Consider the following 72,089-nt stretch of genomic DNA (forward strand, 5'->3'; position numbering starts at 1 on the left):
ATCCATACAAGCAACATTTTATGCAATAATCGGAAACCACACATCGAAGGCAACATTGTAAAACCTACTTCACCCCACAGCATTTTCTTGCCAGTGCAAGGTGCCCACCCATTCATGGAAGGCCCTACAGACTTAGCACACGCAACACACCGTATGCAGTGTACATTGCAAGTTTCATCTGTTCTCCATTTTTCTCCCCTTCTGCCATTGCTCTACCATGACTGACCGCTGGGCCTCACCACACACTGCACACCCTAGTGCAACCTACGTTTTACTTCTCATGTCATGTGTAATACAGGCCCCATCTGAAAATGCGACTACCAACTTTCACCCAGACCACACCTGTACATACATCGCTCAATTGCATTGCGTTGCCTGTGCATACCCGTATGTGAGTGGCTGTGTACATTGTGCATATTGCTACTTTCTGATGCTGATGATTGCCTTTCATGGCGCAATGTGGTAACACACATCTTCAAGCGAGGGTCTTATAAGGGACTACCCATAGCAAACGCACATGGTGACATGTGGCTCCCTATTGTTCAACCGGGGCAATGATGTACACCATATAGTAATGTACGCATAACAGATCACTTCTGTTGTTCCACCAAGTGCACAATGTCCTCTGGAACCATTGTGTGCTACTAACCAACTCCAAATGCATGCACATTAACAACTGCATTGCGGCATTATATTGTGGAGGCTGTGATGAAGGCCTAGGCTGTTGGGTGCATGGCCTTTGGCCATGCACCCAACAGTCTAGGCATACGCCACACTCACCACAACATAACAGAGCCATGCAGACGACCAGGTACGCATGTGCCAGAAATCACAAATGCAACATATGCACCAACACTTCCACCCAAACGCCACACCATAAAGCAGGGACTCAAGGACACGTGTTCCACTTACCGTAATGCAGAAACATACCACTGTGTTTGGCACCACTATGTACACTATTCCGTTGTTACACCCAGTGGACACACTGCACAATTGGTCACTGCACCATCTCCACCTATACACTGACAACTGTTGGTTTTTGTACCAATCACCACACACATGCAACCAACATTATGTGCACTGCAGCCAAATCGCACACAATAAGCAACAATCTGGCAGCTACTTTCAACCAGCGGACATACCTTTTCAACCAGTGGACATAACTTTCTGTGCTAGGGCTGCAGCCATGCATGCAAGGGGCAACACACTTACCTCACACAGTACGACATAGGACACGCTATGTTTACATCCTCATGTGTTTTGGAATGCTCTCCCCTTCTGCAAATGTGCCTGTCACCACTCATGAAAGGAAGACATTGTCGCTGTAGCTTGCATGTCATAACTAAGACTGCCTACAATGACCACACAAGATAGTTGCCTGTTGAGGTGTCCGCGCATTGGCAGAGCCTGCACGGATAGCGCTGTCAGACCACTGTCTTCTTGTATAATCATATATATCACGTGAAGCTCTTCTCACTCCCGCACCCTTTCTATCCCTACTTCCCACCACCAGATGCCGTACACTATGTTTTTCAGATCCTTTTGCCACCGCATTGTCCTCCGATACAACATACCACCGGCATGGAACTCTTTTCACACATCCCGTCACCGCACACCGCAGTGCAATCAAAGTTTTCACTGTGCCGCGAACAGGGACATAGGTTGGCGGAGCGGAGCTAGATATGAGTAATTTTAGTATGCACACTGCTACGTACAAAAGGCCCAGGCATGCACACAGTAGAGTAGACCCTTGCCACACACCGCAACACTGTGCTCCGATCACCATGGCGGCGTTTCCCAAAAACCTTTCACAGTAGCGTAGACCCTTGCCACACACACTGCAACACTATCCTCCGATACACCATGGCAGTGTTTCCCAAAACCTTTCACGCACAGCACGCTTCCCTCCAGCCAACCATCGGCCGCGTCCACTGTTTGCCGACGGCACGGCGTACCGCAGGCCAATGACACTTCGGTCTGCGGAGTGAACAGGGAAATGGATCCGCGCAGCGGACCCAGATATCACACATTTTTTGGGACGGACATTTCAGTTTTTTTCAAAATAATTACTGGTTGGATTTCCACCAAACACATAAAAGCACACTTTTTGACCCAAGCCCCTGCTCCTGCCGCAAATTTGGTGAAATTCCGTCCAGCCGTTTGGGCTGTTGCAGTGCGCAAAGTTTTTCCCCATTCAGTCTATGGAAAAAAAAAATTGGGACCCCCTATAACTTTGCCCCCCCTGCATGAAACCTCGCCCAACTTGGCGAATAAATTCAGAGCCGGCCATATACTTTTTTAGCAAAGTTTGGTGACGATTCCACCAGGGAGAGCGAAATTATAAGCCACTGAAAAAGGGCTCTTCCTATGAGTTTAGCAACTTAACCATAACTACATGGCCACAACCGCGGGCCGTGTCATATATATATATTCAAGGAAAAAACTTTAGTTGCAGGGATGTTAAGGTGAGCAATACATTTTAACAAAACCCTTGAAATTTATTGAAAAAACTTTAGTTGCAGGGATGTTAAGGTTAGACCTGAACGCAAACCCCCCCCTATAATTCAGCTAAAGCCACCTTAACGTCATGCCCCCTGTTGCGTAGTCTTTGACCATAATGATGACATCATAGATGACATCACTGGTGACATCACAAGTTGCATTACAACACTAACCGGTCATAACAAATGACCATGGTCTTTAGTTGTGCCCACTGTTTTTAACACATTAAGGAGCCATTAGCCATGGCCTTCAGCCATACCTCCTGCTTATTTTAATAAATTAAGGGGCCACTAGCCATGGCTTTCGGCCGTGTGCACTGTATATTTTAAAATACTAACGAACCACTAGCCATGGCATTTGGCTATGGCCAGTGGCCAAGGCCTTCATCCAAGCCAAATATATATTTTACAAGACTAACTGGACAGTAGGAATGGCCAATTGCATATGTTAAGACATGAAGGGGCTCCTAACTATGGACTTCATCCATGGCCAGTGGCCACAGCCTTTGGCAGTGTCCACTGTATATTTCACAACACTAGCCAGCCACTAGCCATGGTCTTCAGCCGTACCCTCTGTATATTTGAACACTTTAAGGGGCAGTAGTCATGGCCTTCAGCCATGGTCAGTGGTCAAGGCCTTCGGCTGTGCTTACTGTATTTTTCAAACACTAAAGGACCGCTAGCCTTGCCCTTCGGCCATGGTCAGTGGCCACGGCCTTCGTCTGTGAATACTTTATATTTTAACACATTAAAGAGCCACTATCTATGACCTTTAGGGCCTCATTACGACCCAGGCGGTAAGGGTTTTACGGCGGCGTAAACAGCGCCGACCCTTACCGCCTGAGTACGAGGTCCCTTAGCGCCATGGCGGACTTAACACCTGCTTTTAGCAGGTGTTAAAATCCATGGCGCTAAGGGACCATGGAGTTAATTACGCCACCGTAAATTACGGTGGCGTAATTAACGCCTTCCCCACTCCCATTATGCCCTATGGGGCAAAAATGGGAATGGGGAAGGGTAAATGGGGATTGGGGACTTACCGCCCCGCCAAGGTCGGAATGGGGCGGTAAGTCCGCCAACCACCATGGCGTAAATGTAGTTTACGCCATGGTGGTAAAGTCACGGCCCAGGCGGTAACTTACCGCCTGGGTCGTAATGAGGCCCTTAGCCACGGCCAGTGACATGGTTTTCAGCTATGGACACTGTATATTGTACAACACTAACTAGTCACTAGCCATAGCCAAGGCAAAGGCCACAGCTAAGGCCACAACCTAAATTGATATTTATTTAATCAAAGCTTTTCATAGCTAAGTCACAGATGATTTTATGTCTGATGCCATCACAGATGTAATCAGTGGTGTCATATATGATGTAATTTGTGATGTCACCAGTGATGTATTAGTGATGTCATCAGGAATGTCATCTGTGATGTCATGATTGTGGTCAAAGGCTGTGCAACAGGGGGTACGAAGTTAAAGTGGCTTTAGCTGAATTTCAGGGTTTTATTTATGTTAAGTTCCCACCTTAATATCCCTGCAGCTAAAGTTTTTTCCTTGAATTTCAAGGGTTTTATTACAAGGTATTGCTCACCTTAACGTCCCTGCAACTAAAGTTATTTCCTTGAATTTCGAGGGTTTTGTTATTCCATAGATCTTTTCCACGCCACTGGCCATGGTCTTCAGCCATGGCCACTGCATGTTTTAGAACACTACCAGACCACTTGCTCTAATAATTTCAAACAATATACAATCCAACATGTGGTCTACACAATGCTTACTTCATTTCTTTCATGGATGTCTCATCTTCTCTGCTCAGTCACTATAACATTTCTGAAAGACAATGCAATACATTTCATAATTGAAATATAAAGAAGAGTGGTGATGTTTTTTTCTCCCTAATATTACTGTATGAACACTGAATGTATTCCTAGTACTCAGCCAATTAGGGTTGTACAAATTAGTCATTTTGTAGAGGAGAACGATTTTACTCACTTATCTAAATTATCTAAGAATAAATATTTATACACAAATAAAATTCTGTTCCACTATGTACAAACATCTCTATATAACAGACTTACTTAGGATGTTAACATACCATTAAACGCACATTATTATGGCTACATTGACCATGAACAACATGGCCCACAAATTATAAGTGTAAGGAAAGAGAGGATCCTAACTTCAGTTCTTCCTACTTTTTCAGCATCAATGTGCACATAGAATTTATAATAATCATTAATACCCGACCCGGCGGGCCAGATCGGGTGTTATCAGCCCGGGGGCCGAGTTAAAGGCCTGAGAGGAGCAAGGGCTTTTGACGGGGGCCCCTGGGCCAGTAACACCCAATCTGCCATGCCAGAGAGGGTATTCATGCTATTAGCACCACGGGTTGCCAATCTGGTAACCTGGGATGCTGAGAGCATTGTAGTTTCTTTCAAAGAACGGGACACCTTAGGGCGTCCCGTTCATTGAAAGTAAATACTTACATAAGATTGCCACCATGCAACTGGTACGTGGGGTTGCATACGGAGCTCCCTCTTCCATTTCCATGGCGCCCGGTAGCAGGGAGATTTAGCAAAGCTGCAGCAGTGGCAAGCATCGCCCTGTCACAATCAGGTAAGTGGGGCTGGGGAGTGGGGTTGTAGTTAAATAAATATTTAACGGAAGGGAGGGTGGGGTGCAAGATGGTGATGTGGGGTGGGGGAAACAGCCAGCAGGCTGCTCGGAACGCTGGCTTAGATTAGCGGTTTTAGCCCGCGTTCCGAGCAACCTGATTGTCTGGCGCACAATATTATCAATATTACTATCCTGCACCAAACTCTAAAAAGGCGAATACTCCTATCCAAGAGAGAGGGCAGCTATGGAAATAGAAACAAACATATCCTATTACCTCCAGTTCTGTTTCATTTTTTAAGCAGTTAACAAGAAATTAATTTAATAATAGTGGAATTTAAGAGAATTACACTTGGAAAAGGGAGGAGTGTGTAGAGGCTGCTTTAGGGATGAGAGTCAATAATTAAGCAATAGAACCCGATGAGGGCGGTATTACCTGTCTGGTAATGCCCTGGAACATCAGTTACAGTACGGAGCGAAGCAAGGGCATTAACGACACACCCAGTGCATTACCAGACCAGTAATGGGGTACTAATAGTTTACTTTTCTCAAGTTGATAAATGGCGTGCTAACCATATCTCAACTTGAGAAAAAACTACAAAAAAGGATGGCCGCCATCGATCATGCAGAAGGGAGCTGCTCGTAGTCCCTTCTCCCTTTCCATGTCAGCCATTCGGGAGTCGGCGTTGCGCTGGGAACACTACTGTTCTTAAACTATTTGGAAGGAGTGCTTGGTACTGTGCACGTCGGCTCCTCTGACTGCTATTTACTTTTGAACGCAGCACTGCGAGCGCTGCTCTTGCTGCCTGGCCGCTTCCTGGAGGGGGCGGGGCCTACTACCTTCACGTGACGGATCACGTGGTCACCTCACTCCTCATATTGCCGGCACAACCGCCCTTGCGGCGTGTTCTTAAACTATTTGGAAGGAGTGCTTGGTACTGTGCACGTCGGCTCCTCTGACTGCTATTTACTTTTGAACGCAGCACTGCGAGCGCTGCTCTTGCTGCCTGGCCGCTTCCTGGAGGGGGCGGGGCCTACTACCTTTACGTGACGGATCACGTGATCACCTCACTCCTCATATTGCCGGCACAACCGCCCTTGCGGCGTGTTCTTAAGCTATTTGGAAGGAGTGCTTGGTACTGTGCACGTCGGCTCCTCTGACTGCTATTTACTTTTGAACGCAGCACTGCGAGCGCTGCTCTTGCTGCCTGGCCGCTTCCTGGAGGGGGCGGGGCCTACTACCTTCACGTGACAGATCACGTGATCACCTCACTCCTCATATTGCCGGCACAACCGCCCTTGCAGCGTGTTCTTAAACTATTTGGAAGGAGTGCTTGGTACTGTGCACGTCGGCTCCTCTGACTGCTATTTACTTTTGAACGCAGCACTGCGAGCGCTGCTCTTGCTGCCTGGCCGCTTCCTGGAGGGGGCGGGGCCTACTACCTTCACGTGACGGATCACGTGATCACCTCACTCCTCATATTGCCGGCACAACCGCCCTTGCGGCGTGTTCTTAAACTATTTGGAAGGAGTGCTTGGTACTGTGCACGTCGGCTCCTCTGACTGCTATTTACTTTTGAACGCAGCACTGCGAGCGCTGCTCTTGCTGCCTGGCCGCTTCCTGGAGGGGGCGGGGCCTACTACCTTCATGTGACGGATCACATGATCACCTCACTCCTCATATTGCCGGCACAACCGCCCTTGCGGCGTGTTCTTAAACTATTTGGAAGGAGTGCTTGGTACTGTGCACGTCGGCTCCTCTGACTGCTATTTACTTTTGAACGCAGCACTGCGAGCGCTGCTCTTGCTGCCTGGCCGCTTCCTGGAGGGGGCGGGGCCTACTACCTTCACGTGACGGATCACGTGATCACCTCACTCCTCATATTGCCGGCACAACCGCCCTTGCGGCGTGTTCTTAAACTATTTGGAAGGAGTGCTTGGTACTGTGCACGTCGGCTCCTCTGACTGCTATTTACTTTTGAACGCAGCACTGCGAGCGCTGCTCTTGCTGCCTGGCCGCTTCCTGGAGGGGGCGGGGCCTACTACCTTCACGTGACGGATCACGTGATCACCTCACTCCTCATATTGCCGGCACAACCACCCTTGCGGCGTTAAGCCCTGGAGGCAGTAAGGGCTGGAGCCGCTGTTTGGCTGTTCGGCTGTGAGTACTGTGGTCTATGTCCATTTTAAGCTACCAGGGTACGGGGTGGAGAGTCGGACTCTGGCAGCTCCATTAGCCGCCGGGCGTTCCCAACCCTGCAACTGAGTGTTTACTTCAAACTCATTTCTTAATTGTGGATATTCTAGATAATCATGTTTTTAAGCTGACGTAATCAGAATTATATCAGAGGTTGCGAGCTGTTCTTCCCTCCGGTTTTAACGTAAACACATTCCTTTTGGCACAACTATAGTATAGAATGTCTTGGTTTTTATATTAGTCCTGTTCCCAGCCTTTTTAAAAAAAAAAAAAGAAAAAAAAAAAAGTTTTTTGGGTGCTTCGCACCTTAGAGGTTACGAGCTGTTCTCCCCTCAGGGTGTTCATTTTCTACTCTAATATCTTTTAATACATTTTTTTTTCTGGTCTTCTTTCTTTTTGATAATATGCCCGCACTCAGAAGCGGGTTTGAAACTGCTGAGAGTCAAGCTACTAAGATAGCAGAGGACCAATCAGGCTCTCTGACTCATCGTGAGGCGCTTAATAGTATTGACCACATTGAAAATATGGCTGCCTCGATTTCATTGGTTGAGAATATCAATGAAAATTCAAATATTAGAGCAGATGGGAGCCCGAAGGGACATCCCACCATAGATCCTGCAATTTTGAATGTTGTAACTTTGACTGAAGTAAATGTGGACATACCAGACATAGAGGATACGGGGGCGAATAGAGACATACCAGACTCTAGACAGGAACTCACAGATGAGGAATGTCTTCAACAAAGTCGAATTGATACTAAAAGGGTAGTCAGGTATCATGCATCCACCCCTCTTCAGAAGAGGATCATTACTGGGAAATTACAGGCAGGAGATAAACAATGCTTGGAGTCTCTGATATGGAAGGGGAAACAACCCGGTGGAACTCTGCAATTCACCCATATTTCGCCAGCAACATTTATTTTTGGGAAGGATAATAATGATAAGGTGCAGAAGTACCTCGATTCTCCTCAGTCGGGGAGCTCTAAGCAGGCTGGTGGGAGGGACCAATCTAAAGAGACCCCCATCTGCTCTAAGTATAATCTCAACCAGCCAATTGGAGAGAGTGATTTGGATGATTCCTTTTTTACTACGGCAGATGCTACAGGTCATCTGCTGAAAGAAATAGTTGATTTAGAGATACCAGTAGGTAGATTTTTGTCCAAAGACAAGGGGAAGAGGAGCTTATCAGAGGGTGCGCCATTTGATACACTCTCACAAAATAGAAAAACGCCTACAATGTGGAAACAACAAGAGGGTAGACATCTATCCCCTATTAGACCGATCACAAAGACACTTATACCACCCATACACTGTAAGACTAGTCATACCCAAACTGATAAGGAAAGGAATGACTTACCCATAACTGTAGATAAAGCTATCGATCCTCAGCAAACCATATTGGAAAATCTTGGGGTAGCCGAAGATAAACAGGAGTCTCCTGGTCTGAGAAGGGAGAAGGGAGGAGAGAGGAGATCACCTGATACCACTTTTATCCAATTTACACATTAGTTTGAATTTGGCCTTGAAAACCCTAGGTGAATCCCAAGAGACGATCGGGTGCTCTTTGGTAGGACAACAAGCAGCTTTCAACCAATTGGTGACTCGTCTGGCTTTTTTAGAGGGTATAGTGGAGGTTAAGAACCTTAATGAACAGACTACTAAAGAAAAGAGTCTATTTGAAAAATATAGAGAGGAACTAGATACTAGGTTAATGACCATGGACGCTAAGATTACTACTCTGTTGGAAGTTATGCTGACAGGAGATCGCCCCACCACGTCAAATATAGTGGCAGAGGATCGAGCCTCCTGGGGAATAGGAGATAATAAAATCAATAATGAAAACTATGGGAAGGAACTGTGCTGTCCAGATAGTCCTTCGGTCCTTCTGGATGCCATAATTATGGCAACAGAAGGGCCCACTCAGGAACAGGACAGTGAAAAGTCCAGCGCTCAGATGCAGGTGAGAGAAACGATAAAAGAGGGGGAATGTCTAAACATTAGTAGTGAGGGCTCAATAATCTCCCAACATATTTCTTCAAAAAAAGGACAAAAATGTAAACAAAAGACAAATTACAGAGAGGAACAATTAGCAGTTCAGGTATTAGAAACAGGTTCTAATATGAATAATGATGTACCTGCTCCAGTTATTAGCTCGAACTACGATATAAATGAGATGCCCCAATCCCCTGTCGGTAGACGAAAAAAGACAAAAAAGCAGTCTATGATGCCCAAAAAAAGTAAAAATATGCCTAATATAAAAATTAAAGGCAGAAATGCGAATCTTAAAGGTATTAGAAATATCCCGTCTCAGGAAGAGCCTGATGATAGGGGGAACCACAAGGTATCTAATAAAGAAGATGGTCAGGTTTGGGGGGAACCTAGTATTAAAGACTCCCTGCCCAGGGGGGAAATCAATACTGACCTAAATACGGAGGAGAATAATATACTAAAAGTTGGTCTGGAGCGCATACAAACTAAACAAACGAAGATGACAGCCTTCGGTAAAATAATTAGTACTAAACATGCTAGAACATCCGTAGGTACACAACAAATTGGGCACCCTATTATTTCTCAAGAAATTCCAGCAGTAGCATCTCCCAGTACTTCCCCCTTACAAGGACCGATGGTGTTAGTTGAGAAGGGGACTGAATTTACTAGTAATAATACGGGAGATACCCCCCAAGATACATACCTATCCAAAACCCAAGAATCTCGAGAAAAGGCTGTGTTTAAATCTTGTACTGACCATATAAAGAAGCAATCTAGTCCGGCCGAGCACCCTATAAAGATCTGTACAGGGAAGATACTAGGTTAGATTAATAATAATAATACAGATTTGCAGGTTTATTTAAATAGAACTTACCTTTTAAGTCTGTTTAAAAAGATTCCCTTATTACGAGCAATAACAACTGATGACATAGATTCCATCTCTCTACCTAATCATAATAACCATCGTATGGTAAGTTGTTTTCATTCAGCGATGGTAGCAGATATGGTACGTGCTCAAGAAAAGAATCTCAACTCTTTGGGTTATGACCTAACTACTCTAGCAGATGACAAAGAGGTTGATAAGTTTCTTCAATATAAGGAAACAGATAACAACCAAATTCAACAAACCTCACAATCAGGCAATAATAAATTAGAAAACTTGGGTCCAGGGTTGGCACTAATTTCTAGCCTTCTAAATAGTGGCCAGGATTGGTCATGCTTACAGCCAGCACTTAAAACCTTGGAGATATTCAGACAAGATAGCGGGCGTTCCTAACAGTTCTAATATAGATGTGATTTCCTGGAATTCATGCGGGGGAGCTCACCTCGATATGTTTTTGAATAAAAGGGATAACTATGTGCACCCCCGTATTTATTTTTTTCAGGAAACCATGATGTTGTCTGATATACATATAGAAGGTTTCTATACTTTTTCTTCTTTAGCATCGCGTGGACCTTTGGGGAGACCTAGTGATGGTCTGATTATTGCTATTGATCATAATCTGGGGTTTTATGGGGAGGTGATCTTTAGGAGTGAGTGGCTTTTGGGCATCATTCTCACTTCAGAGAATAGGGTTGAACCGATTCTCATGCTGAATCTCTATTGGAACCCGTTAAAAGTGGCGATTGATGAAGTGGAAGATTCTCTGAATATGATTCTGGGAGGATGGTTCGAGAAAGGGTTTGGCAATCGCATTATCTTGGGAGGGGATTTCAACTCGGCCTGCGCCGAGGGTTCCTCACTAAATGAAAGGGGGGTGATTCCTAGATTGCTCCCTCCACATATTAAAAGAGGCATACGGTGGGATAATTATCTCGATCATTGGGACCTGGGTCTTTTAGATCATGCTTGGGATTGGGACTTACCGAAATTTACTTGGAAAAGAGGAAGTAATAAGTCTAGAATCGACTTTTTCTATGTTTCAAATAGCTGGAAGCAAGCTTGTGGAAAGTTGACACTTATGGAGGTGGAATTGGGTGATCATATTCTCTTATGTTTTTCTCTTTCGATTCCAAATGTGGGTAATTATATTAATCCCTCGCTGCGTGGTCTAAAGGCTGGAAATAATGGGAGAAGGGTTGTATGGAATAAGAAAATAATTACGAAATTTAATAACCTGGTTTTGGGTCTCCTATCCAGAAGGTCGCCTCATATTACTAGTGGTGAAGATATAGATCTGGGAGGATTCTACTACAATACTATATTGTCATGTGTTTATAAAATTAGTAGCACCAGCGATAGGGAGGTCACAAAACCTAGGATGAGGGTGGGTGACCCCAGAATCCAAACCTCTAAGCATAATAAATATAGTGAAATCAAAGCTTTGAAGAAAATGCCGATTCCCTTCTTCGAATTTCAGCTTAGAAAGAAAAAAATTATATTGAAACATAAAAATCTGATCAAATCACTGAGAATGGATCAATATCACGAAGCACACCAATTGATGATGCATAATCTTTGTAAGGGCAGAGATGTTAAATTTTGGGCAACTATTAATTCTATGCTTATGCCTGCAAAAGACAAACTTGATTGCCCGATCCAAGCAGAAGTGTGGAGTGCTTTTTATAAGCAAAAGTTTGCTTTACCTGTTGACCTTACAAGAGAACAGGACCTGGATTTAGGTCCTCCCGTGGTGGAAGACTGTGGGTGGGATTTAGAGGACATCAAATGGGCCATTAACAAACTTAAACCTTCTAGAGCACCCGGCCCGGATGGCATTCCACCCTTCGTCATAAAGACTTCCCCTGGAATATGGGCTGATTTGCTCAAACCAATATTCGATGATATTTTCAAATACCATACTATTCCTAAGACCTGGGCCCAGAGTATCATTGTCCCTATATTTAAAAAAGGGGACGTCCTTAATCCCCAGAATTATAGACCTATAGCCCTTTTAGATGCAGCTAGTAAGGTCTTTGGCATTCTCCTTTTAAGGGATATTAATAAATTTACTAGAAGGAATGTCTGCTTCAGTAAATTTCAGGTTGGCTTTAGAGAAGGTTTGGGAACAGACCTGAACGGAAATATTTTGGCTCACTTAAGAGACACAGTCCATCAAACTAAAATGGGTGAAGTCTATATGGCTTCCTTGGATCTCTCTAACGCCTTTGACGGGGTCATTAAAGATAGATTGTGGTCCAAAATGTTAGCAATGAATTTTCCACGTAAGACTGTTCAACTCTTGTGTCATGATCTCTGCTTCCAAAAGGTCAGGGTTTTCCCAACTCCCTTGGAAGCAGATCCATAACCCAGGTTCCGAGTGCCAACCAGTCCCAATTGGGACCTTTTGGACCCAGTCCTGGCGCCAGTGGCACCAGGCTCATAAATATGCCCAGTCCCAGCGCTGGAAGCGCCGGGCTCATAATGCTTGGGTGGACTTACCTTCAGCAGACCATGCTGCTTACTTGCCTGCCAGTTGAGCCTCTGATCCTCTTCTGTTTGGAACTACTTTTCCTGTTGGGTGGGGCTGGAGCCACTCCCTAGATTCAGAACACTGGAACTCTTCTGGAAGGCAGGAACTCTTTTCTTACCAGGAACTCTTTTCTTACTTAGGCGTGGCTGTGGAAGGAGACACCTAAGCACTACAGGAGGCTATTTAAACCACACCCGGTGGATGAATCTTGCTTTGCGTTATTCTGCAACCTCTGCAGCAGAACGCTCATCGTGTCTTCTGCATCCGGTCCTGGGCCTAAGGAAAAAGGCTTACCATCCTGAATCCAGTCTTCAGCAACACCTATAAAGACAAGAAAGAACAGGTTAGCATTCCGGCATCTGAAAGGCAAAGGCTTACCATCCTGAATCCAGTCTTCAGCAACACCTATAAAGACAAGAAAGAACAGGTTAGCATTCCGGCATCTGAAAGGCAAAGGCTTACCTACTCTTCGTGCGCTCCGGAGGTCTTCACAGTGCATTCCGGCATCTGAAAGACAAAAGTTTACCAACTCTTCGCACGCTCCGGAGGCCTTCGGCGCTGCATCCCGCATCTGAAAGACAAAACAAGGTGCGTTTAAAGACATTGGGGAACTTTAATACTCACGTGCCATTACTCCTTTCCACATCTAATCCAGTGGGTATTCCGGCACCCTGCAGCCGCTCCGAACTCGTACCTGCAAAATAAAAAGACAGTTAGAGCGCATAGTGAAGCAGGCAACAAGCGCTTACTTACGTGCTTCCAGGCGCTTCTATTCATCACACGGGCTCCATCTTCAACTCACTTCAGCCCGTCATCCGCCATCGCCGGAACCCTGCAAAACAAGAGACATCATTACTAAAGACTTTAAAGACATTTGAATGACTCGAAACTTACCGTTCGTGCAGTAAACGACAGACAGCAGTTCTCTGAAGTCAAGAGGCCTGCGCTACCTATCCAGTGAAGAAACTGGTTACAGCACCCTGCCCCGAGGCAGATGGAGAGCTCGGCATTCACTTACCTAAGGTGAGAGCGTTAACCTTTGGGGGTCTACAGGAGAGGAGAAGAGGAAAGAGATAGGGACACCCCAATAACCCCAGTTCATTAACCCCATATTTTCTATCTGCAGACATCTTACTCTACACGTCAGGCATACAGTGCACAGAGGTCCAGCCCAAAGAGCCAACCGGGTGCTACACATCACCTTTGAAGATACGGTAGTCGCCCAGTCAAGACCGGCGCCTCTGCGAGAATCAGGTGAGCGTTACAGAACGCAAAGCCTACCGCAAAACTCTCGCCCAGGCGCTATGGAAACCTCGGATACTGACCCCTTAGCCCGGTTACTTGGGGAACTAAGGGCAGAAGTGCATGCAGCTCGTCAGGAAACGAATGCTCTAAGAAGGGAACTAATTATTTCCAAGGAGAGAACAGACAATCTTGCTAGACAAGTGCTACAGTCACAAGCCGGACAGACCCCGTTACCCGCATCAGGGGCAAATCTTCCTTCAACATCCTCTATGAATCCAGTGCAGATCAACCTACCTGGGAATGTACCTCTGGCTCCGCCCGAACGATTTTCTGGTGACCCAAAGAGGTTTGCAGTATTTATCAATCAGTGCCGGTTGCATTTCTTATGCCGGCCAGCAGCCTTTCCAACTGATCAAGCAAAAGTAGCTTTTGTACTTTCGTACCTTAGTGGCAATGCGGCAGACTGGTCGATCCCTCTAGTTAATCAAGATGATCCGGTTCTCCATGATTTTCAAGCCTTTCAGCTTAGTATGGAAAAACTGTTCGCAAGACATTCACAGGGGCAGGCCTTGGACAATGAGCTTCTTTCGTTGCGACAGGGTAATCAAGACCTTTTGGCTTATATTGCATCTTTCAATAGACTAATAGTGGAAACTCAATGGCCTGAGGACAAAAGGATTACGCTGTTTTATAGAGGTCTACGTGGAGAGCTCAAAGACGTTTTAGCCCAAGTAGTGAATCCCCCACAAGACTGTTCGGATTATATAGACTTGGTCGTTCAAATAGATCACAGGCTGCACAACAGGAAGGCCGATCGTTCCAAGTTTGATGCTCGAGTATTTTCCAAACCGCCAACTCCTTCCAAAGGAGTAGACTCCGGGGAACCCATGCAAATAGGGGGTCTGAAAGGTCCTCTAACACAAAGGGAGCGGGAAAGGAGGAAACAGTTGCAATTATGCCTATATTGCGGAAACTCAGGGCACTTTCTTCGAGACTGTCCGGTGAAACCTGCCAAGAAGGCAGTAGGAGCTGCAGTTACCAAAGTTACAAACTCTGAGCAGGGAAACGACCTCGCCCGACAAGAATAGAGGTCCTCTTGCCGAGCGTGAAAACCAGTTCCGTGACCTCGCATTTCGTGATACCTATGGTCCTCATTAGCCCTGATAATCCGGATCGATTACATGCAATTGAAGCTTACGTCGACAGCGGTGCCATCGGCAATTATGTGGATCATGAAATGGTTTTGAGGATGAATCTAACTCTTTGTCCCAAGGCTGTAAAGGACGTCATTACTACGGTGGATGGTACGGAGATAGCCTCCGGGCCAGTAACGCATACCACTCAAGAGGTGACGCTAGTAAGTCAAGATGGACACCATGAGAAGATCGTGTTCGATGTGATCAAGGCCCCTCAGTTTCAGATTATTCTAGGAATACCTTGGTTAGAGAAACACAATCCTCTGATCGATTGGCGAGCAAGAACGGTCCAGTTTCCAGAATGTGTCTCTACTTGTCACCCTCCACCTGGTGTTGCACTGGCCGCAATTTCTTCAGAGACTCCCCAGTTACCTCTTGAATACCTAGAATACCAAGATGTTTTCCGGAAGGATCAGGCTAACTCTCTACCTCCTCATAGGTCTTATGACTGCCAGATAGACCTGATACCTGGATCTACTCCTCCTTGTAGTAGAATTTATGCCCTCACCGAGCCTGAGAACCTTCACCTTCGACAATACCTGGATCAATACCTGGCAAATGGGTTTATTCGTCCTTCCAAGTCCCCTGCTTCTTCAGCTTTGTTCTTCGTTCCAAAAAAGGAAGGAGACCTTAGAACTTGTATCGATTATCGCTCCCTGAACCAGATCACCGTTAAGAATAGATATCCGTTACCTTTGATCCCTGAACTCCTGGACCAAGTCAGAAAAGCATGCATACATACAAAGCTGGATCTTAGAGGAGCTTACCACTTGGTACGAGTAAAAGAGGGCGATGAATGGAAGACGGCCTTCCGCACCAAGTATGGGCTATTTGAATATCAGGTCATGCCCTTCGGACTTTGCAATGCCCCGGCCGCCTTTCAATATTTTATGAACGATGTCCTCAGAGAGCTCATAGATGTATGTGTTGTTGTTTACATTGACGACATCCTCGTTTATTCTTCATCGGAATCTGAACATCGGAAACACGTGAAAATGGTCCTCGAAAGATTGCGTCAACACAAACTTTTCGCTAAGTTGGAAAAATGTGTTTTCAACGTGACTGAAGTTGAATTCTTGGGATTCATATTATCACCTGGCGGAGTGCGTATGGATTCAAAGAAGGTCGATGCAGTTCTCAAATGGCCATCACCATCCTCCGTAAAAGGTGTGCAAAGCATGTTAGGCTTCGCTAACGTTTACCGCAGGTTTATCCCCGAATTCTCTCGAATAGTCCAGCCCATCACTGCCTTGTTAAAGAAAAACAAACGTTTTGAATGGTCTACCGAGGCGGAACAAGCTTTCCAGGATTTGAAGACTAAATTTATCTCTGCACCAATCTTAAAACACCCTCGCCCCGAACTCCCCTACATCGTGGAAACTGATGCTTCAAGCCTTGCCATGGGGGCAGTTCTATCACAAAAGGACCCGGTAACCAATCAGTTGCATCCCGTGGCATTTTGGTCCCGCAAATTCTCGCCTCCTGAAATCAATTACACGATTACTGACAAGGAACTTCTGGCTATCAAGTCTGCCTTTAAGGCTTGGCGGCATTATCTGCTGGGGGCCCGACACACCGTTACTGTGATTACGGATCACCGAAACCTGCAATATTTGAAGACCGCAAAAGCCCAATCCTCTAGACAACTCCGTTGGGCATTATTCTTTGCCGAGTTTGACTTCATAATTACCTATCGACCTGGTACAAAGAACGGTAAAGCCGATGCCCTTTCTCGGATGGGAGTGGAAGAACACTTGGTCAACCCTAAACCTGTACCAATCATTCCCGAACAAAGAATTCTGGGTGTAATCGCCACAGAATCCATAGAGGAAGTTAAGGATAAAGCCAGGCAACTTGTAACTCCAGCAGACATACAGAATTGGCATCTGCAGGGAAAGGACTTTGCAGTAAAGGACAACTTATTGTATTTCCAAGAACGATTATACCTACCCAGCACAGATTTACAGAAAAAAGTAATCTCTTGTTATCACGACTCTTTAATGGAAGGTCATCCCGGTATAGCCAAGACCTCAGAAAAGATCAAGCGCTACTTCTGGTGGCCGTCTTGGAAAAAAGATATCAGAGACTTTATAATGTCCTGTGGAGTATGCGCCCAAAACAAGAGTCAAAAGGAAAGACCAGCAGGCCTCTTACGCCCTATTGACATCCCACCTCGCCCTTGGCATACGCTTTCTATGGACTTCATCACCGATCTACCTCCATGCTCCGGATACAATACGATTCTAGTAATCGTGGACTTATTCTCCAAGATGGCGCATTTCATTCCGCTCAAAGGCTTGCCAACAGCAGCAACTCTGGCCCGAGAATTTCTCGAAAACATCGTCCGACTGCACGGTTTTCCTTCGGTTCTAATTTCGGATCGAGGTAGTCAATTTATTTCTCATTTTTGGCGAAGTTGCTGTCGGTCGGCTCAAATTGATGTGAGACTATCAACCAGTCACCACCCTCAGACCGACGGACAAACCGAGAGGACCAATCAAACTCTGGAACAGTATTTATGCTGCATGCTGCAACAAACTGAAAAAACTTGGAAAGATATCCTTTGGATAGCCGAGTATGCCTACAATAACTCTGTCCATTCGGGAACTGGGAAAACCCCGTTTTTTCTTTTGTACGGCAGTCACCCTCGAACCTCGGAGTTGGATCCCCTCCAAGATCTTGAAACACCAGCAGTAGACTACCTGCATTCTACAATCACCCAAGCCTTTAAGGAAGCTGTTTCTCACCTTCAAAGGGCTAAAGAACAATACAAGAAAGGAGCAGATCAACATCGGAAGGAAGCCCCTCACTATCAAGTAGGGGATCAAGTCTGGTTATCCACCAAATATCTATCTCTAAAAGGGCCACGCACATTCAACCCAAGATACCTTGGTCCCTATTCCATCACTACCATAGTAAACCCAGTAGCGGTCAAGTTGGACTTGCCCCCGCACATGAAGATACATCCGGTCTTCCACGTCTCTCTATTAAAACCCGTGCAACCTCAAACCCGACTAACCAAATCTCCAAAACCTATCCTAGTGGATGGAGAACTCGAGTTTGAAGTCAAAAGCATTCTGGACTCCAAGATCTCCAAATCTAAACTATTCTACCTAATTGACTGGAAAGGCTACGGCCCCCAAGAGAGATCCTGGGAACCTGCTGAATATGTCCACGCTCCTCGCCTAATCAAAAGATTTCACCGAACATTTCCTGACAAGCCAAAACCCCCGGAGAAGCCCGGTTTGGGAGGGGCCTTGAGGGGGGGTACTGTCATGATCTCTGCTTCCAAAAGGTCAGGGTTTTCCCAACTCCCTTGGAAGCAGATCCATAACCCAGGTTCCGAGTGCCAACCAGTCCCAATTGGGACCTTTTGGACCCAGTCCTGGCGCCAGTGGCACCAGGCTCATAAATATGCCCAGTCCCAGCGCTGGAAGCGCCGGGCTCATAATGCTTGGGTGGACTTACCTTCAGCAGACCATGCTGCTTACTTGCCTGCCAGTTGAGCCTCTGATCCTCTTCTGTTTGGAACTACTTTTCCTGTTGGGTGGGGCTGGAGCCACTCCCTAGATTCAGAACACTGGAACTCTTCTGGAAGGCAGGAACTCTTTTCTTACCAGGAACTCTTTTCTTACTTAGGCGTGGCTGTGGAAGGAGACACCTAAGCACTACAGGAGGCTATTTAAACCACACCCGGTGGATGAATCTTGCTTTGCGTTATTCTGCAACCTCTGCAGCAGAACGCTCATCGTGTCTTCTGCATCCGGTCCTGGGCCTAAGGAAAAAGGCTTACCATCCTGAATCCAGTCTTCAGCAACACCTATAAAGACAAGAAAGAACAGGTTAGCATTCCGGCATCTGAAAGGCAAAGGCTTACCATCCTGAATCCAGTCTTCAGCAACACCTATAAAGACAAGAAAGAACAGGTTAGCATTCCGGCATCTGAAAGGCAAAGGCTTACCTACTCTTCGTGCGCTCCGGAGGTCTTCACACTGCATTCCGGCATCTGAAAGACAAAAGTTTACCAACTCTTCGCACGCTCCGGAGGCCTTCGGCGCTGCATCCCGCATCTGAAAGACAAAACAAGGTGCGTTTAAAGACATTGGGGAACTTTAATACTCACGTGCCATTACTCCTTTCCACATCTAATCCAGTGGGTATTCCGGCACCCTGCAGCCGCTCCGAACTCGTACCTGCAAAATAAAAAGACAGTTAGAGCGCATAGTGAAGCAGGCAACAAGCGCTTACTTACGTGCTTCCAGGTGCTTCTATTCATCACACGGGCTCCATCTTCAACTCACTTCAGCCCGTCATCCGCCATCGCCGGAACCCTGCAAAACAAGAGACATCATTACTAAAGACTTTAAAGACATTTGAATGACTCGAAACTTACCGTTCGTGCAGTAAACGACGGACAGCAGTTCTCTGAAGTCAAGAGGCCTGCGCTACCTATCCAGTGAAGAAACTGGTTACAGCACCCTGCCCCGAGGCAGATGGAGAGCTCGGCATTCACTTACCTAAGGTGAGAGCGTTAACCTTTGGGGGTCTACAGGAGAGGAGAAGAGGAAAGAGATAGGGACACCCCAATAACCCCAGTTCATTAACCCCATATTTTCTATCTGCAGACATCTTACTCTACACGTCAGGCATACAGTGCACAGAGGTCCAGCCCAAAGAGCCAACCGGGTGCTACACATCACCTTTGAAGATACGGTAGTCGCCCAGTCAAGACCGGCGCCTCTGCGAGAATCAGGTGAGCGTTACATCTTGGCTCTATTACATAGAAACACCTCTGTCAGGGTGCGCTTATCTTATGAAGGCTCCCTTTCTGATCCCATTGAGACTGAGGTGGGGGTTAAGCAGGGCTGTTCACTTGCACCCACGCACTTCAACCTGTACGTCAGCGATGTGGAGGATATGTGGCGGGGTCCTTCCATCGCTCCCGTTAGGATGGGAAGTTTGGTTATTGAGTGGATGGCCTTTGCGGATGATTTCATTCTTTTCGATCGGACCCCACGGGGTCTCCGTAGAAGGATGGATATTTTCTACCAATATGCTATGATGAATAATCTTTCCCCCAATGCATCTAAATCTCGAACGATTGTAATCTCTAAGAAGAGAGTTGTTAAATCTTATGTTTGGAAGATGGGGGACAACCCTGTGGAACAAGTGCAGGCTATAACATATTTGGGCTATAATTTCTCTAACAACTCTAGTCTAAAGAGGTGGAAATTGGGTCTCGCAGAAAAAGCATCTAAATTAAAGACTCAAATGAAACTTTTGAGGGTTCGAGTATGTAAATTTTCGCTCCTACCCATTAGACGCTTCTACCTAGCTAAATGTGAGCCGGTTCTCTTATATGGTCTGGATATCTGTACCAAGGATATGAGTTCCTATTTAAATGTGGTTCAGGGAAAATTATGGAAGGAAGTAATGGGCCTTTCCTTGGCAATCCCTAATGCCATTATCCGGCACGAATTATGTCTTGTCTCACTTAAAGCCAGATATTTGTGGAGACAGCTTTCCTTTTTTAGAAAAATGAATGATCCTCCTACGAATACCCTTTATGAGTTGTTGAATAGGGTGATTAAATCTGGGTCAGTTCAATCAATTAAGGGATTTAGTGACAGAATGAATTCTCTGCTATATATTTTGGGCTCTAGTTTAGACGACTTGGTGCAACGACCCGGCCTAGTTAAGAAATTGTTATTCAAAGCGGATTGGGTGGATACAGTCAATAAAATAGAGTCTTATGCAACTTATAAAGAATATGCTAAATTTGTACATGCAAGGGAATGTATCCCCATCTACTTACTTAGATTCCCCTGCTACAGGGCGAGAACCACATTTATGCGTTTTAGACTCAATCAGATGCCGACCCTAGAAAGAATTCATTATTGTATACATAAAGAAAAGGTGCCTAATTATACTTCACTTTGTCTTACATGTCGTTTCTGTGGAGAAACTGACATGTTAGAAGCTCTCAAGCACCTCGTCTTAACATGTGTCCATTTTGGGTCGAAACGAGCTCTATTCCTCACCGATAGATTTGATGAGGATTTAGAAATGTCGAAAAATTTGTTCTGGAGTCGCTGTATGTGGGGAGCTAATATTTCTCTGATTCTGGCTTTGAACTCATTGCTCCAAAATATAATGGAGGAATTGGAAGCCAGAAATAGAGAATTGTTTGTGTAGGTAAATATAGGATACTAACGGGTAATGATATTAACAAGGCATATAATTACTATGTAATCTGTTTTTAGGGCTGGGAAGGAATTTTTTTAAGAATTTTGTATAATGTTGATGTCTTTGATGTTTTAGATGAAATTTCTTGCTTTGTTTCTTCTTTTGTATGGTATGATAACCATCTTTTGTATTAGTGTGTTCACACATGCTTATGTATTGGTAGTATGAAAGGTAATAATGTGTTTTTTTTTTCTTTTTTCTTCACTTGTGGTATATGTTGTATAAGGTTTTATGCAAACTAATAATACAACAATAAAAAATAAAAAAATAAAAAAATAAACTACTGTTCCCGGTGCCAGCAAGGGACAATGTAGCACAAGGTGAGTGGGGAGGAGCTGGGGGAGCTTAAATATGAGGAGAAGGAGGGTAGGGTGTGAGGAAGAGGATGCAGGGAGCACAGGGGATGCAAGAGTGCACTTACCTGATTCCCAGTGAGGGAAGATGGCAGCCTCCTGCTCTGAGGAGGATCAGTGCGGGGAGTTTCTCGGTGTGGTAATGACCCTGTTCCGAGCCTCCTCATAAACTGGGAGGCTGCCACACACCCCTCGCTCGCCGGGTACTAAAACATGATAAACAACACTGCATGGGTACAACAGCTACACTAAGCACTTAGGTAACAACCTGGTTTTGCATCAGCAAATTCTAAATAGATTTGCATCAATGTCAGCGGTTCATGCATCTGCAATGGTACTTCTATACATTCTATTTACAAGAAAATACAATAACAGTATCATAAAAACAAATAACTATACAAACTAAACCAATGTTTAATTTCTGTACAAACGTTTCATTTCAAAATATTTGCAATTTGCAGAGTAGTTTATGCAACCTTAACCAGGAAACTGAGACATACAACCTAACAATGTCATCAGTTTTACAAAACTAAATATACAGACATGCCAACATTGTACAATTATTTTCATTGTAAATCTTTTTAATGTATAGTCGTATCCATTATTTGAAATAATAAGTAGGCAAGAAAATGTTTTCTGTATGAAAAAACATGATTACTTAGTACAAGCTACACCAAGCGTCTTTCAATACTTCTTGTAAAATCTGTGTGTGTCCTTGTCCTGGCCACCTAAAACACATAAGAAGTTAATAATTACATTTCCTAATCTACACTTCAACTTTCAAAGTTTTTCTTTAACATGTTATTGTTCTTTAATACTTCTATTTGTACAGAGTTTGGATTATATCTATAGGATGCCATCCTCAAGTTGTGAACCAAATGGTTAACTACATTTTTGAAGTATTTCAGGAACACCACAAACTGATGGTTAAAATATGCAGTGTTCCACAAATGGGATAGGTCAAATGAGCATCTAAAATGGACATTAGAACTACCAGTTAACTTGTTTTTTTCAGTTACCAAAACACCTAAAAACAATATTTAAATACATGTTTCTACAACACTAGGGTCCCAACATGGAGTGTGAATTTTTTCTATTAACCAGAAGTTCACTTTCATATATTCTAATTATCTCTAAATTATCATTAAAATACTTATTTTCAAATCTTTGTGCTTCCTTTTTTTGACCACCTACACACATAAGAAGTTAATAACTTTATTTAATCTATTTGATAAAAATGCCTTCATATTTCTTTAAAAATATCTTTCTTTTCACGTTTTATTTTTTAAGAAAGTCCAGAGTGTAATCACAGAACACATTCTCAGACTTTTGTAGAAACTACCACACTTAAAATAGAAGTACTTCAGAGAATCCACCAACTAGTACTTAACAGTCTGATTTCCTTTTTTATGTAATTACAATACTTCTTGTAAAGTGTCTGTGTGTCCTTATTTTGGCCACCTACACACATAAAAAGTAAATCACACTATATCTAACTCTTCCCATAAAATTCAAATTAGTGGTCAAAACTAATTTATTTTTAAAACTTTTCATTTTTGTTGTTCTACCTCCTACTGTTTACTTGCTTCAGATGTAAAGAGTTATCAACATCTACCCTCCGTAGCACTCAAAATAATGTACATGTAACCACTTATATAACCCAGTACATGAAGGGAAGACTTGTACATATTAAAATATACAGTGTTTTACACAATAAAACAGAAGTAGAAGATTGTGAATGCTGTTTTTCTGTAATTTATATAGTAATGACAATCTAATATATACATTTATTTCATAGTAAATTTATATTTTATATTGCAACCAAGTACATATTTATCCTTTAGTTTACATAACAGACTTATTACCTTTTCTCCTATTTTAAACATCTATTTTGCATGTTTATATGCACAAAGAATATACAGCATATTTTAAAACTTTGGTTCTAGCAACATTAAGTAAGCATTCTTTAAACCCTTTGGCAATCTAGCTTTGTGTGTGACTATAGAGTTATTACAGACAAGCCAATCTACTTCTGTACGCACCCATGTTGGGCTCCCTCATAAAAAATAATTGTGTATACTTTAAAGGTTTTGTTGCATCGAAACCTGACTATTTACAAAATGTATAACCAATGCGCTAAGTTTCCTACCATTTATACTATATCTCTGAATCATTATTAAGAGGTACCTATTAAAAACTAGATCTTTGCAGCGTTGACTGTAAATTACAACCCCATTCACTGCATCGCATATCATGGAAAGCTTTTATTATGAGATCAGAAAAAAGGAATAGGAAGGTATAAAAACCTTCTGTAACATTACGAGTAATTTGCTATTTGTAATATTGTGGACACTCATGCCTCCAATCGTAAAACATTGCTACATATCTATTTACACTAACTGTTTCCTGAACTAGCACCTCAAAAATAGTCACTACAAATTCTTGACTATCTTTCTGTGTATTATGAGAAAAATCTTCCACTTGCAACAGCTACTATATTTCGGATTGACAGTGCTGAATTTGTGTTGTGTGGACTTTCATCTACAGATACTTTAAGGTTTGAAAGTTCCACACATAGCTGTTTCTCTATTGTTGAAGCTATTTCTTGCATCAGTGGTGTCATTTGAAAAAACATGCAGAAAGCAGCATTCCTCTGTCTGTTAGTACACAGGGCCATGGTATTGTGTGGAGTGGCAGGAATGTATCGCTAATTAGTAATTTTGTCCAATCCACTCACCATGTAATTCTGGAATATCTTGATGATCAGAATGGGGATCTTTCCAAAGTCATGCTATTGCTGAATAATCAGTTAAACTTCAGTCGTAATTATCCGATTCGTCTGCTTAGCCACACTAATAATTTTGACATTGTCGTCCATCGTACTAAGAAAAAACACCTTAGGAAATGTAATGCTATCAAGAAGTCCATGATCTATACTGAACATGAGAAAAAGAGTTTGCTGGCTTGACTCTATACCAAGTATAAGAATTGGAGATGCAGTTATAAATTCTCTATGGTTGGTGCTGATTGAAAATTCTTTTTCCACCTGCTAAAAAGTAGCGATGACAGAACATTCTGGGTGAAGGTTAGAATGTTTCTGAATGGCATTAACAAATTAGAATAAATCCCATCAGCGTATCTAGTTGGAGCAACATCATTAAAGCTCTCTATGACAAGCCTACCATTAGTGAGAAATTGGTACCATACACCATCAGCGCCTCCTTTTGCACAGGATTTGATCAAATCGATATTTAGATGATTATTAAATCACTGAACAGCTCCTGTGCACATGGGCCGGACCTGATGGCTAATGTGATATTTAAGTTCGACCCTAAATTCTGATCCTTTGTTTTGGGAAAATTGTTTCTACGCATTTTAAAATCTGGACTTATCCCGATGAGCTAGAGAAATTCAATACTCATTCCGGTCTTTAAAAAGGGTTACCATGCTAACTCTCAAGATTATAGCTTGCTTGGTAGGTTGGATACTAGTTCTAACTTTATCACCCAATGGATATTAGTTCTACTTTATCACCCAATGTGAGTGGCACGGGGTACAACTGGTGATTGTAGCACGCGCAGTGCCACTCGTCAAACTGTTTCACGCTGCTCTAGTCGTACTTTGGAAACAGAGTCTACCTCTGTTCACAGTTCCGCACTAAAAATTGGTTCTATGCTCTTATTTTAACTAGCCGCATTTCTGAATCTGTTGCTATACTGCCTATAGCCTTACAGTGCAAACTATTCCTACACTGCATTTAGCCTGATACGGAAACCTGATACTATGTTGTCTATTGCCACGTAATGCAATTTGCCTACACGCTGCTTATAGCCTGTCCTAGCATTGTATATTGGTTTTATGCTGATCTTAGCCTGCACTGAAAACGGAGCTTATGCTGTACCTAACCCAATTCAACAAACGGACTGCTTGCTGCTACTAGTCTCACCTTCATAACCAACATTAAGCCTCCCATAGCCATATATTGCAACATGACTCTATGCTGCTCATAGCCAGGTACACCATTGATTTCAGACTGCCTATAGCCTTGCATCACTAATTTAACTGATAGCCATACCTAGTGTTAACTAGCTGACCACCATATCCAGTCTCCATCTAGGTGGCATTGCACAACCCGAGGACTACTTCCGCCACATTGCCCACCAAAGCTAGCTTACTGTACAGTAGGGACATGCGAGGGTCAAACTTAAACTCTATATGCCTTCTTTTGCTCCATTCTAGTCATGGCCAAAGTACACTCTATATCCTGTACTACTCAGCTGTCTGTTTCTCCCCCAGAAATATTGCAGCCGACTAGCATCAATCGCCCTCACCTAATATTACCTCGAGAACTATAACCTCATTTCATCAAAATACACCTACTGACCTACTTACACTAAAGTAAAACAATAACATCACTGAAACCTCAGTCTTGGCCTTTGACCAGAGGAACAACAGACTTAGAGATAGGACAAAAAACTACTTGCGGAACCGAAACTCGTGCGACCAAAACCACAGGCTAGTCTCTTACCCTATGGACAACCTAAATCCCCCCAGATCCATTGCTATTAATCTAGCGGATGAAATCACAAGTACCTACCTGAACCAGACAAAAAAAAACAATCCGTCCATGTGCAGACCAAAATGTGCCATAAGCACAATGAAAACTAAACCTATTAGCAACAAAGATGGCAACACATCTGTATCAATCAAAGGAGCCCTAATTAATGATAGATCCATCCCAGCACATGCCCTGGACATATCTGACCTTATCTTTACCAATGACCTCGGCTTTATCGCCATAACGGAAACCTGGCTGCACCCTGCAGCAGGTCTATCATTAGCCCTTGCCTTACCAGATGGCTACGCAATCATCGAAAAGGATAGTACCAGTACAAAGGGAGGAGGCATTGCCTTCATCTCCATATCTAATCTAAACATTAGAGAAATTCCTAACTTTCCCTTCAAATCAGGATAAGTCTTGTCCACTAAGATCACCATCTCTGCCACTACCTCACTAAATCTACATCTTATCTATAGACCGGCAGGGCATATCTCATCCTTTGATGAGGATATCATCACCCTATTAACTACTGATACAAAACCCACCTCTAAAGTTATTATCCTGGGAGATTTCAATTTAGGTCTTCAAGACAGTTCCGACACTCAAGCCTCTATCCTAGCCAACACCTTCAAAACACAAGGCTACACCATACTATCCTCTGGGCCAACCCATGCCAAAGGTTGCACACTCGATTGGCTCGCTGACCATAATTGCACTACTCAAATTTCCAACAATGATCCCTGCCCATGGTCCGACCGTAACACCATACTATTCACAATCACCACCAACACCACCACAAGCACACCAACTCCCATGGTACCTGCTACCCAAGCACGCAACATGCGCAACATTACGCCTGACAACACACTCCCTCTGATCTCAGGGCTCACCACACATTCTGATAACTCAGCCGACCCCTCCTCCCTAGTAACCACTTATAACCAAGTCATGGAAGCAGCTTTAGATGCGGTGGCCCCTATGGGTAACTGCAAAGCTAAACCCAAAGCACATCTCAACCAATGGTTCACCCCCGAACTCAAAGACCTGTGCAGCAAAAAAAGAATGCAGAAAATAACTGGAGAAAAACCCTGACAATTATCCATAAACAACTATTCAACTCCTTAGCATCCGACTACAGAAAAGCCACCCACCAAGCCAAAAGCAACGCATATAATCTGAGCATAGAGATTGCTAATTCTAGCTCTAAAAAGCTTTTTTCAGTTCTAAGAGAATTAGAAGCACCCTCTCAAACCCCAGACGTATGTATCAAAGACCAAGTCTGGTGCGAAAACATACAAAAGGCCCTCATGGACAAAATTGCCTCACTCCAACTCAAAATCAATAATAAAAAGCTGAAACTTTACACATATCAGCAGCCCACAATTGAACACAACCCACCTAAACCATTCCCAAATTTTGAGTTTTCCACTATTACGAAGAGCAGACCACTAAAATCATAAAAGGCCTCAAAGCATCATGTTACCATGGTGATATATGTCCAGCGACACTAATCAAAGACTGCGCAGATAACTTGGCACCCTTCATCACCTAACTCATAAACAATTCATTTGCCGCCAACAAAGTACCGGACAACCATAAGGAAGCTTGGTACTGCCCTTACTGAAAAAACTAACCTTAGACACGAATGTACCAATTAATTACTGGCCTATCACAACAGTATCATTCTTGTTAAAAAGTCTTGATAGGGTCACTTATGTTCAAATTCAACAATATCTAGAAACACACCACTTGCTGGGCCTTCGCCAATCAGGTTTGCGCCCAGGCCATGGCACGGAAACGGCTTTGGTAGACCTAAAATCGCAAATGGATCAGATCAGAGATAGAGGTGACCTAGCCCTCGTCCTCCTCTTGGACCTCTGGGCGGAATTTGATCTTGTGAATCACAACATCCTATGCCGCCACCTAGCTAGTGATGCCCACTACTCTAATAACGCTATCGCATGGATTAAATCATTCTTGTCGAACCGAACAATAAGAGTCTTCTCATCATCGGCAGCAGCCAGCCCTACCCCAGTCACCTGTGGAGTGCCCCAGGGATAATGCCTCTAACTGACCATGTACAACACATTTACTAAACCTCTCCTTGATAAATTAGATCATTTGGGTGTCACATACACAAACTATGCTGACGACACCCAAATACTAATTCATATCACAGGAGATTACAATACAGACGCTATAGGACTAATAGCCATCTACCATACTATTCAAGCCTGGATGGCTCAGAACGAGTTATGTCTTAATGATGATAAAACGGAGATCCTGATCATGGGGAGCCAAGTAAAACTTAAGAATCTCTCACTGTCCTACCAATCTTTTGACATAGATGGAAACTGCATAATGACCACTAAAGAGGTTAAAACCTTAGGAGTCTACCTTGACTCTTCACTCACCCTCTCTCGGCAAGTCAATGCCATCACTTCAGCATCTTCGTATACAGCCAAACTCATCACGGCGTGTAGACCTTATCTTACATTAGAGAACCGTATCATCTTGGCAAGAGCCCTAACCTTTTCTAGGATTGACTATTGCAATGCCATCTTTGCAGGCTCTGCATCAAAAAACATGATGAAACTCCAAATTGTGCAGAATAACGCCATCAGAGCCACACTTAACATCCCTAAAACAGAGCATATTATCACCTTCAGAAGAAACATTAATTGGTTGCCAGTGAGAGACCGAATCAAATTCAAAGTACTCTCGCTCACGCACAAATGCCTATCTAACGCTGCCCCTCGCTACTTATCCAGATTGATAACTAAATACCAGTCGCCAGGCCCACCCGAGCAGCAATTCTTGGGCAACTGACCAAGCCTAGTTATAAAAGACAAAGAGCAGGCAGCTCTAGCTTCCCTGTCATGGCAGTCATGGCAGCCAACTACTGGAATGCCCTGCCGACGGATTTAAAGATAGATCCCTCCCTACCATCCTTTTGGAAAAAACTAAAAACATGACTTTTTACACAGGACACCAAACTACAAAAACCTGCACCCTTAAGTAACCTGACTTCCTTATGGACGGACCCTAGCTATCTCCTTACTACTAGGTACTTCTCACTGTAGTACGACAATGCAACTGCCCTCCACACTGCACCTGATAATACTCGTGTCTGTGAAATTGTAAATGCCTTCTCACTCTGTACTGTATAATTTTTTATTTTTTATTTTTTAATGTTTGGTTTGCATTTAAACCTTTCATCTTGCTTTCCTTATTGTTATTGCTCAAGTTACATAGCGTGGGCTATTGGAGTTTTGTCCTTTTTCGTGCTTCATGTTTTCTTTTCTCGTGTATATGTATTATTCTGTTCGTCTGTTGTTCATGATGTTGTTCCAAAATGATATTAGGGCAAAGATCTTCAGGTGTTAGGACAGTTTGGATGTTCATGAACCATTCTCTCGATTGTTGTCTTTTTTCATTCAGTGCCGGGCATATCATGATTATATGATGTAGACTCTCGGTCATCTGGGGGTTCTTGCAGAATCGGCAGTATTTTTTGCTTTTGGGGATTTGTTTTCTGGCTGCCATTATTTCTCGGGTCGGGAGGATGTTTATCCGTAGTCTCATGAATGTATCTCTTGTTTTTGACGATGGAAATATTTTTAAATATGAAGGTAGTTGGTTGAGTCTACTGTTGTCAGATGGGTTGTGTATATTGTGCCGATATTTATTTTTCTCTTGATTGGTTTTCAGCCAATATTTTAGTTGTATTTTCGCTTTTTGTGGTCTCTCTAACAGCATTTCCATCGATCTATCTTGCTCTTCTCTTTTTTCTTCTGTCGCTGTTTTCCATTTTTCTAAGGCATGATCTCTGTTCCAGTTTTTGTCTGTTCTGAATATTTCCAGAGGTGGGGTGTTGGTTTTAGTCATCATTTTCCTGTATAAGTCAAGTTGTTTCCATAAGACAATGGATTTGAGCGATTGAAGTGCAAGTTCAGCTCGGATTCGTATGGTGGGTAGTGAAGCTGGGAGGTTTAGCACTTTTTTTCCAGAAACACCCTTCTAGTTTGTCCCAGATGTTGTTATTGATGTTTATCATGGAATCGGCTCCATATGTTAAGATGGCCGTAACTTTTTGTTTGTAGAATGTAACTACTAGGGTCATAGAGAATTTTCCATATTTTCGGTGGATTATTTTTGCTTGCCGGGCTAGGGACAAGGTTTTTTCTTTAAGGTGTACTGCCCATTCTTCTTCTGTTGACGATTGAGATATCCATATTCCAAGATATTTTATGTTTTTTACTGTTTCCATTTTCTCCTTTCCTATATAGAAGGGAGAGAGCTGGCGATTGATATTGTTTTCTTTTTTTAGAGTCATGATTTTTGTTTTTTTCGTATTTATTTTCAGTTTGTTCTTTGTCATGTATGTTTCTAGTTTTCCAAGTGCAATCTGTAATCCTCTCAGGGTTTTTGCCAGAAGCACTATGTCGTCAGCGTACATCTGAATGGTAAAAGTAGCCATCCATAATTGATTTTTTCTAGTTCGTCTAGTGTTGAGTTATTCATTATTTTTGGCAGTTCTTCCATTCTTTTTTTCCCAATTCTTAATCTGTTGTTTCCGTTGTTTATTTCAATTTTGGTTGAGTCAGCTTTGTTGTTCGCCGTTTTTTCAGTGTTCAACGTTCTTTCCAGTATGTAATGGTCACTTACTTCTGTTTTAATGTTTCTGGATTCCCTCAGATCTTCCTATATATTTTCGGTCATGTATATGTAGTCAATTATGGCAGTGGACTTGCCTCTTGCCCAGGTTTCCTTTTGCCTTCCCGTAGTTGTATCGATGCTATCTGATCTCCTCATATTCCTGCATCGTAATTCTTTGATCCAGCATTTTGCACGGGGTGACAGCTGAGACTTCTCTAGTTCTTCTCCTTTTTCATTAAATATGTGGATGTTTAGATCGCCGCATAATATAAATTCTATCTCATTGTATTTTCCTTTGGTGTTATCTATTGCTGATGTTACTGTGTCTATACATTTCTCATCCGTTATTCCTGCTGGATTCCAGTATAGGTTCATTAGTGCCCATAAGCGATCCTTCTTATGGTTCTCAGATGTAGATTCTTTCTCTTTGTTATCCGTTTGGTGCATAAGTATTGTAATTTGTGTCTACGGGTTTAAGTTTTCGTGTTCTAGTATGTGGATGTTTTGACCATTTTTGATTAAAGTTAGGAGGCCAGCAGACGGTCTGCCTTTTTGCTTTTGGATTGCTGGATTCATTAGTATGGTGTATCCATCTGCTATCGGTTGTTGCGTTATCCATGATTCTTGGATGCAGATTATGTCAGCCGCTATGAGATTTGGATTTATTGTGTTAAATAAATGGCTGCGTCCCCGGGTGTTCCATGAGCATAGCGTGGTGGTATGCAGACTTTCTTCTTTTAGTTGTTATCTTCTTTGGTTGTGTCTTTCTTCTGTATTTGCGGGTAAGTTCTCTTGTTGCCTCCATATTCCGTATTTTTTGTAAAGGTCGTGACGGTTTTGGTAATCTTTATTGTCATTTGCTTTATTCTCGTACATGTCATCTTCGCTCTTGTGTTCTGGTGATGAATTCTCTTAGACGTCATCCAATTCGCACATACTTTGGTTCATCTCAGACTGGCTCCAGCTTACTGTTTTTGTTTTTTCCTCCTCACTGTATTTTGCATTTCTTCGATCAGGGACACTTCGAAGCCTAACTGCTTGCAGATTTTTTTATTGTCTATCATTCTGTTCAGTGTTTTTTCGGAATCAAAGGAAATCTTCACTTGGTCTGTTGTTATTTCATCACAGAATTCTACTGTTCGTATATCTTTTGTTGTGATTTCTTTCATGTTGGGGATGGCTTGTATCAATCTTAACACATTGGAGCGGTTCATGATTAGATTGGCATTTTTTGTTGTTATTCTTTTTAGTTTTATTTTCTTGTCTATTTTTTCCGTCTGCTGTTTTTGTTGAAGGACAAAAATTTGTAGTTTTATTACTTTTTCTGTTTGTTCATCGGTTGTTTTATCATCATCGTTGTTGTTTTGGAGTTCCCTTGTCGGTGTGAGATGGTTATTCACATCCGATGTTGTTTCAATGTCATCTTCCCATTCAATTTTAGATATTTCGTCAAGTGACATTTCATATCCTAATTCTTCGTGAATTTGGTCTTCTTCTGGTCGCTCTTCTTCGTATTCGTCTACCGTAATCAACGATGCCTCTGCAATCTCGATTTGGGCTTCTTCAGATTGGTCAATTTCATCTTCCGTATAAGTTGATAGGTTAATTAATTCATCTATTTCTGTGTCTACTTCATTGTGGGCTAAACTTTTCCTTTTCTCTTTGGGTTCAAGGTTTTTTTGTTTGTTCTGCTGTGTTACTTTGTTCATTTTTGGATGTGCTTCTTTTGGAGGATTGGTTAGGTTTCTTAAGAATGCTCGTGAACCTCTTTGCTTATTTTTTTCGTTGGGTGTTGTTCCTTTTTTCTCCTGTTCTCTGTCAGATTGTGTCTTATTTTCTTTTGAAAAGATTTCATACGTTTCTTTTCCTTTCGAATGAGGTATAAGTCTCTTGTCATCAGTTGATTTGTTAGTCTCTTTTTCTTTGTCTGTGTCTGTATGGTTGTTTGTCTTCATTTCTTTGAGGGGTTCCCCGGTAAGGTCAATTAGGTTTATTTCTACGGGGGTGGGATTCCTTTGTGCTTCATGTCTTTCTGATAACTTTGAGGGTTCACTGTTCTCTGTCCCTTCTTGCTGTGTTGCTGTGTTACTTAGACTTTGGTGGTTTGAATAAGACATCTGCGTTGGTTTCACTTGGTTTGCTGCTGTCATCATTTTAATTAGCGCGTGAGTCAGGTGTGTTTTTTCAGCTCTGTCGCTGCGGGCAATATCAAATAGCCTGCTTTGCCATAGGTGGCTATGTTGTGCTTCGATGTCTAGTCGCTCCAGTATTTTGTTCATGCGTTTTTCTAAATAACTTTGTTTTGAATGTATCAATGCTATGAGTGTTGCTTGATCTTTTATTGAGTCTACTAGTGCCTCTTGTAGTTTCATATATGGCAATAATGATTGTGTTGTAGTTGTTATCAACATATTTTGTAGATCTAGCATTGAAGTTGGTATTGATGCTAACTCGTGTTCAGTACGTTGGTCGCAACTGCATTTATCTGGTGTTTCTAGATTTGAATTTTGTATTTCTTCACATTCGACTTTCGAATTAGTTTTGTTTTTTGATCTCCTGTCTCTGTTGTAGAATTATTTCTCTTTCGGTATTGGTACTTTTCCGTTTTGTAGCTTTTGTGTCCAAGGACCAGTGTCTATTTTCTTTGCGAGTGATGGTGGGCTACCAAAGACCTCTTCATTAGGTTTTCGATTTCTGTTATATCAAGTGATAATCTTGCAGTTTTAGGGTTTGTCTGCTCGTTTTTCTTTGGGTCGAGTTGTTGTGAGTGTCTGCGACTTTCAGACAGTTCCTGCCATTTATTTTGTGCTTTGGCAGCTTTTTCCTGCTGGGTTATGAGTTTTCTTTCTTTTTCGTCCTTTCCTTCTTGCAGGGCCGGTGGATTGGGCATCTTCTCGTTTTCCTTTATCTCTTCCTCCATGTTTGTTTTAGTCTTGTCCTTTGGACTGTGGGTAGTTCTGTTACTTAGTTCCACCTTCATGGTCTCTATTTTTTTGGATGTCGAATCTCCTGTAGCAAGCTTCTCATTTTCGCTTTTTGTTGCTAACTTCTCTTTTGGTTCTGTTGTGTTTTGTGTCTCTTTGGGTGAGGAGTTCTCTTTTGTGTCTTCTTTCATGATTGGAGACGAAGGTTCGCTGTTGTTTCCCTCGCTTTCATTTGCTGTAGCAGCTGCTTGGTTTCTTTCTGTTTCTCCACTTTTTTTGGTGTCGCTTTCCATACTGGTCGGTAAGTCTTTGATGGTACATTCTCTGAGGGTAGTATTTTTGATGCTACCACCTGGTTTGGTCATTGCGTGTTGTAATTCTGGCGTCTCCATTGTTTTTCCTCTGAGGTTCATGTGCGGAGGGGTTAATTCGGTGGGTTTCCCGCACTTTGTTGCACGTGTCATTCAAGGAGTGGGGTTTGTTGGAGTGCACTTTCTTGTCTGTTCCGGCACTGTAGGGTGTGTTATCTCTCGTATGTAGTATTTGGTTATTACTTTGTGATTTGAGTTTACTTGTTTACTTATCTTGGTGGTTAGTTATTTTGGTTGTAGAATTTGCTATTAAATTTTCTTTCCTTTTTTTTGTTTTTTTTTGTTTTGTTGGAGAGTTGTGTTCTTGGGTTCCGATTTCAGGGCCTTTTACCCGGATGTGCCTCTCAGACCGTTGTTTCTTGCAGTGGATCAAAGGCTAATTGCCCGCAGTCTCCACTTGCAATTTTATCTAATCCCTCTTTGATTTGCTGGAGAATATGTGCGACGGGATCTATGTTGTTTTCAGCGTCTCAGCACCATCGCCGCCAAACAGCCGCACAACAGCTGACGCCCTTTTCCCCGACAGGCTTAGCGCCGCATGGGCGACTGGGGCCCAGTCATGAGGGTTTGTCCTGTCACGTGACCGCACACGTGAGCACCACTAACTCTGCCTCCTCCAGGAAGCGGGCCGCGGCAATTCTACTCCCGGCAAGAGCTTTTCCTCTCACTCGCAGTGCCGGGTATAGGAAAAGGGATCCAAGTGCGGCGTGCAACAATTACTGCTGCTTCAGCGTTCCAAACATGCGCCGCTCGGGCGACTCGGGCGCAGTGATGAGGCTTTGTCCTGTCACGTGACCGCACACGTGAGCAGCGCTAACTCCACCTCCTCCAGGAAGCGGGTTGCGGCAATTCTACTCCCGGCAAGAGCTTTTCCTCTCACTCGCAGTGCTGGGTATAGGAAAAGGGATCCAAGTGCGGCATGCAACAATTACTGCTGCTTCAGCGTTCCAAACATGCGCCGCTCGGGCGACTCAGGCGCAGTGATGAGGGTTTGTCCTGTCACGTAACCGCACACGTGAGCAGCGCTAGCTCCGCCTCCTCCAGGAAGCGGGTCGCGGCAATTCTACTCCCAGCAAGAGCTTTTCCTCTCACTCGCAGTGCCGGGTATAGGAAAAGGGATCCAAGTGTGGCGTGCAACAATTACTGCTGCTTCAGCGTTCCAAACATGCGCCGCTCGGGCGACTCGGGCGCAGTGATGAGGGTTTGTCCTGTCACGTGACCGCACACGTGAGCAGCGCTAGCTCCGCCTCCTCTAGGAAGCGGGTCGCGGCAATTCTACTCCCGGCAAGAGCTTTTCCTCTCACTCGCAGTGCCGGGTATAGGAAAAGGGATCCAAGTGCGGCGTGCAACAATTACTGCTGCTTCAGCGTTCCAAACATGTACTGTATAATTTCCTAACAGTCTAACTTAATCTGTTATCCAAGTATGACTTGTAAAAACAGCCTCAAGCTTGTACGACCTGCAACCATTTTCATAGTCTGCATGACCTGTAACCAATCTCGTAAGCCTGTATGCCTGTAACCACACTCTTTAAGTCTGCATAACCTGTAACCAATCTCTTAAGCATTTACTAATTGTAACCATATTCGTAAGATATGCGCCCAGATGCCTGAGGGTTAGGCGAGCAATACAAATCTAATAAATAAATAAATAAATAAATTAATTAATTAATTAATAAATAAATAAGTAAATAAGATTTTCTCTACTATCCTGCTAAATGGGCTAAAGACTAAACCCTACTCTCACCATTCCAAACTGGCGTTCGGAAAACCCACAGTAAACTACTTAACCTAAGTGCATTGCATAATATCATATCCCATTGCCAGGATAGCACTTATGGCAATTTATATCGATGTGTTGTGGACTTTACCAAAGCATTTGACACTGTATCTCACACTTTATTGTGGACTAAATTGGCAAAATGAGGCATAGATGCTACTCTTCTGTAGTTTTTGATTACTCTATATACCAATACCTCAGTATCAGTTTGTGTCAACCAAGATCACTGATGAAATAATGACCAAAAGAGGCTTAAAGCAGGGTTGTGCCTTGGCTCATTTGTTCCATAATTTATACGTCTCTGAAATGAGCCTTGCCATCGAATTTACACATAACTTCCCTCCACGCATAGATAATATCTTGGTGCCTTGGATAGGTTATGCAGATGACACCATTTTGTCGTGCCTAGAAACACTTGTTTGTAGGCTTGTTATAAATTACTTATATCATATCATAACAGTGTGATGACTCCTATGGATCCCTCAATAAACCCCTGCCTAAAGTCTCCTCCAGGTGGCCAGGGAAAGGCAGATGCTTCCTGGTCCTGACCTTGGGGATAGTGCACTGCGGAACGATCACCTGGGAGAAGACAAGGCACAGGGCGGTGTGGAGATCCCGTGGGATGAGACTCAGTATTTGTCCTTTAAAAGGGAGAACCTTTTTAAAGTTGTCAAAACAGGTAATGGACTTTTGTCATTATGTTGTATCTGAATATAAGATCTATGGCTATGGGCACAAATGACATAGAACCTGAAAAAACTCTAAGAATAGAAAGAAAAATCAAGGCACATCAGGAGAAAAATACTCATTACTCCCAAAGGTATGATGGAAGGGAATATAAACATGTTGCAATAAATAAACTGCCTTCCTCTGTAACAACGAATTATAATGGTTCATCCATAAATAACTTTATGGGAAATAGTTCTACCTTTAAAACCAAGAGGTTACTTAAAAGAACTAAATTTGTTGTTGGGGACTACAAATCCCATAATCCCATAAGTACTGGGACGAAGAAGAGGGCTGAAGAGTCATGTAGCAGTAGCAGTCAGGCAATTAAGCCTGATAGCCCACACCTGAGGGAAGCTGAGAGGCTTAAAAGCCCCCATCAGGTGCAGGAAATAGGAAGGAGCTGGAACTGTGGCTGGAGTGTATGCAGTAGTAGCAGAGACAGAAGGAAGAAGGCACAGTGTTGGCAATCCATACAGAAGTGGGAGAACCAAAGGGACATCCGGAATCTAATGCAACAGATTTCACGTGCTTGTCCTGTTAGGGTCTTGTTCCCCCAAACTCTGGTGTGCAGAGGCTGCACAGCGGACGGCGTGCAGGAAGGTTGCCTTTCCCCATGTGAGCATAATTGCAGAGGTTGTGCAGCAGGAAGTGTGTCTGATACCGTGGCAAGAAATTGCTGTGAAGCCTTGGGTCTCAGGAGCGAGAGGGGCACCTTAATTGAGTGGCCGGACTGGAGACGCCTTCAGTGAGGAAGGGTGTGGGTTCCAAGTGAAGCCAGAAGTTGTAGAAGTTGTGCAGCATGTGAATAAAGGAATCCATTCTGATTCCTTACACGAGCACTGCCGGCACCAGTATCCAGTTAAATGATCACTTGCATATGAGCAGAAGTGATGCAAAGATGATTGTTGAGTCTTTAACAAAGGAACACTTGAATTGTAGCACTTGCGTGTGATCGAGTATTCTCTCTTTAACTCGCGTGTAGAACAGATGCTCTGAAAATCTATTGTTGAACTTATAAACTTGTAAAGCACATGAAGGAGTGGTCGCATGTGCCTAATTACGATTCTAGGAGGAAGAGTGACCTCTTAATCTTTATTAACGCAGTCAATAATTGCTATCGAAGAAAAGTCAAGTGTTTCAACATTGTTATTTAAGTTGGAGAGAGCAAGCACTGCCCACGCCAAGAGTGAACACGGTTTTTCCTCAGTTGAGACTGAAACCAGCCTTTCCCAAAACCAAAGAACAGTCTGAACAGCACTGTGAGCCAAATATAATCTCAACATTGCCTAAAATACAAGTGTGTAAGCATTACTTAAATCCAAAGAGTGGCAACAAAGCTTCTGGGTAATGGCTAACAGCAGACAGAGGGATAAAGGCAAGGTTGGGGAAGGGAAACTTGCTACTTATAAACATTATTTGGAGTAAATACAATCTACACTGCCAAAGATAATAGGTAGGAGAGAGAAGTGTGTTCTAAAGGCAATTCTAGGTTGTTGTTGGTTGCAGACTGACAAGCGAGGCAAAGAGGCTGCCCCTTTGGAAAAGAGATAGTCAGAGGAAGAGTGTCTTGCCTACTTGGAGGTGTTCAAGTACCAGAAAGTGAATTTTGTTCTATCTGAAAACTGTTTCAAATTACAAAGTACTAAAGTTGTGGTGACATATTGGTGCAGACAGCCAAGAGAGGCAAAGTGGCTGCCCATCTGTTCAGAGGGAGCATGCCTTGTCTACTTAAAGGTGTTGAAGTACCCGAAAACGAGTCTTATAACCAAAATCTGTTTAAAGTCACAAAGTACTGAAGCTGTGGTATATTTGATTGTCAGTAGATTTGAGACTTCAGTCGCACAAATGAAGGTGGAATACTATGAGGAATAGGAGTAGGCCCTCATGATAAACTCATGTAGAAGTTGAAGTTGTTGAAGTAGATGTGCAGTGAAGTCATCCTGACAAAGATACCAACTCTGACTCCTAATCTTGCAAAGAGAGACATTCTAAGTGTCAAGCAAGAACTGTGTTTCTTTAAAGGCATGGTCTAGTAAAAATTTTTATTGTCCCAACAGGTCGGCAATGTTTTTTTATGCCTAAGTGGCTCGATTTTAGAAAACTTTCCTATGGACCTTACCCGAGTTTTCGTCCATTAAACGCACGCGAAAACAAGCACCAGGGAGACGCCATTTTCTGATAATCCTATCTTTTCCCCGATCGCCCTGGCGGACCTGCTATTGCGGCACTAAATCAATTCCCCCGCCCCTGAGCCTGTCATCAGCAGACTCGTACCGCCCATTTCCCAACGCCAAAGCACGTCTCTCGCTGCGCTTCAGCTAATGACGTGTCGCCATGGAAATGGCTGGACGCCTCTCTCCTCAATAAGTATAAACAGACCGTTTCACAACACACAGCAGCCGATTTTCGATTCCATTCCTCTCTCTGTGTTACTTTGAGTATTCTGTGACTCGTTTCAGTGCTCTGGTCAGCTACCTTCGCCGCTTGTAGCCCGTGTGAACAGATACCAGTACCACCGCTATAAATTATTTTAGTTTGTTCAACACACAATGGCTACAATAATGCCCTACATGTACGAGCCCGAGTATACCCAGGAGGAACTCCTGGAAAGGGAAGCACGCGAAAACGATGGGGATTCGGACGGCAGTTGGCAGGACGAATCAACAGATGAAGAGCCTGGGCCTAGTCGAATGGACAGCGTCTCCACCTGGTGCACATGCAATCGGTGCGAGCTAATGCCAACCGAGGAGGAGAACTGCTGCTGCTGAGAAAACTCGGGATGCCTGGCCTACATTTCGAAAGGCGAGCCACGACCGCAATGCCTCACAGAGCTGCCAGACTTCAGGGCAGCCTGCCTCACACGGGCCGTGTTGAGAATAATGATGGTGCTTATGCACGAACTTCGAGCAACTGTTCGTCCTCGTAATCCGAGTAACGAGTAAGTATACTCTGCTTGTCATGCCACTCCTACTTCATGTTCTTCTACTATATCCAAAATTACATCTACATATCATTGTAACGCATGTAATTCATTCAATAGTGTGCATTGTCTAGATAGCATTTGTCCGTGTAAAATGCCATTCGTTACAAGAATTGTCATTGACAACAAACGTTTATTAAACTTATCTGGGTCATTTAAAAACAGTTTGTTTCATTCCTTTTCACAGGTGGTACAGGCTGGTGGCCTATCGTTCCTTTACATGTTGGCTTCACGGGAGGCTTGGACACCGCGTTCGAAGAGTGATACCCGCCTGTGCCGTTCGTGCCATTAGAGAAACGTTCCCGAGTGACAGCGGTCAGTACAGGGGATTTTCTCTCGCTGTGCTGCAACCTGACCTGTATAATCTTTAAAGTCTTCTATTTTTGTGTCATGAAAATAAGATACAAAATAAAACACCACATATATTTAAACAACGTTTGTCTCGATTTTTTAAATGAATCAAGTGTGTCTCCATTCAAGGATGGACGTCAGACACCTGTGCAGGGTGGTCACTATCTATCTAAGCTAACATAACATATTCTCGATAATGCATGCACTAAATAACACTTGTTCAAAGTCTTTCAGTAGGTTATGTCTCTATAAAAGTCACACATATATCTATACTAACAATAACCATTGGATTATACAGGCCCTAGGGTCTTGGCCACTATAATACACCGGTTGAAGTGTGGGTCTGTGCTTACAAGAATCTCCGGTATGTGGCATTTGTTATTGATAAGCAACGATATACTATCATTGATATAAAGGCGATATACTGTATATTGATATAAAGGCGGTTCACACCCGGGGATGAGCGCTGGCACGGGGGGCTGTCCGGGGCGCGAAAGGCCAAGGTGCCAAACTGCATGTACACTTCAAAAGGTGTCCCACGCCAAGGGGCCATCGGTCACATGGCCTCCTCAGACCCCGTGTCTCCAGCCAGGCCTCCCCTTGAAGCAGGCCGCCCCCCTGCAATCCACATAAGTGTGTCTCCATTCAGCAGTCTTCCTGTGCCTTATCTGCACGCCCCAGGCACCTCCATCCCACCCACCCTCTATCAAAGGCGGTTCGCGCCAGTGGATGCGCGCTGTCAGGGGCGCGAAAGGCCAAGGTGCCAAACTACATGTACACTTCAAAAGGTATCCCACGCCAAGGGGCCATCGGTCACATGGCCTCCTCAGACCCCGTGTCTCCAGCCAGGCCTCCCCTTGAAGCAGGCCGCCCCCCTGCAATCCACATAAGTGTGTCTCCATTCAGCAGTCTTCCTGTGCCTTATCTGCACGCCCCAGGCCCCTCCATCCCACCCACCCGCTATCAAAGGCGGTTCGCGCCAGTGGATGCGCGCTGTCAGGGGCGCGAAAGGCCAAGGTGCCAAACTACATGTACACTTCAAAAGGTATCCCACGCCAAGGGGCCATCGGTCACATGGCCTCCTCAGACCCCGTGTCTCCAGCCAGGCCTCCCCTTGAAGCAGGCCGCCCCCCCTAATACCACGACATACATACGCCATTCATTCACAAACACACCCCAGTTTCTAATACTTTAAAAACCACTCGATATGTCTCATGAGAACATCTTTGTACTTTGCAAGTCAACTCTTGAACGTGCTACCTGGGAACCACTGAGATCTATGCTAATCTGCTTGTCGTCGTGCTATCCGTGAACTCTGTGACCGACCGCTTCGAGCATACCCATCAGTGCGCTACCTGTGGCCATCCACCTATTCTCCCGCAACATACTGCTCTGCTTGCTGAACCCTACTGTTTGTTGGTCAATGTAAGGCCTTCCAGTAGAGTACAAAATGGTGCTATCTTCATTGGTCTCATTGGTATTGACTTCAGTTTCCATTGCTATGCTATAGATCTATTTATTTTCATCTGTGACTATTGTGATTGAATTGCATCCTTCGGGGGTCCAGTCAATAATGTTAGCATGTTTCCTTCTCGTGCAAGACAGAACATCCAAGGGACGAGTCACATGTTCAGATTTCAGTCACATCAATTATACATTTCTGCAACTTATGCAAATCCTAAGCAGCACATAATGAACTGGTATAGTTCCTGCGACCAAAACAAACCTTGCATTGATCATTGTATGATTCATTTACTTTTGTATCAAATCTTTACTCTTGAATATTCTATATTAATGTCGATATTTACTTTTCAGATTCATCAACAATGCCTGCCTGTTCGATTAGTGGTTGCCCTTCGAAGACCCATGCGAAATCTGAAGGAACTACAATGCATGTATTCCCGAAAACTGTTGATCGAATAAGAGAATGGGTCAGACATTGCGGATATCCACTGGATGAGCTGGAGAGTAGAGTCCAACAAGTCTTAAAGGACAAGAGGGGTGATCGATACCGCATCTGCAGCCGGCACTTTTCCTTGGACATGTACACAACTTCTTGGGTAACAAAGAAGAATAAACGGCGCACGACACGGAAATTGCGCGAAAACGCTATTCCCACTCTATTTGTCCACATTCCACCACCGGTGAGTCAAGTGTCCGGATTTAGCTTTAGGCCTTGCGGTAATGTGTAGCCGAATGGATTAATAGATATTGTAGGTGTTCTATCCCTTGTAATAATTTCGATATTGATATGAGTGTATACTTTTTTGAATAATGACATTTATCAATATATTCTTTTTCCATTTCATAACCCACAAACGCAATGTATATATATATATATGGGGACAGGGAACTGTGCTGTATTGAGCATTTTTCAAGTATTCTGTTGGCTTACATGGCTATTTTTAATATTGGCATTTCATTATCAATCATTAATTGACCTTTACAACTTCTTGACTATCCCTTGAATCTGAAGCAAGAACATTCTACATCCTTGACGTGGTCGCAGTTATCAACCACTTCTAGCGCGTATCAGGTAATCTTACTAGGCTAATCCGCTACAGACCTGTTTTATGCATGCCTAGTAATAGTTTTATTCTATCGTGTAATTATTTTACAGAATGTTTGGTTACTGCTTTCCAATTAATATACACCTTAGTTATCGTCCACTGGTGTTTGTTTTCAGTTATAATTAGTGTTATCCATACTAATGCAAGTACTGTCTTTCAGGGAGATGCTGAAGCGTCCGCCACATCTACAACGTTTCTACATGTTCCTCACCAGCAGGAGGTATGGATACTGACAGCTCCATCGAGCGTCATCATCAGAGCTGGAATTCTTGTCGTTTGATTGTTCTACACAATGTTTCATTCGTGGTTAGCCGTTGATATGTACCTGTGCTGTCGACCCCAGGAGTATTTTATGTTTTCGCAGTTGTAATCCTCACTAATGCAAGTACTATGTTTCAGGCAGTTGATGGAGCGTCAACCCCTGCACTTGATGCAGAGCCTGACATTCAAGTATACAAATCGGCGCACCAGCTTTCGGAAGTGCGCACTACATTTGCAACATGCATAGATATTCTTCAGCAGCACGAGGTATGGATAATGACAGCTCCATCATGCGTGATCGTATAATGTGATTCCATTTGCTATACTTTCTTCCCTATTAACGCAAGTGCTGTGTTTCAGGGAGACGACGGAGCTTCCACAACAATCAAAACATCTCATTTAGATGATGCAGATGTAAAGGAATCGTTGAAATAAGTCGATGAAATGTGATCATATTTGGATTTTCCTTGATTCTTTTGGACAATGCATCTTTCGCGGTTATCTCCTTATATGTACCTGTTCGTTCGAACACAAGTGTGTGTTATGTTTCCAATATTGAAAACCATACTAATCCCAGTGCTGTGTTTCAGGGAGAGGACGGAGCTTCCACCACAATCACAACATCTCATTTAGATGATGCAGATGTAAAGGAATCGTTGAAATAAGTCGATGAAATGTGATCATATTTGGATTTTCCTTGATTCTTTTGGACAATGCATCATTTGTGGTTATCTCTTTATATGTACCTGTGCCGTCGACCCCAAGTGTGTGTTGTGTTTCCAATATTGAAAAGCATACTAATGCAAGTACTGTGTTTCAGGGAGATGCGGATGCCTCCTCTCCAATACAACCATTCATGGCAGTCCATGCAGAGCCAGAGGTATGGATACTGACAGTTCCATCGAAATAGATCATCACTGGTCGAAAACTTGTCCTTTGATTGTTGCACACAATGTTTAAATCGTATTTGGCTATTAAGATGTACCTGTGTGTTCGTCCTCACGTGTGTTTTATGCTAACAATATTTTGATACATAGTAATGAAAGTACTATGTTTCAGGGAGACGATGGAGCCTCATTCCGTGCTGTCTATGCGGATACAGAAACAGCGCAAGAGGAAGGGAGGACATGCGGAAACGAATCAGAGCTACAGCGTGCAGATGTTGAAGGTCGAGTCAAAAAAGTTGCAAATAAAAAAAAACAAAAAAAGGTTAGTTACAAACAGTTAATAACTTAAAACATTTTTTTGTGGTGGGGACTATTTTATGTTTTTTTCCAGTCAATTCTACTACACTCCATCTTGTGTTTAAACTGAACATCCCTTTTCCAATTTCTCCTCCAGTTACCCGTGGGCGTCAGAACTAATCACACACAGACAGTGAAGCGAATGAGAGATGTGGCTTGCCAGACCATGTACACTATGGAGGAACTATTAATTGAGGCGAGGCGTGTTCAGGCCCGAGATGTTCATGTCCAATGGTCAGAACATGAATTAACTGTATTTGGAGACTACAGCAAAGTTGCATTGGACCACAGCTACAGTGCGACCGGACCACCACAAGAAGATGTTATTGAATGTATTGAAGATAGCTCTGAAGTAGTTGCAGATCAATTTACACAATCTACACCCGCCAAAAATTTACCACCAAAAAATATGTCGACATTGTTGTGTTCTCCGATCAATGTTGAAGTAGCAGATGTTGAAATGAGAGAGGATGAACCAGCCGCAGCATCCATAGACGCTTCAGAACTTGATAGCAGCGATATTACTTTCCAATGTGTTGAAATCTCCACAACGTCACAGGCGGAAACAACGTTGACGCAGGATGACAGTCTAATGAAAGAGAGCAAATACATTGTATTCGACAGTTGTTTGATGGAAATTATAAGTATGCTGAAATGTGTGCGTTCCATTAGAGGGAATGTATGTGGGAAGCCATTGATTAATGTGACTCGTCAAATAAAAGGCAGTAACGTCAAAATAAATGCCGCCTGTAGATTAAATCACAGGTTCTCATGGTCTGCACAACCAATGCTGGGGAAAATGCCAGCAGGCAATCTACTGTGTGCAGCAGCATCACTTTTTAGTGGCTCCAGTTTTAGAAAGTTAGAGGCTTTCTTTCAGTTTGTGGGACTCCATTTCATTTCTAAAGCGCTGTACTACACATACCAACGTGATTATCTGTTTCCGGCCATTAGTGATGCTTGGAAAATTGAACAATTGTCTCTAGCAAGTACATTCGAAGGCAAACGATTCAGGCTAGCCGGCGATGGACAGTGCGATAGCCCTGGATTTTCTGCCAAGTACTGCACCTACCACTTTCAGGACATGGATAGTAAGAAAATTGTGAGTTCGGTGGTCGTGCAGGTAACACAATGTACATCGTCAGTGGCCATGGAGAAACTAGGATTTATAAAATCAGTGGAATATCTACAATCGAGGGGGATGCACATCGACCTCATAGCCACGGATAGACATGTTTCAATTGCCAAGACAATGAGAGAGCAGTTCCCACATATTAAACATCAATTTGACGTATGGCATCTTGCTAAATCTATCAATAAGAAAATCTAAGGTTGCAGGAAAAAAAAAGGTTTTGAAAGTATTTTGCAGTGGTCACATTCTATCACCAACCATCTTTGGTGGAGCTCAAAAACTTGTGAGGGGTCAGTGGAAATACTACTTGAAAAATGGCGGTCACTGATGCACCACTGTACCAACGTTCACCGCTGGACAGCAAATGAACATTTCCACCAATGTGAACATGGCCCTTTGTCCCCAGAGGAGGCACGGAAGAAGAAGTGGGTGATTCCATCTTCACCGACACACAAAGCCATTGAGAAGATTGTTTTCGACAAAACTCTATCAAGAGATTTGAGAGGACTGACAGAATTCTGTCACACAGGAGATTTGGAGGTGTTCCACAATATGTGCCTAAAGTACAGGCCAAAGCGCTTGCATTTTAGCTTTCGGGGCATGAAACATCGCACTCTACTAGCGGTCTTGGCCCATAACAGCAATGTCGGACGTGAACAATCTAGGACTAGGGGCAAAGTAAGGATGCCTCGCTACACTAAGGTGTTTTCAAAACGAAGTAAGCAATGGGTGATCAAACCAGTCTATGATGAAATGCAGTTCGACTTTGTGAAAGGCCTTATTGTTGCTGTGTTAGAGAAGCACAGATATGGAATTTTGGACGTTTCTGTACAGAGCAGTGATCCATTGCCACCAAACATTGCGACTGTGCCATGCCCACCCGATGCACAGCTGATTGCGAAGTACAAATCCCGGTTTAAATAATTGCAATACGATTGTCTTTTTGTAAATAAATGTTATTGTACAGTGTACCTGTAAATCTCACCCCTAACTTCACCATCATGGGTGGCGAACAAGCTGGGTGTCATCTTTGAATTCTCTCTATTCACCTCACATATGTGTATGTATATATTTTTCTCATGTCTCATCTCATGTAAATGTAAATGCTGCGCACTGTTAACGGAGGGGAGGCTTGCGTATTGCAAATAATAAAACAAACAATAAATCTCACTTTTAACTCAACTCCTGTGGTACTTTATACTTTCCCTGACCTTCCGCCAATAATTAAATGTCTCAATTTGGGCTGCAAAGCTCGCAGACAACGGCGACAAAATTGGGGCACTTAGAACGCGCCAGCCAAGCGGGCCGTGGCATTTGGGAGAGAAGCCAGTTCCCATTTGCACATTGAGGCGCACTACATAGACGGATTCTAAACTTCAAGTTCTCATAGATGCCTATACTACGTGATGTTGCAAATAAAGAATGCGAAGGACAGCGCCCAGATGAGGCCCACAAGTCGCACTGGAAGTATAAGGGTCTATTGTTTTTTGACCTTGAGACAGTAACCATGCCGAAAGAACTACATTTGAAGGGAGTGTGCAATAAAGTAAGAGACGATAAGGCAGAAAATTCAGAAACTAGAGTTTCTGTTTAGTTCAGTATACGAAAAATCGTTGTCAAGAGCACGGTCCGTTTTACAGACTGCATTACGAAGAGACACAATGGAAATTTCAAATATAATGTAAGTAAATCTTTACACGCTTTCATACCGGAATTAATATTTAATGAATGGATGCATGAATAAATGAATGAATGAAGAGCTAGGAAAAGCAAGTAACACGTGTTCGTAGTGGGCACATGGGCATGCAGGTCCACTGGTCTCACCGATCTCGGTCCTTGGCCCAGCCACTTTTTCCTGCACTGCCTACCTGCACTACGGGACTGTCTCTGTATCCTTCAGTCCCTTCTCCCGGCATTTACCTTGCACTTGCCACCAGCTGGCCCTATTATTTAATTTGTATTCAACCAACCATGTACAGCCCTTCCCCATGCGCGATCAGAAAGACACCTGGCCTAGTAGGAACATTGTCTGTCTGCCCTTGTTCCCCACCTGCCTCGTCACGCCTAGAAACACGAGTATAGGCGCTTTACAAATGGCATATCATATATCATATCATTCCTCACGCATGTAGACTAACTGTCGTTTATCATTGTGTGTTTGCCTCGATTTATCTTGTTACTTTTCGCATTGATTTTATAGACAAACATACTCCATTGAACTATCCTTGCAAGCAAATAGTTTCTGATCGGCCGTAATAAATAAAATGAGTAATATTAATGAAGTTCGGCTAGCGAGACTAATTATCAGGTATTTTATCCCTTTCTGCCACTGCCATCTGTTTGAGACACCGGCGGATGGATTCTTCAGCAGACACCTGCAGCTTTGTGTCAACAACTGGAGCACGATCACCATATTATGGGACGATCGCCAAGGGCCCACATGCCCTTACGCTGTACTAGTGGCTAGATGCAACATAACAACCTTTAGGCTGGACTAGTGCCTATTTGATGGAACAGCCTTGCGGTTCACCGCGCTTCCAAAGTGATTCTTTTTATGAAAATGAACACCCTGTGTACCATAAAGGAACACCGCGTGACTCAAGATGAAACGGGACAGTTATTTATTGCGGATACAGATAAAAGAAAATAAATGCCTTCCGGAGTTTATATGGCAATTGCTAAATATTCTCTAAACATTTAATGTCAAATAAATGTACTTTACCAAATGTACCGTGTTGCTGTTTCATTGTAAAGTACAGTTTCATATTCCGAATTGTGGCGCGCTGTGTTGTGAGTTGATCTGTGTTGGTTTCCGGGTTCTGTGTGGAGTCGCGCAGAAGGCGACTGGGTGCGTTTGCCTACGCAGCACAGTAACGTCACGGAGAGAGGCGGGGAATATGTATGTTTTGATAATGTCAGACTCGGGGGCGGGGAATTGATTTAGTGCCGCAAAAGCAGGTCAGCCAGGGCGATGCGGCAAGTGATAGGATTATCAGAAAATGGCGGCTCCCTGGTGCTTGTTTTCGCGTGCGTTTAATGGACGAAAACTCGGGTAAGGTCCATAGGAAAGTTTTCTAAAATCGAGCCACTTAGGCTTAAAAAAACATTGCCGACCCCTTGGGACAATAAAGATTTTTACTAGACCATGCCTTTAACATTTACAGAAGTTGTATTTCCTTTGAACAGTGGCATTTCTTCTTAGACCACTGGAAGCTGTGGCAAAGCATTGTGGCTGGGAATAACATTAATGCTATCTTGAGGAAGTGGAAAGTCTTTGTCACCAAGGAGAAAACCTTTTCTGTTGTTGGATGTTCGTTTGGTTAACAGAACTTTACTTGAAAATTGAAGTAGCTGAGCACTGAATTAAGATTGTAACACAGAATACAGATTTTCTTGTTTCATGTTTCTTTTGTACTTAATTACCTGAAACCCTGGGTAAGTGGAGTTCACCCAGGTCACCAAGAGCGACTGTGAAAATGATTGTTGATGTACTATGAATTGCCATACATTTCTTTATAATATGATATGGCATTTATAACGCGCCTATACACAAGTGTTTCAAGGCACGACGCAGCAAGTGAGGGGGAACAGAGGGAAGACAAAGACAACGATCCTACTAGGCCAAGTGTGATTCAGAACGCACAAGTGCAGGGGAAGGCGGAAGAGGAACGTGCAGAGAGGGGGTGGGGACAGTGCAGTTATTCTATTACCCCATGTACTGACATTGGGTAATAGAATAAATAAAACATTAAGAAGTAGGGCCAGCTGGTGGTAAGTGCAGACATCAGGTGTCAAGTGCATGTGGGGGACTGTAGGGATACAGATAACAGGTCCCAAGTGCGGAGGTTGCCAGGGAGGCAGTGCAGGTGTGTAACTGGTGGGGGAGGGAACCTGGGCTGGAGATCAGAGGATGGCCAGGTAACCAGTACAGTTTCAGCCAGGAGTTCAGCAGAGGAGAGGAGGAGAGAAAGCAGAAGCAAAGAGGAAGGTTTTGAGGTGCTTCCGGAACCGGAGATGGTTCTCCTCAAGTTTCATGGAGGCAGGGAGTCTGTTCCAGAGGGAGGCCCCAGCCTAAGAAAGAGATCTACCACCAACTCGTTGCTTGGAGAATTGACTGACCCTGAGGGAGTTGGAGGCGGATGAACGAAGTGCAAAAGACGGAAGATATTTAGGAAGAGAGAGTTGAAGGTATTGAGGCCCCAGACCCCAGAAGGTCTTGTGGACAATGCAGAGGGTTTTGTGTTTGATGTTTAAGTGTGAGGGCCAGACATCCTCTGTTAGAGTGTTTCAACTTTAGTTTTGATAGGCAGGGAAATCCTTGTCAGAATAGGGGTAGTGAGGCATTTGATAACATTTATTTTTTTTTATAAAATTGCAGATGTGGAAGAATCATCCAAAAGCTGTTTGCCTCACATTTCTGACCCCTCACATATGGTGACAGAAGTGGGATTCAACTAACTTGATACAAACTAAGGGCACACAAAGAAGTGGGGTATTAGGACTCCCGTATGAAATGATAATAATGAAATGAATAATACGTCAACAGAGGGAGAGGAATTTGTGGTACATGCAAAACCCAGGGATACCATCTTTCAGATTAAACAGCAAATAGTGACCAAAACCACCTTTACCCTTGGGCAACAACTTTTATTCCACCATAGACCCATGTCCAACATTAAGCGAGTATCGGACTATCATTTAAAAACTTAGAGCAAACTAGCTTTAATACTAATACCCAAACCAGGGACTTCTCTTCTCATCTACCCCACTTAATATTAATATCAGTGGGGCAGTGTTACTCCAGACAACTGGAGAAGTAGATGCTGCAACACATATCGAGATAGATATCATATCAGAATCTGAGGCTAGTGAGGAGTATCTTACTCCCCCTCTGAAAACCCATAGGATTCTCTCCTGAGGAAATACTGTCAGGAAGTATCATAATGGCTCCCCTCAATCATGGGTCGCACCACACGCTAGGCCGGCCTAGATTAACACGCTTGTGCAATACGCACAAACGTGCTGCTTCAGGGGTACGCCGCACACTCTACTAGGAGAAGCATATCTAAATATGTGTGTTTCAATGCATTATACAGGACACTTTCTGAGAAAAAGTGGCTAAAAAGACAGAGCGTTTGCTAGGGTAACACCAGTCCAAATATACAATACATGCAAGTCACCAACAGTTCACTGGAACGTTAATGCTTTAATTAATTTAATGCTTGCTATTAGAAATGCCATGCCAGAATGAAAACATCCAACTGGCTGCACATTATAGGCCCAGAATAGACACATAATAACATATTACAGTAAAGCATGGCAGGCCACAGTTAAACATACCTAGACTGGTTGCACCAAAATGCCAGTCAAAGCAATAACTCTTATCATGGTTGTTTTATCACAGATGCCCAGAAAAATATACAATGCCACAGCAAGGAATGGCTAGACAGGCAGCACCCAAATGCCAGTCTAGCCAGGTAATTACACATAGCATGACTGCTTTATCAGAGATGCCAAGTTATAAAAAGATCAAGCCAAACTAAGAAATGACAAGACTGGCTCCACCAAAATGCTTCTGTAGTCACTAATACCACATATCATGCCTTCTTAGCCTGGATATGGATTACCGTTACGATTTATCGCACAAACCCGCCCCCCGCACACATTCACTTAAGAGAGGGTCCCAAGAATGCCCCTCCTCAACCTTATGAACATGACGGCCGAAGGGTCAGGAACGCCCGAAGTCACTCATTATTCAGACAACCGCCAAGTGCACCACTGACTGACATGTACGCAGAGAGATATTCTCTCAGACAGCCATTCCAACCTCATCCAGTGAATGTCTTTATGCATACAGGTGCCTCAACAGTGATCATGGATCCAAACACCATAATGGACAGCATTGACTAAATGCTGAGATACCACTGTGCTGACATCATTAGGGACACAACGACATAGCTGCGTCAGCCATGAAGAACACTCACAACCATGCATAGCTTACACAAACACACACTCGTATACACAAAGAACATGCTTACACAATTCTGTAGAGGACAGATACATATACATAGCTTTTATTATTTTTCTCATTAGCCTAGTGCAGCAACTCTAAATGCAAGGCAACAAAGAGATCCAGAGCAAGCTCGTAGATGCTTATGACAATTAACCCTATTGAACTTATGGTTCTTTAGTAACGTGCATGGAAGGGATGGGTTCACAGAATAACTCTCCAAATAATCAAAGCAACTCAGGAAGATGGCAAAGGTTGCTGTTTTATGAACAATGGACATTATTACAATGGACATCAATGGACGTTCGCTCAGCTCCTGACAATTTTCTCATTAAACATTGACTTTATACTAAAAATACATCAGCAGTGACGTCATAGTATGTGGCAAATAAGAAAAACATACAAGCGATTATAATTGGTTCAAGGGGAACATCTAAGTATACTTTCTATAGGGAATAGGATTGTGATTGGCTACCTACTGTCAGGTGGACAACTTATGCCTACTTCTAAAACATGTCATGTCCAACACTATTAAGTACACGGTTTATCGTTGCTTCTCAAACTATAAGGCCCTTCTTTACATGGCCCTCTACAATTGGTTGGCACGCTCGTGCCATGTCTTGAACATTCGGTTCACTTAGCAGAACGTAAGCTCAGTTCCAGGTGCTAGGAGGTGGACTTGACTTTAGCTCCCCACCCAATTAGCCCATCATCTCTCATCACCCATGCCTTCTGCCATGAAGATTGTCTTTGAATTTGGCCTTGCAAAGTATCCTTGTCTGTGGGAATATATGTGAGTAGTACAGGCTCTCACTATCGTTGTTCTAGGACTCCAAGCTCAACTCTATTTCCATCCTTGGCTCACGTGACAGGAGACCACAATTTGGTCTATTTTGCAGCATTTAAATGTCTTAAATGAATACAACTTGGCACTCTTGGTGTTCTTTCTTTGCCCCTTAATAAGGGATGATTAATTCTTTGAAAGTTCGCTGGTTTCAAGAATAGATAACCGATGTTGGCTGCTTCTGTTTTGATGCCCGACCAGACAGCCTCACCAGGCACTTCCACGATTTCAGCTTATTCTTGCTGTGACACAATTCTAGGCCTTTCCTCTCCATGGGTCCGGGCATACTAAATGCATGACACTGATGTCCATATCCTATACAATGGCGGCTTTGCCTGCAGTCTATTCACTACATATAGCCAGCTTCTATGATGACTTGGTCTACTTGCATTTCTATACAATTATTGAACGGTTGCATTTTCGTAGCACTTTGAACACATTCAATCTTCTTTTCGCATATGATAGTTTACTCTATTCTTAACTTCGTCATCAGTTTCTGTAAAATCCATGCATTCTCTTCAGCCAGTATTCTCAGGGCATCACGCTTGTCTCTTGTGATGTCACTAGCTTCTCTCTTTTGCTCCTTTTCATATTCCTTCAGGGAGTTCTTCCCTCAGATTGTCATCTCTTCGGGGATACATTTGATAGGGTTTTCTCAGTGGATACCTTTTTTCAAATATTCGCTGTGGTGTTGGCACTACTGCTGGTGTCAAACAGGGCACAGTCTCAGACTTCCAACATGTAGGAGATAAGGGGGCGGGATTTTCTGTATAGGCATGCAGCTGCTCCTCTACATTCCCCCCTCTGGTCGAGTCCTCGACCACCTCTTCAATAGTTTCCATATCTTGATAATTTCTCTTGAAGAAGTGCTTCTTCGGAGTCCAGATCTTCATCACCCCTCTCAGGGTGCCGGCTGATTTAACATGTTCATCTACACTCCAGGTCATGTAGTTGCACTGTCTATTTGGATTACAATAGACCCATCATCCCACGTATTTCCTATGATTCTTTGGATACAGGAAATGTTGTTCCTTCGGGTGCTACAATGCTGGTGTAATGCTCACCTGGTTCCCACGGGGGCGCTGGTCTAGTCTGGATTGCTGTGGCCTCTTCTAGCGTGATGCGCAGGACCCGGAACACCGATTGGACAGGACCTCCAAATCGTGCTTGCCTGGCCCGTAGGAATATCCTTCTACAGATGAGAAAGGGGATTAACAGTCTGCAGAATAGTGTGCTAGCTCCCCCCTTTCCCCCTTCCCCCTTCGTTCCTCTCTAACTTCCTCCAAACCCCGGTTTAAGCTCACCTTATGGTTTGGAAGGATGAACTCTCCATCCTGCTTCTGGTGCAGGGGCGCGTGTTCGTCCAGTTACTTCACTGGTTTTCAGAATGGCGCTGGCAAAATCCACTTGACTTTCCTGAGCGATGCGCCGTAAGTATGAAAGTTCAAAGTTCAAGTGAGGCCCCTTTATGTTGTCTTTCTAACCTGTGATCTGTCCTTTATTTCAGGTGCAGAATGAAGGCGATGCGTCGAGGGGTTAAACTGCCGAGGTGAGTAGTGATGAGGGCGATCCCTCTAAATGTCCTTATCATTCCCCAGAAATGTCTCTTGTCCTTTCCCCATAGGGGCCGGGGTACGGTACCTGCCAACGGGGCGGCGCCGACCCGAAATGTGGAAGAAAAGCCGGTAAGTATTATGGCTGTTAATCAGGCTTTCCTTCTGTGTTCCTTCTGCTCACCTTTTGTTTCTTCCTCTCTCCCCTAGGTGCAGAGATGTGGCGTCCGATGCTGACGGCCGCGATGGAGCCGGGAGATGTCTCGAGGACAGGTGAGTGAAGCGTGGCGCTGCAGCGAGCAACGCAATGCTTTTAAATGGAAGTCTTTCTTCAGGGATGCTGGCGGGAAGATTCCGGATGCAGGTAAGAAGTTTGAAATAGTCCTTGGTTTTCACCTTTCTCTTCTCTTCCTTCCTTGCAGGTCTTCCAGGTTCGAGGCGGGCGTGGCTGGAGTCCAGGAGCAGGAGCAGACACGGTGAGCATTAAGCTGCAGGAAGCAGAACAACGCGAAGCATGAGCTGCTGTCTGGGCGTGGCTTAAATAGCCTCCAAAGAAGTCCCAGGTATGTATCCTTCCCCAACTAGGTATGTATCCTTCCCTGGCCACGCCCGAGTGAAAAAATAGTCCCTATGAAAAAATAGTCCCTTTCAGGTCTCAGGGAGGCCTGAAGCGTGCAGCATGGTCTGCAACAGGTAAGTGCACAAAACACCTCCCTTTATGAGCCTGGCGCCTATGGCGCCAGGACTGATGTCCAACATGAGCCTGGCGCCAAAGGCGCCAGGACTGAGTCCAAAGAGCCCCTATAAGGGGCCGCTGGGCTTTTACCCGAGGGCATGATGCCTGCTTCTGGGGGTGCTGGGACTGGCATGGTGCTCAGGGTAGGCATCATGACAGCTGGCCTCTATGTCTTATCTGACATCTTTATTCATCAATTCCTTGGGTCCAAACCCAGATCCGACATCAATCATGACCTTCATTTCTACCACCTTCTTCGCTGTCTTCTTGCATTGGGCATTTATTATCGTGATCACACAGAATCCAAACATCACCATCACCAACATTGGTCCAAGAATCTTGAATATGTTTGCCAACCACTGCGGAATCCATGAGAATATGGAAGCAAACCAACTGTCATCCGTAATGTTCTCTGTCTCATCTTCCATCTCGTTATGCAGGTTTGTTAACAACATTATGGCCTCTGTCAAGGTCCCATTCTCGTCTTCATGAGAAAGTTTGAATGTGCAACACGAAGGCCCAATTTTAGCGCAAACTCCTCCTTCCATCGCTGCGATGATGTCAAGGGCATATCTTTTTTGCAGGGTCATTAGTCTTATAGCCTTCAGCTCTTCCCTGATAGCATTGAATCCCTTCATGGTGGTATTGATTGTCTGCAGGAGCTCCCATCAAATAATCAGCAACCATTTAGCGTTGGCTATCGTTTGGATCCCAGGCATGAAGAGAGTCGTACATATTGAAGCAGTCTTGCTGAACAACCTGTGTTCATAAGGAATGGTATCATATGCTTCTATTGATTTGGCTGGTCCGATTGAGAAACTCAAGCGATCTTCTTTTTCTCAAATGGGCATCTGCTTTTGGAAATTCTCCAATGTTGAGGTCAATCTGAGGAATCACTAATGTTGGAACATGAATGAGCACCAAGGAACATACTCCACCCCAATCCTTGGGCAGCTTCATGTAGGCCCTAGACCCACAAGCCCAATATTGATCCATCAGGACGGCTGTCCCTTCTCCCATCCTGGAAACATCAACTGTAGTTCTGCAGTGTTTGTTGTCTCCCACATAATTCTTTCCATGGCTTCGGAAGCTCAATGTTGCATTAGCCAATGGGATTAGAGCCATGGGGCCTGATTCATCTTCTAACCATGTCAGCAGTTTGGCATGCTTAGCCCATGACTTAAAACACCCATCGTTCACCCGCTGTACCTCTTGTACATATTCTGGCTTCAGTAGATGAGCTGCACATGACATTCGTCCTTCTTCCCATCCCTTCTTGGAGTTTACTCATCCATAAACTAAGACTTGAGTTTGCTCCCAACATCCAGGTGGTCCAGCTATTTCTGTCACATTGGGGTAATTATTTTTCTTCATCTCTTCAATGGCCACCTCATCCTGTCCTGTTGCAGGATACACAAGCATCTTACTCTTCCATTCAGGTTCCTTTTCCATCTGTGTGGTCTTGATGTAGTCATCCTGGTATGGAAACAACCATTTCAATCTCCATCGTAAAGTGGCCCAACTTCCTTGAAATTGTCCTCTGGTCATGCATGCTGCAAGATGGCTGGGGCAACTAGCATTGTGTTCTGGAACTTCTCTTGTGATGAAAGTTTACACTGTATTCATGGCATAGGGTATGAGAAAGCAGACGTAGCAACTCTCCTTAGATGTTTTTTCTCTCACTTTTCTCATGTGCTGATACCACACGTTATTCCCCAAGTGTGCTGCATCATCTAGATAGGTATTTATCCCCTCACTATCTGCCTCTGCATCTCTCTTGTGTCTCCCAAAGGTTGTATAATAATCATGAAGTAAATCAAAAGTAGTTTTCATAGTAGGGAGAACCATAGGGACCTCTCCTTCAGCAGAAGTACAAACATGATAGAGAATGTGAAGGATGAGAAACAGAAAGACAAAAAGAACAATCATGCAAACAAATATTATTCATAAGAACATAGGCACCATCTCTCACGCCATCCTACTACTCGTTGCACTTGTTGTTCTCTAGAACCATGCCATTTTCCTCTTTAATCATTTATAATACAATCATCAAAATTATTTATGCTCGTAACTGCAAAATCTGCTTGATGATGGCAATAAGGAGCTTCCTTGTCACTGGGCCATTTTAAGGATCCTGTAAGAAAGTGTGAACTTCAACGTTTCTTCTCACAAGAGCAGGGTAAGCTTGAAGTATAAACACAAAGACAGCAAGCACAAGCCGTTCAACATCACTATCGGTAAGTACCATATGATTAACTGTTCAGAACAGGTATTCTCCACAAAATGAATCTGGCTACCGATCTTGTTTCCAATTTCTAATCAAGAACTGACATTTAGGCATAACTCTGATGCTTCAATGTGTATTTCTAAAAGTACATTTTCAGACTACTGGAATTCTCTGCAAGTCTTTTCACTCTCTGTGTCACTTGAATTCCAGTCCAACAGAAATCTGTATTAACCGCTGGTTGCTTTATCATCCTTCTTTATCATCGATCTAGTCTGCACACGCTGAAATTCTTCTTCTTGTCTTGCTACTGGATCGGCAATGGATTACGTCACCCAGGTGAAGCCAAGCTCGTCTCCCTTGCACCCTCACTGCTGAAGGGGTTATATTCTCAATAAAAAAGGGACCATTAAAATGTGTCTCATGCCACCTTCGAGTAAAATTCTTAATGAGAACTAGGTCTCTAACATATAAATTAGGTGCGGGTAGAAGTTCAATTGGGTTGGTTGTTGGATTGTCTTCTTCTGTGTTCTTAGACCAACCCCCCTTGCGCTTGAACGTGATCTGAAATGAAAGAAATGCTAGAGATCATACATGTCAAATAGTCGTGCATTTCACCAGCTAAGGTTTTTACTAGACTCTGGGCATTACTTCTTCTCCTAGATGGAGGTGTAAGGGGCGTTCTCATATGCTGCACTGTCACTAGTTCATGATGAGCAGTGAGGTGATGGTCTGATCCTGGCTGATTCCGAAGGGCATATAAGGCTAGGGCTAGGCAATATAGCCACCCCTTCTTCAAAGTCAATTTAATAATTTTGGCAATCCTTTCTTTAAGGAGGCGGTTGAGTCTCTCACATATCCCGTTCACTTGCAGGTGATAAGCAGAAGAAAACTTATACTCAATAAATGCCCTATCTGTTCAAATAGCTCATTAACAAAATGTGGCCTGGATCTCGGATCTCAGCACTTCACACAAACCCCAACTCAGGAAAACTTTGCACCCTAAAACCTTTGCTGCGCAAGAAGCATCAGGGTGTAGAGAGATTTCCTCGATCTACCTAGAGAAAGGACACACCACCACTAATAGATACCTATATCCATTACACACCTGCAGCATATCGACATAGTCGATATGTAAATGCTGAGGTATTACCCCTATAATTGTCCTCAGTGTTTGCCCAGCAGTAAACTTTTGACACATGATGCAGTTTACCATAAACAGTGCAACGTGTTCCAACAAATTCGGAATGAACCAGTTTTCCGCAATCATAGCAGCATGACCCTCCCTAGTTACATGTGCAGGGTAATGCAGCTGTTCAATTGCGACCTTTAATAATGCTACTGGCATCACTGGCTTTCCAGTGCTGTCTTGTCACCATAATGCTTCCGTGGGGGATGAAGAACACCTCCTTCGTTTCCACAATTTCACTTCTTCCTGTGGTGCACTCCCTTGAATCTCCATTAGTTGGGTTATCAATCATTTATTAAACCCCTCTTGCACTAACATGGTTGTGACTACTTTTTCTATAATATTCTCAGTAACAAAACTTGAAATATCTGTGGAATATGCCACCATTTTGGCTTCTTCGTCTGCGGCTTCATTCCTGCAAGAGATAAAATCTGCTTGCTTAGTGTGCACTGCGCATTTAACAACCGCTATAGCCACTGGGAGTTGTAGTGCCTTGATAAGCCTATCCAATAAGGATGCGTGCTGCACTGGAGTGCCATCTGCATGGAGGTAGCCCCTCCACTTCCAATGTGCTAACCCTGCGTGTACGGTTGACATTACGTAGGCAGAGTCACTGTACACCAACACTTCCTGTCCTTCGTGTTTCTCGAGTGCAACAATCAGTGCTACTAATTCAGCCGCTTGCACTGAAAAGTGAAACAATAGACTTGCACTTGCGATAACTTCAATTTCTCCATTTCAACTATATCTCAATACTGTGGCCCCTGAAGGCCTTTCCCCAATAGTCTGATACATTTTGAAAGAACCATCAATAAAAAGAATTTCCCCTTCTGCTAAAGCATTTTCCTTCACATGGGGTATATCATCATAAAATTCAACATAATTAGCACAGTCATGCACATGATCGCCTTCTTTTATTGGCTCAATCTTAATTGTTGGGTTGAAAATCATTACCTCATAGGCTGAAGCTGTTTGGGATGTCAATGTGCCTTTGGGTTTCTCTAAAATGGCAAACAGAGCATGCTCCACGAAGAGGGTCATAGAGCAGCCCATGAAAATACTTGTAGATTTCTCAATCGCGAATGTGGCAGCAGCCAATGATTGTTCGCAAGGGAAGTGTCCTCTCACAACTGGGTCCAAAATCCCACTGTAATATGCTAAAGGTTCATATCCCAATGTAGTTCTCTGCATAAGAACTGCTGCATTGACTGTCCACTTTGGGGACTATACAGTTTGCATTTTTAGCTCCTCAAGCCCTTCCTCCATTTCTTCAGTCCATTCTATTTTATCTTTTTCCACCTGTGCTTTCTTTAAAGCTTGCAGAAGTGATCTTGTGTACGTACTATAATCAAACACCGAGCCTCGGACATAGTTTCACAATCCCAAAAACGGCTGCATCTGTTTCACTGCATTTGGTTTTGATGTTTTCATAATCGCGTAAACTCTTTCAGGTGTCACTTTCTTTCCTTCATGCAAAATCAATTGACCTATGCATAACACCTCTTCTTGACAGCATTGCTACTTCTCCATGTCTACCATATATCCATTGTCTGCTAGAACAGTCATCAACTGAACAGAATCTTGTGTGCACTCATCTTCTGTTGTGCTACAAATTAAAATGTCATCTACGTATTGTATCACCGCACTCTTAAGAGCTATATTGCCTAAATCCATCTATAGGACTCTATTAAAGCTCGATGGGGACTCACAGTACCCTTCGGGCAAATGAGTATGTTTCAGTTGGGTTTGGTGGAACATAAAGGACATCAAGTCTTGTGTTTCCTTGTGCAACGGGATTGAGAAAAATGCATTTTTCAAATCGATCACCGTGAAATATCGAGCTTTCACTAGGATACTGCACATTGTCGTCGCCGGATTAGGAACTAAAGGAAACTCTGGATCTACAATCTGGCTAATCAGTCTCATATCTTGTATAAATCTCCACAACCCTCCTTTAGATTTTTTACTCGGATACACCACGATATTACAAGATGATTCCGATGGGATACCTTCATCAGCTTTTCAAGACATGGGGTACTGCCTTGTTCGAGGTAAAATCACTCCTGGCTTAAGCATTATTTTAACTACCCTATTCCCTTCAATAAACCTATGTCATAAGGGCCTGTGATCCAAAGGACGCTTGGTACCTTATTGAAGTCTTCCTGAAAAAATGCTGGACATTGCCGCATTATCACCATTTGCTGTGGGACTTCCCTTTTCTCTATTCTTATCCAGTATGTAATCCTCATGAAGAACACGACAGCATTATCTGTTTGGTCTTGCCTGAACATGTCATCATCAGTTATGCCAGTCAATCTGTAGCCTTTCTCGAGAGCTATTATTGTTCTCCATGGTCTACCCTCATCGTCTACTACTCCAAGCATTGCCATTTCCCTTCGTACTGTGGCTGCTTCCATTTCTATAGGGATAGTATGTCCCCCCTCTTCCGCCATTGTATTCGTAGTCTAAACAAAAACTCACCAGGTATCCTTACAATTTTTCCCACTACTCCAGGTAGCCATGTTAATGATGGAATGCTCACTCCATATCTCAAAATCTCTGGATCTACTGGAATGCCTCGCAGAGCCACCTGACCTGTGAAAGCCAGTATAAATTCTCTAAATAGTGTATTCCTGGAGTGGAACACACTATTCCTTGATCAGTAAATTAAATCGTCATGTTAAGTTCTGTCATTAAATCTCATCCCAAAATGTTAACCGGTGCCTATTGTGAATAAAACAAAGGAACAGACTTGTCACACTCTCCTATAGGGATTCGTAATTTATTAGAAAAAGGAACTCGATTCGTAGCTCCTGAGAACCCTTGAGCATTCATGGCAATTCCCGACATTGGATATTTTCTCTCTCGTATACATGAATGAGTTGCTCCAGTGTCTACAAGAAAAGAAAAAGATTTGCCTCCTATTGTCACATCGACCCTTGGTTCCTCTTGTGGGCCTGGTGGCACAGATAGTACTGAACATATCAGGTCACACTGTGAGCTGTCCTATTGTGGGTACTGGTTCATCCCCGTCCCTGTGAAAGGATTCCCTTCTACCACAGTGTCACCTTCTTTCCTGGGTGTCAGTACTTGTCCTATGTTTGCATACTGCTGTGTCTGCATAGGGGCTTTTTGCGACTGCCCTTGGGTGGATTAGTTTGCACTCGTTCTTGCTGTTGCACCTGCTGCACTCGCGGCGCTTGTGTCTGGTGCAATATATGAGCTTAGGCAAACCCTTCTCTAGTCTGCATACTATATGGTGGAGGATAAGCTGTCCCCCCTCTTGAAAATTGGCCATTCGGTACATTCCCTTGGCTCCCACATACGCGTGTAATGTGCCCTGTTATCCCACAAGTCCAACATACTGTGGGTGCCCCTCTGACAAGCCCTCCTTGAACACTCTGGTTCCCATTCTGCGTTACTTTGAAACCCACCTTGATTATTTTGAAATCCGCCCCATCTTCCTCTATAACCTATACCTCTGCCTCGTGGGAGAAACCCATAACCACCTTTATCCATCAGGCACAGATTACTCGGCTGCAATGCACTCATTGCTTCCTGCATTTCCAATCCTTCTACACTTGTCAATACCTACCCTTCTACGGCAAATTTTGAAAAGAAATTCTGAACTAACTTGGCTTCCTCAATTTTCCTACTCTCATATTTCTTCTTATTTCTCTCTTGTAATAACTGACAATGGTGTTCTATTGTCAGCTGTATCTCAGCCCAAGGCTTCGCTTCCATCCCCACTTGTTTCTTCATCTGCCTTTGTACTGGTTCAGGCAACCCCTGACATAAAATATGGTAAAATAATGCCACTGTCTTTTCCCATGGCTCGCAAGTTTCAAGTTGCCATTTCTCCTGAATATCCTAAATGGAAGCAATAGGGTCTTCATCTTCCTTCATCTTACGTTTCATAATTGCACCCAAATCTGATGTGTTAGGATACTGTATCCTGAGTGTCCTCCAAACATCTGCTGCTCTGCAATTATTAAACAGCACTCCATCATGCATTGTATTCTGTGCTGTCACACTTGAATATCCCCCTCTTCTCCATATGTCGTCATCTCTTTCTGCAAGAATAGCTGCCAGGAGACCTTTTATGTCCCCTGTGGCAAAAGTGTTTCCTCCTGTCATTTCTCCTAATTCATATATCCATTTGCCAGCACCCGAAGTCAAACTCGGGAGCTTACACCTTAAAGTATCCTTGTCCATCTGCGGCCATGGAATATACTGTGGTCTTGTTCCTCCTTTTTCTAACAAGGGAAACTAAGTGAACCCCCTCTCAGAATAAGATCCCATTATTAGTCTATCCCTGACAGGGACGATCGTCCCTGCCTGTCTCCTAGTGGGTAATGACCTTAACCTTCTCACATATGGTGGTGACTCTCCCTTCTCACTGTACGATCGTCCTCAGGGATGCTCAGTATATGCTATGGGATCTAGCATCCTATCCTTAGGTTGTTTCAGATCAGAACATCTTACTTCTTTATCCATATGTAGGCTTTCTTCAGGGGCAGATGCACTTCCTCCTTCTACCCCAAGACCGGACCCTCTCTCCTCGTCTGACATGTCTTGTCCCCAACTAGCGTGACTATCATCATCCCCTTCACCCTTATCCAGATTCAGTCTACTTAAAGTCAATGCTCAACGTTCATCACTGAACAGGCTTCCCTCTTCTCTTCATGATTGAAGCACTGGGGATCGATCATCATTTCCTTGAGTCTCATACTCGCTATTTCGCCTTAACTGTTGATAGACTTTGTCGATCCTTTCTCCAATGCTTTCTGCATCAAATCTTTCTTCATCTAACGCAACTCTAGATGTTGCTTGCATTGCTTCTTTTATCAGAAGGAACGTTCCTATTCTGTCCAATTGTATTTCTGGGCTTGGCCCTACTGGTTCCTTACGAGTGAGGTTGGAATCAAGACCTTGTTCTTTAAACAAACTTTTAATATTTTCCAAATTTACAAACAACACAGCACACCCGACATTGAAAGTTATAAATGTACAAACATCATATGCATCAACGTATATTTACCACTGCCATCCCATTCCCTCCCCCCATAACTCGAGCTTACTCCATTGCACTTCTAGTCTTACTCCTCTATGGGCGCCCCTCCTTCTATGCTCCCGGAGGTATCGTGTTCGCTTGGTCTGGCTCGGGTGGGCTCGGTTAATGAGGCCACTAGCTGTCTCCAGGCATCAACGTTCCCACTTCATAATCCTCCCCCCTGCAGGCCACTTCATACAATGCTGTTGTTTCCGCTTCTGCCCATTGCAGGAGACTGTGCCACCACACTTTTAACCTGGGTCTCTGACCCGCTTTCCACCGCATGGCTATTCTGCATTTGGCCAAAATATAAGCCAAGTCCTTAAGTTTGCAGACATGCTTCATTTTACGTGGTCTGGTAAACCATCCCATCATACACGCCCACCCACATTCTATGTCTAACTTAATCCCTTTCTCAGAGAGGCGGTGATTGATCTCCTCCCAAAGTTTCTGATTCTCAGGACATGCCCAAAACATATGTATCATCCCAGCGTTTACTTCCCCACATTTGGGGCACATTTGTGTTTCTGTGCTCTTGAATCGGGCTATCTTTTGAGAGATCATGTACGCCCTGTGAGTTACATATAGCTGGTTCTGTTGTAATCTCGCATTTCTTTTTTTTTAACTTTATTTATTGGTTTTAACAGTTTAACAAACACAGTATGCATCACTTGTAATATCAGACGTTAATCAAAGAATTACGTATCCCCCCCAACCCCCTCTCCCCCCCAACTCAAGACCACAGTCAACATTATCTTCCAGTTATGATGGGCCGGATTGATGGCTAGGACAGTCCGAACCGTCCGAGATATCGTCAGTGTTATTAGGATGCAGTAGTGGCTCTGTTAAAGCCACCCAGCGATGCAGTTCTCCACTGGAGTCCAGCCTCTGTTCAAGGATTGCCGTTTCCCACGCGACGGTCTCCGCCGTTATTGTAATCTCGCATTTCTGTACACCTTCTTGTGGTACCCCTGTGCTCTTTCCCATTGCCCGTCCTGCTTGGGTTCTCCCGCATCCTCTTCCCATTCCCGTCTCAACTGGGTCACCTCCTTCCCCACCCTGGACATTACCAGTTCATAAATCTGGGATACCTCATGCCCTCCCTCCGAGATGTCATATATTTTCTCTATGGCCGAGTCTAGTTGGTCTTCTAGTACTAGTTCTGACCATGTGGCTCTTATCTGCCTTACCAGCCTAGTGTAGGTAATGTACTGCCCAGGGTGTACTCCAGTTTCTTCCATTAGTGTTTTAAATTCCAGTGCCCTCCCATCCCGCCACACACCTCCCAGTGTTGTGATGCCCACCGGTTCCCTGTATCTGCATATTGTCTTTCTTAGTTGTGCATCCACTCCCTTGAGCAGCACTAGCGGCACTTGGGGGAAACACAGAGTCAGGTTCCCTATGGCCTGGCATGCCTTGCGCCATGTCCTCCACCCCAATTCTAACAGCTTCGATCGCCCTTTGAGCTCTGATTTGGGCAGCCATATCATTTCTTTCAGAAAGAAGGGTGCGCATTTTGATCTCAGCAGTCTGGACTCTGCGGTTGTGGCTTCAGCAAACCATGTGGCCATGTACTGTAGTTGCCCGGCCAGATGGTATATCTCGAAGTTAGACATTTTTATACCCCCTCTCTCATACCTATTCTGTAACTTCCATAGGGCAATCCTATTTCTAGTATTATTCCAGATGAAACCTCTACACAGGCTCTGTAGTTTACTAAAAAAGCGTTTGGGCAGCATGTATGGGATATTCACAAAAAAATGTAACAGCCTAGGCAATACAACCATTTTGAACAGTGCCGCCCTTCCCATCATAGCCAGGGGGAGTTTAGCCCAGAACTTCATACTGTTTTCAATATTAACTACTGCTTTCTCCGTGTTATGTTTATGTTCCTCTTCTATCTCATGGTAAATATCAATCCCCAGGTATCTGAATGTGCTTCTCTCCCAGGGTATTTGTAGTACCAGTAGGTTATCCTGCGCAATACCTTTATATCTCCCTAAGGGGAATGCGCACAACTTCTTGGGGTTAACCGCAATGCCGGAGAGTGACGCAAATCGTTCCATTACTTCTAGGATGTATTGCAGGTTTTCTTCTGGATACCTCAGATACAACAGCATGTCGTCTGCGTACAGTGATATTAGGTGCGGACCCTCCCTAGTGTGCACCCCTATCTCTTCATATTGTTGCCTCAAATATATCGTTAGGGGTTCCAATGCGAGGATATACAGCATCGGGGACCATGGGCAGCCCTGCCTGGTGCCCCTACTGAGCTGCCATTTGTCCGAGATGATCACTCCCGTTTTGACTCTAGCAAGAGGCGAGCTGTATAACAGCTTCACCCACCTCAAGTATCCTGGCCCCATTCCATATTCCTTCAGGGCCGTCATCAGCCATGGCCACCTTACTGAATCAAAGGCTTTCACCACGTCTAATGAGACAATTGCGACCTTGTTTGCATCTCTTTTAGTCTGTTTCATGATGTGATGAAGCCGTCCGTGGTTATCAGCTATACTCCTACAGGGAACATATCCTGTCTGATCATGATGTATCAGTTTGCTTATAACTTGTCTAAGTCTATTTGCTAGAACCACAGTGAGTATTTTACTGTCTTGGTTCAACATGGACAGCGGTCTGTAAGACCCCCAATACATGCTAGGCTTATTTGATTTGAGAAGCGGGATGATTATTGCCTCTCTCAGGGATTCCGGTAGTTTCCCTATCTCAAAGGCCTCGTTTAACATTGCCAGCAGTGGGGGGAGCACCTCCGACCTATATGTTTTATAAAACTCACTAGGGAGCCCATCCGTTCCTGGGGCTTTGCCAGTAGGTAATTGTCTGACCACCATTTCTAGCTCTTCCAATGTAACAGGGGCGTCTAGGCTCTCTTTCTCTTCAGCACTCAGTTTGGGTAACCCAATGTCCTCCAGTATCTCCCTCATCTCGTTATCATCTGCTCCTCCTGCATCTTCGTATAGGTGTTGATAGAATTGAAGGAATCCCTCATTTATGCTCTCTTGGGTATTCGCTATTTGACCACTCACTCCCCTTATCTCCCTTATCACTGTTATAGGCGTCTCCTGTTTGTATAGTCATGCTAACAGCCTACCCGGCTTATCTCCCCCAGCGTTTTGTCTTTCTACGTATTTCTTGTAGTTTAAGTTGCATAGTCTCACCCAGTGTTCACCGCATTCTTGTTGCAATTGGCTCATAGCTTCGGCATCTTCCTGCGAGGTGCCCCCTTTACTCATAATTTCTTCTAATTTCCTTTCTGTTTTTTGCAGCTCTTTCGTTATTCCCCCTTGGAGCCCTTTGGATTTTGATATTGCTGCCCCTCTGACCACTACCTTAAATGCCTCCCATAAGGTGCTTTCCGATTCTACGCTGCCGGTGTTCTTTTCGAAATATTCTATTATCTCCTCTCTTAGGTCCTCTCTGAACCCTGTATCCTTCAGTGCCTCAGTCCCAAGCCGCCAGGTTGGGAGGCTGGTGTTGCCATGTTAAGATCAAGGGTGAGTGGCCCGATAAGACCCTTGCTTTATATTCCGAGCTCACTATCTCCCCGGTAAGTTCTGGGTTGGCAAACACGTAATCTAGTCGTGTATACAGGTTGTGTGGGGTGGAGTAATGAGAGTAATGCCTATCCTCTGGGTGGTGTTGCCTCCATATATCTACTAGCTGAAGATCGCCGAGCTGGGTTCTCAGGGTTTTGGCTGCCAGGGTAGGCCTGTCTAGTTTCCTATCTGACCTGTCCACTCTCGGGTCTAGCGTACAGTTGAAATCCCCTCCTCATATGACTGTGCCTCCTATGTACTGATTAACTTTACTGTACAGGGTCTTAAAGTAGGCCACTGTATCCTGGTTTGGGCCATATGTTTTGATAATACACATTCTCTATTCTCCAGCATTCCACATATCGCCACCATTCTCCCATCTGGGTCCACTGTGGATTGCATTAACTGAAAGGGCACGTGTGGCACGACCAAGTGACCACCCCTCTGGCATAAGCCGAATACGTTGCTCCAACAGTGGTCCCCTTCCATTTCTTCTCTATCGTCCTTTGTTTTTCTCTTGTGAGGTGAGTTTCTTGCAAGAAAGCTATGTCTATTTTTTGCCTCCTGAGATATAACATGATCTTATTTCTCTTCAGATAGCTGTTGAGTCCCCTGACATTCCAGGTTATTATCTTGAGGTCTCCCATCCCTTATCCATGCCCCGTCCCGCCCCTGTCCACTGTAGGAGGCGCTTCAGCACTTGGGTGTAAGCTTGTGCTCCAAAAAACACCACTACAAACTCCCCAACTTTTCCCCCTCCTGTCATGATGCCTACCCCCAGGCATCCGGATCGAGTCCATCAGCCCCGGGAGCAGGCATCCAGATACTCATTAAAACCCCAACAGCCCCGGCTGGGGGCTGTTTGGATTCAGTCCTGGCGCCTTAGGCACCAGGCTCATCATAGAAATCAGTCCTGGCGCCATAGGCGCCAGGCTCATAGACTTTACTTACCTTATGCAGACCATGCTGCAAATTAGTCCAAGCCAACGTGAGGCCTGGATGGACTATTTTATTACAGGGACTATTTTTTACTCGGGTGTGGTTCTGGGGAACTTCTTACCTGGGACTACTTTGCAGGCTATTTAAACCACGCCCGAACAGCAGCTCATGCTTCGTGTTATTCTGCATCAGCAGCGTAACGCTCACCGTGTCTGCAAGTCAGCATCCAGTCTTCTGCCACGCCCGCCTCGAATCCGGAGCTCCTAGACAAAAGGAAAAGCAAGGAGAAGAGGTTAGATCATGGACATTATTTGATTTCTTACCTGATTCCGGACCCAGCACATCTCTGAGCCTGGAAAGGACATTATTTCAGCACGCGTCGCTTCGCCAGCAGCAGCGCTGCGTTATACTCACCAGTCCAGCGCATCTTTCACCTCGGCGCTGCCTCCATCATTTTCTTCGTCGAAACCCAGCACCTGGGGGGAAAACAAAAGGAATAATAAGGTGAGCCGAGAAAACCGACAAAGACAATCTCTTTGCCACCATAGGCTTACCTGCTTTATCACGGGAGGGATTATCCTTTAATTCGTTGCATCTTTCTATGCCGCACCTATAAAGGGAGAGAAAACAGCAAGTTAAACTCATGCAACTTTTACCGGACAGTGTTTGGTAATACAGACTCTTACCATCAGCTGCCTCCAGGCAATATTCTTTTGGATCCAGCTGCAACCTAACGAGGGAATGGAACAAGAGTGAACATCGAACATATTGAACTCTTTGAACTCTTTGAACTTTATAGACACTGGAGTCAATATTCCTCCGGAACTCCTCCAGTACCTTCAAACCAGTGAAGTAACTGGTATCTACGCGCCCCTGCATGCCATGCAGGATGGAGAGCTCATCATTTAAAAACATAAGGTGAGGTTACCAAGAGGGGATATCGGAGGTGATTAGTGGGGAGAATGAGAACAGTTGGGGGGGCCATCACTAAAGTTCACGGGTGGCTAAATCCCTTTCTCCATTTGCAGGAAAATACTTCTTCGAGTCCAGCAGACAAGATTAGGCGGGCCAGTCCAGACTGTCATCTCTTCACTACGCATCACGTTGGTGGAGACCACAGCTGTCCGGGTCCGATCGACACCCCTGTGGGAACCAGGTGAGCGTAACACCTCCCCCTGCTCAACCCGTCCCCAATTGTCCCTCCCCTTCCCCTTCCCCTAATCCCCAACTGATGCCCAGCTCCATCCCTGGATCTCAGGCTATCCCGCATCTTGCTCCTTTCTTGGCTACTGCCGATACTAGGTGCACAGCGGGAGGTTATCGCCCTACTGGCGATCCAACTACTCTAACTATTGGGGGTAGATCGTGCTCCGACTGTGATGCTCCCTATAAACAATAGCTCATCGTGCTTTAGTCATACGTAGCTGAAGGTTTAAGCCCCTATATTCCAGTCCATACAAGTCCTTATGTTGAAATTTTAAATCGCTAGTGCCTACACATTATTGGCAGACCCATGTGGCTACATTACATTTCCCGCTACCGCCCCCCTTAAGGCTAGAGTTACTGATATAGCGTAGGTTTACTTATCCTGTCCACCTTGCTCCAACCCCTTTTCGTCATCCGGGCAACCCTGGGTATTCAGCCAGTTTGTCGCCTCTTCTGGGTCATCGAAGAAGTGTGTTTTGCCCTTGTGTAAGATCTTTAGCTTCTCGGGATATAACAGCATGTATTTAAATCTCGCCGCCCTTAGTCACCTCTTCACTGCAACATAGCTAAAGCGTTGTCCCTGCACCAGCATGGTATAGTCAGGATACACTGTGACAGTCGCTGTCGCTCGGGTCATTGTTCTGCCCTTTCGAAAAAATTCCAGGATCTTTTCCCTGTCTCTATAATTTAAAATCTTAGCAATGATCGCTCGTGGGGGGGCTCCCGGTTGCGGTCTCCTTGTTAGGGCTCTGTGCGCACGTTTGACCGCAAACCCTTGAGAGAGCTAGCCGCCCCCAATTTCTTGGATCAGCATATTTTCGACGTAGGCAGTGGGGTCTGGTCCTTCTTCTCCTTCTGGCAGTCCCACTACGCGGATGTTGTTGCGTCTCGCACGCCCTTCTGCCTCTTCCGCTCAGTCCTCCATATTGCGTACTTGTTGTTTCAGTATGTGGACCTCCTCAGCATTGGTAGTGCTGACTTCTGTGTTGTTCTTCACCGAGCTCTCGAGAGTACTTGTGCGCTCCGCCAGCTTCCTGACATCTTGTCGCAGAAGGTCAACATCCACGCCCATCGCATCGATCTTGAATTCCAGTGCCCTTTGAGATCTGCTATCATTTTGGTCCACGAGGATTTAATGTCCGTGATGGCCTGCAGGATCAACTGATCCTCCCATGGTGGGGCCGACATGTACTGCGGATCACTTTTCGCTTGTGCTGTCGTGGCCGGGGATTGTGAAGGTTTAGTGAAGATATCCATCGTTGGTTGCTTTACCTTGGTCTCGCCACTATTTTGCGCCATAGTCTCTGCTGTCTGCCTGTTAGCTTGTCCCTCTGAGTCTTATGTCCTTATTGCGTTGCTATTCTTCTGAAGGGCTATAGACCCCTTATTGCTGGTGTTCGAGGCTTCCGGTGGGACGGTTCCTGGTTGCCTATTCTCTCCCCCTTCTGGGGGGAGAGGGAGGGTTCCTCCGTATGTGACGATCTGCTGCCTTATTTCCACTGGCCTGCTGGCCCGTGCTGCCTTTTGAAGGATCCCGTCACCTCTGCTCCTGTACTGTTTTGTTTGAGCGGCCCGGTATCTCAGTGAGATACCTGTGTATCCAAGTTCTCCTTGTCACCACATCCTCTGTGATTCACCCTTCTTTTAATATATTACAGGCCATTCCATGTGCGCTTTCAGCCCGGATCAATACAGGGTCCTTCTGCATGGCCTTGTAGCCACACCTCCCCCTCTGCCAGCCACAGTTCACCTTATTGTGTTTATGTGGTTTGCTGCGCTTATGTGGCAGACTCCCTCCAGTCACATTTTACATTCCCACAGTCCCAAGCCTCTAGGAAAGCCCCACGCCTCCAACTTGCACATTGATTGCAGCCCTTAAGATTATGGCTCCGTACCGTGTCTCCTGGTGTTGTTTCTCCACTTCGTGTGTCCTTAAATTAAGGCCTTGCTTCTTTGGCTTGTATTACAGATATGCTGTGTGGCCAGTCTGATCACTTTTTATTGTAGGTGTCTCCTATTTGTACACAGCTCCTAGTGCGCTCTGTGTCCCTGCTCCCCTGCTTGTGAGCGATTTTTCGGTTAATTTACTGGCTCTATATGATTATCCCAGCACGGCGCTGCTCAGGCCACTTTTATTCTTCCTGTGGGGCTTACTTCTATGGGCATAGTGCAGGGGTCCGAACCGCTGTATGTCCCACCAGGTACCGAATGCTTCCTCAGTGCTTCTGCTGCCTCTTGATTCTGGTAGTGCCCGTATGTAATCCGGAGTCCTGGGCCGTTGATCTCATTTGGCTGTGTGACTTTTCGCCGTGCTTGGGTTCCACAGATCTTAATTCAAGCACGGACCGCTCCGTGATGCGAAATGCACTGTCCCTCGGGTGTGTTGTTTGGCCCCCACTGCGGTTCGTTCCACATACAATTACGTTGCAGCTGCTTTGCTCGCTGAGGACACTCTGTATGTCCTCAGACCCTCGCGCCACCTGGCTTTGCTGCTCCCGATCATCTTATGAAGCTGCCACTTAGGGTGCCGCTGCACAGAACCACTCAGGCACATTAGTTTCCCTTGGTGTTCACCGTTGCTGTGGACCAGACTTCGAGGGTCCGCCTCTCAGATGACCTGCACTGTTCATGTGAGCGGTTTCACGCATCGCTCCTCTTATGTGCACAGTGCCGTCTGACCCTCATGCAATCACCTTGCCGGGGGTTCTCCGTCCGGATGCAATGTCACCGTCCCCTTGCTGGAGCCTCTCTCACGTGTGGGGCTCTGGTCTTGCAATGCTTCTCCGCTGCGTTTCTGAGCTCAGCCGTCTCTCCCGGGCAGCCACGAATACGTTGGGTCCCGCTTGAAACTGTATCAGGTGTCTGGTTCTCTTCAGTATCAGACCAGCTCCCAGGTGTCTGCTGGAGCACGTGCAGTCACCAGCCGATCCCGACTGCCCCTCCTCGCCACTTGCAGTTACTGTGCAGTCCTTTGTTCCGACACGCCAGCCATCTTGTTTCACTGTCACAATCTGGATACACACTTGCCGTCTACCTGCAACTTTGTATGTTCTCTGTCTTCAGCTTCCAGCCCGCTCATGTACGTGCACCACTCCTTCTTGTGTCAGTCCTTTCATTTATGACCCAAAACGCTCATTCCTGACACTGCTACAGGGCAGGATCTTTATGGATCAGCAGGAACAACAGAGGAAACACGTCCTACTCCATTGCCTCTTGGCCACGCCCCCGTATCAAGACCTTGTTGTCTCCTTTTACGTTCCACTACTTTGTCTACTTCTCTTCACTTTCTTGCACCCCTTCTAATTCATTCTTCCTCTCTCCTTATTCCATCCCTTCTTTCCTCTTCTTGCCTTGGTCTCTGTAATCTTTTGTCCCTTAGTCTGTGCACTTCCTTCTCTTCTTTCTTCCTTTCCTGTCTATCTCTCTCTCCTCTCTTCTATCACTCTCTGTCTATTGTCATACATTCTTT

Source organism: Ambystoma mexicanum, chromosome 7q (assembly GCF_040938575.1).
Source record: "Ambystoma mexicanum isolate Mex_15411 chromosome 7q, UKY_AmexF1_1, whole genome shotgun sequence".
Lineage (NCBI taxonomy): Eukaryota > Metazoa > Chordata > Amphibia > Caudata > Ambystomatidae > Ambystoma > Ambystoma mexicanum.